General features: G+C 48.4%; 1 protein-coding gene across 1 annotated transcript; it reads left to right on the forward strand.

Moving 5' to 3' along the window:
• The first annotated feature begins 6,826 nt into the window (after positions 1-6,826).
• Positions 6,827-10,444, forward strand: LOC147707111 (uncharacterized). Its single transcript, XM_086925177.1, has 3 exons — positions 6,827-7,837; positions 8,589-9,586; positions 9,659-10,444. Exons 1-3 carry the CDS (start codon positions 7,528-7,530, stop codon positions 10,388-10,390), a joined length of 2,040 nt encoding a protein of 679 aa, XP_086781303.1. The 5' UTR covers positions 6,827-7,527; the 3' UTR covers positions 10,391-10,444.
• Positions 10,445-72,089: the final 61,645 nt, after the last annotated feature.

Below are 72,089 nucleotides of genomic sequence, written 5' to 3' on the forward strand. Positions count from 1 at the left end.
ACATGGACTCACCGATGCAGACTCCCAGGACAGTATGGACGATGAGCTCCAGCCCGGCACATCCGGTGTTCCACACACCCAGAGGTCCCAGGCCCCCATCCTCCCCACCACCACCTCTGCTGCAACGACAACGCAGCAGACCCCTGCTGTCACAGCCTCTGCCTCCACCGCAACCACCACCGCAGCCACTGCCACCAACACCACCACGACCACCAGTACCACCTCCCGCACCCTCCCTGTCCCTAGGGATGACCAGCCCACACAAACAACTGTGGAGGGCAGGGAGCCAGTGCGTGGCGCACCAGTGGCGAGGGAAGAGGTTCGTGGCAGCAGAGCAGGTGGGAGGGCCAGGGCCAACACCAGACCTCACGCGGATTGGACACCATCCCTGGACCACTTCACCAGAGTTGTGGATGCCTATCAAGAGGTCCAGGGACAAAGTGGCCGGTCGGAGGAATTTTTCAGGGAGCTCATCCTGCTGATGAGGTCCATCAATAACCACATGGGACAGATGGTGGACCTCATGGGCCAGCAAGTGGCGTTGCAGAGGGACAGGCCTGTGTCCCAACCATCACCGACATCCCCTCCTGTTGTGCAGCAGGATGCCAGTCCACCATCCTCCCCTGCGCCAACAGAGAGGGGCGAGTCCTCTGACGCCGCTGGCCATTCAGCAGGCCCCCCACCGCCAAAAAGATCTAGGGGGCGTCCAAAGAAGAGCCTGGGAGTCTCTGGAAGCCAAGCACCTGCCACACGCCAGTCACGGAGCCAGCCTTGAAGACAACCCTCTCCCCAACTGCATTGACTCTTTTGGACTATCTTTCCCCACATTGCCTTGGCAATGGCACCTGTCTGTTGGACTGGGTCACCACATTCATGTGGTGTCTACTCTTGCATCTCAGCGACCATGACTGTCAACTCACTGCTCATTCCCCACCTTCCTGTAAATATTCACGCACAATTCACATGTCCACCCCGTAAATAAAATACCTTACAATCCAGATTTTGTGTAGTGAATTCTTTAGTGCATAATTTACAATGATGATTATGTCCATGATATGTAAACATGATGTACAGTATGCAGGGCAGGAACACGCTGGAGAACCTAGGGAGACACAACAGAACTACAGTCACTGGTCTCATCGTGGCAACACACACAGATCACTGATCCACAAATATCCTAATTATCACAGGTACCCTACACAGTGTCTATCTGAAATGCTGTAATGCCGTCCATAATACATCTCCGGACGTAACGTCCATTCCAACAATCCCATACATAGGTGACAGAACATGTGGCTATTGGGAACATCTGCGCATAACCATTCATAAGATAAGCTAAGACACTAGACTATGTAGACGTTGTAACTCGTCACACACCTTCAAGTGAAGTAGCGTTGGATTAGCTGCTGCCGTTGGTCAACTCCTTCCTCCTCTCCACTCTCCTCATCACTGGATTCAGGTCCCTGAGCAGGTTGTGGCCTTGGTTCCTCACCGTCATCCAGGAGCAGGGGGACCCCCTTGTGGATGGCCAGGTTGTGTAGCATACAGCATGCCACAACGATCTTGCACACCTTCCCAGGCGAGTATGCAAGTGCGCCTCCAGTCCTGTCAAGGCACCGGAACCTTGCCTTCAGCAGCCCAAAAGTACGTTCAATTACCCGTCGTGTCCTGCCATGGGCCTCATTGTAGCGGATCTCTGCAGGTGTCTGGGGATTACGGAGTGGGCTCAACAGCCATGGCCTACTGGGATAAGCCGAGTCCCCTGTGGAAAGAAAATACACATTGCAATGTTGTACGGCCACAGTAAAGGCAGTGACACACAGCACGCGATAGCAGTTGTGTAACTCACCCACAATCCAGGCACGTTCGGGATGCAGATTCTCCATCATCCGTGGCACCATGCTGTTCCTCATGATGAAAGAGTCATGTGCCGAACCGGGATACTTAGCACACACATGTGAAATTGTCATGTCTGCAAGGCACACCACCTGCACATTCATGGAGTGGTAGTGTTTCCGGTTTCGAAAAATGTGCTCCGTCGCCTGCGGTGCCACCAGAGCCACATGGGTGCAATCTATCGCACCGACTACATGTGGGATGTGCCCAAGTGGATAGAAGTCCCCCTTAACGGCAGCCAATTCACGTCCCCGGGGGAAATGGATGTAGCGATTCCGATAGATCATCATGGCCTCGAGTACATCCCTCAGCACCATGCTGAACATGGGCTGCGACATTCCCCCAGCGTTAGCCACGGTCTCCTGGAAGGAACCAGTCGCAAAGAAGTGTAGTGCTGCCATTACCTTGTGGGCGGGTGTGAATGCCGTAGGATAGTGACGGCGAGGCTGCAGGTGGGGCTCCAATAGATCACACAAGATCTTCAATGTCGGTCTGTCCAACCGGAATTTCCTGATGATTGCCTCATTCTCCATGTCCTCAAGCACAATCACCTGACGTAGGAGATCTGGCCTCCTCCTAGTTTAGGATTAAAAACAATAGGTCAATGACAAGCATCATGAGATGGCCATAGCACAAAACATCATTGATGTAATGGGTAAAAAACAATGGCCAGAAAGCTGCATGGCACATCTGGTTACATGGCTGCCCAATAGCTACACACAGAGGGCAGGCCTCTCCAGTGACAATACCCAAGTGACAATAATGTGGATACAATGATTAAACGAGTGACATGCGCAGACATGGAGCTACAAGAGCCACAAATCTAATGTGACTTAACATGTCTGTCATACCCATCTGCCGTACCTGCCAGACCTCAATGCATCATGTACATTGTGGAAGCATTCATCAACACAATGATCACAATAGCAGGGACACTTCTGGTTGTGTGCATGATCAGTTCTGAATGCACAAGTAGGGTGACCAACTGGCATTGGTCCAAATTCAGGACGGTGAGTGTAAAAATTCAGGACAAAGGGTCAAAATTCAGGACACAAATTCAGGATAGGAGGTCAAAATTCAGGACTAAACTTCAGGACAATAGGTACGTTTTACAGACACATCAGAGGTCGCGCAATAGTATATAAGTAAGCCCAGCCATTTCCAAACATATTCAACCATTTGCAAACCTACCCATCATGTATCCTTCCATCTATCATTTCACTCATCCATCCCCTCATCCATCCTTTCACTCATCCTCCATTATCCATCCATCCACCCTTTCACCCTATCCATCTGTACACTTATCCATCCACTCTTCATCCCATCCATCCATTCACTCACCTATTCAGCCATTTACCCTTTCACCAATCCAGCCATCCTTTCACTTACTAATCCTTCCACCCATCCACTCTTTTAGTCATCCATCCATCCTCCCTTTCTCTCTCCATCGACCCTTTCACTTAGCCTTCCTTCCATCCATCCATCCAACTACCCATCCATCCATCCATCTACTCATCCACTCATGAATCCATCCATTGCCCCTATCACTCATCCATCTATCATTTCACTCCTTCACACATCTATTCATCCTTTTGTCCATCTACCCTCCCTTTCACTCACTCATCCATCCTTACACCCACCCTTTCACTCATATGTCCATTCATTCACCCTTGCACTTATCAATACATCAATACATCCATCATTTCACTCATCCACCTACCCCCCTTCATCCACCCACCCACTCATCCATCCATCCTTTCACCCACCCACTCATCATCCATCCATTCTCTCATCATCCATCCATCCACCCTTCCCCTCATCATCCATCCGTTCACCCACCCCCTCATCATCCATCCATCCATCCTTCCCCTCATCATCCATCCTTTCCCGTCATCCATCCATCCTTCCCCTCATCCATCCTTCCTTTCATCCATCCTTCCTTTCATCCATCCTTCCCCTCACCCATCCATCCATCCCATCCATTTATCCTGCCCCTCATCCATCCTTCCCCTCCATCCATCATCCTTCCCCTCATCCATCTTTCCCCTCATCAATCATCCAGCTACCCTTCCACCCATACATCCAGCTATTTACATTTTCTCTCCATCCTTCCCCTCACTCATCAATCCATCTATCCTCTCTCATTATCCATTTAGTCAATCTTTCATTCATCCATTCACCCTTTCACTAATTCATCCAGCCATTCACACATCCCTTCACTTACTTACTCGCCCACCTTTCCATATTAATTTTGTGCTGAGCCCTTTTGAGAAGAGGCCCATCAAGAACTTCACCCTCGCTGCAGGGGCCGTTCCAGGACTGGTACAGAAGCCACCCAGGGCAGAGACAGGATCCACCACAGGGGGGGACAAGAGCCATCACAGGAGGGGGTGGACTGGAGCCACAACATGGGGGACAGGAGCAGGAGTCATCACAGGAGAGGGAACGTGATCCACCAGGGTGGGCACAGGGGTGGCCATGCAGTATTCTAGTATCATCTTGGGCTTCTCGCCCCCTCCTGCACAAGCTCCAAAATGCCATCCCCCACTGTGATATACAGTACTTACAGGAGATACTCTAAGAGAACTGATTGTCCTCCATACTTTGTTAATCAGTGTGGGTGCGATTGTGCCATTTCTTTATTGTATTACGTTATGCATGTTTGAAGAACCGAGGTTTGCTTACAAATTAGTGACAGTAAGTAAGCTCGGTGAAGAGAAGCAGGTGCTGCCTCGGTGTAATCAGGGGTGTAATCTGGCCGAGTCTCGGATGTTTGGGGCCCTGGGTAGAAATGGAATGTGCGAGCCCCCCTCTAAATAGCAGATACAAGACGCATTCAGGGCTGTTTGCATGTGAATGGATGCCCCCTGCTCCTGAACCTGCGCCCCTCCCTCTGTCACCTTCAAGCACCTCTTAACAGCTCATCAAGGGCTGGAGGTGTGAGGGTTGCCATCCCGCTGTGCCTCTACAGTGCTGCTGGGGGTCTGAGCTTTCATGCAGCATCGGAGTCAAGAAGGGAGGTGGGGGAAAGCTGTGCCCGGTTAAAATTACGGACAAATGGCGTCCGTTAAAGAATCCTTCACGGACAACGGACAGACAGCCAAAATTACGGACTGTCCGTGAAATTTACGGACGGTTGGTCACCCTATGCACAAGTCAGGTACGATACAATGCAGTGCCACCAGCCTGGTCAAGGTCTGCACTGACCAACAACACATTAAACCTCACTACATCTATGTAGAGCACCTGACGTCTGTCAATTATCAGCACCCATCAAAAGCCTTACTAAAATGGCACAAACACATGCTAAAGTGGCTCAGACTGAACGTGCGTCCTCCTGTGGATGCAATGGCTCTGTGGCATCGTGTGTACAATGATGTGCCCTACACCATGTAGCTGCATGGCACTTATACATTGTCCATGATTGACATACACAGCAATGTGTACGAAAATGCCAGAACCTAGCGCCAGTCCCTGGCGGTGTGACCCCAGCACCACCATCTACCCAGCCAAGGTAGCCATTGGCACATGGACTGGTGTCCATGCCGCTGGCTAGGCTCCGCCGCATCAGTCGCGGTACCTACCGCCGGTCCCCGGCGGAGCGTCACCGCCATGGTGCATTGCATACAGCCAATGGCATGGGCGTTCAATGTGGCATGATGCAGATTTGAATAATGCGGAAGCGGCGCGCCGCCGCCGCGGAACGCCGCCGCCGCGGAGCCGGTCATTGGATGCTTTTGAATGATGCACCATCGCGGTAGCGCACCCCGGACACCCGCGGTGCGTCACCGCCATGGTGCATTGCATACAGCCAATGGCATGGGTGTTCAATGTGGCATGATGCAGATTTGAATAATGCGGAAGCGGCGCGCCGCCGCCGCGGAGCCGGTCATTGGATGCTTTTGAATGATGCACCATCACGGTAGCGCACCCCGGACACCCGCGGTGCGTCACCGCCATGGTGCATTGCATACAGCCAATGGCATGGGTGTTCAATGTGGCATGATGCAGATTTGAATAATGCGGAAGCGGCGCGCCGCCGCCGCGGAGCCGGTCATTGGATGCTTTTGAATGATGCACCATCGCGGTAGCGCACCCCGGACACCCGCGGTGCGTCACCGCCATGGTGCATTGCATACAGCCAATGGCATGGGTGTTCAATGTGGCATGATGCAGATTTGAATAATGCGGAAGCGGCGCGCCGCCGCCGCGGAGCCGGTCATTGGATGCTTTTGAATGATGCACCATCGCGGTAGCGCACCCCGGACACCCGCGGTGCGTCACCGCCATGGTGCATTGCATACAGCCAATGGCATGGGTGTTCAATGTGGCATGATGCACATTTGAATAATGCGGAAGCGGCGCGCCGCCGCCGCGGAGCCGGTCATTGGATGCTTATGAATAAGGCTGACCCAGACAACCAATTGTAGCACCTTATCAGCTTCCTAACGACCCCATGGGCCTACAAATCTGTGGGAGTGAGCCACACATTCCCACTGCTCACAGAGCCTGCTGCCTGAGACCCTCTCCTGCTGCTGCCTGGGACCCTCTCCTGCTGCTGCCTGGGACCCTCTCCTGCTGCTGCCTGGGACCCTCTCCTGCTGCTGCCTGGGACCCTCTCCTGCTGCTGCCTGGGACCCTCTCCTGCTGCTGCCTGGGACCCTCTCCTGCTGCTGCCTGGGACCCTCTCCTGCTGCTGCCTGGGACCCTCTCCTACTGCTGCCTGGGACCCTCTCCTGCTGCTGCCTGGGACCCTCTCCTGCTGCTGCCTGGGACCCTCTCCTGCTGCTGCCTGGGACCCTCTCCTGCTGCTCACAGAGCCTGCTGCCTGGGACACCTCACAACTCACTTCCGCCACAGGTCTGCCATATCCACAGGGATGTCAAGAACAGATAAGATCCGTGCCAGTCCATTCACGAGTGAGGAGCTGGATGTCCTTGTGAACGAGGTGCTGGCACAGTACCCACGGCTGTTTGGTGGCCCCAATGTCGTGGTAAGTCACCATGTAGGGAGCTGTAGGGCAGGGTGGTGTCAGACGTGTATTCATGATGCAGCTGTATGTTATTTTGGATGTGTGGTGCTGACAAACACTGACAGACAAGATGTTTGCAGGTGGTGGGAGTGTGTGTTTTGCATTATGACTCTGTCCTAGGCCAATACTTGTATGTGTGAGTGGGATGTGCTACTTTTTGGGGCAGACATGACCAACGGTTGTTTGCCTTGTAGCTGGTTGGACAGTGTCCGCTTGTGATGTAATTTCAGGGTGCCCCTGTAGTCATAGTCAGTGTGCCCCACAGAGTAGGTTCAGTGGCTGCCCTTCCAAAGTTTGTCCATCAGCCAACTTACATGCTACAGTTGCTGCACACTGATTAGTGGATATGCCACATCAATGCCCTGTACAATTTATGATTTACACAGTGCTGTCGATGCATTTGTGTTGAATCATCATTCTTCAGTGTGATAATCATGGAGACTACGAAGCTCAATGTGTGCATGCATTCACTAATGTTTATGCCATGCAGAGTGGCCTTGTGAGGGTACCCCCAGTTCTGGAGGGAGGGGGGTCACTGTGCGTCCTGATTCAGTGTCTGGCTGCTGTACTGATAGATGCTGACATATGACAATGTGTAAATGTTCATTAGTCCTTCTTTACTCTCATACCTGCAGCTCAAAGTACACCAACGTAAGGCTGTCTGGAGGGCCATAGCAGCAAAGGTGCGAGCCCTGGGGGTATCAAACAGACGACACACACACTGTCACAAGAGGTGGGACGACATCAGCCGGCTGGCTAAGCAAGTGGCAGAGATGAAGTTGGGGATGGTACCACGCACAGGGCGTGTGGCACGCCGCACCATGACTCCGCTGATGGCACGCATACTGGCAGTGACCTATCCAGACCTGGATGCACGTCTGAAGGGGCTTCAGCAGCAAGACAGCGATGGTGAGTATCTGGGGAGGGAGAGTTTGTCTGGGAGTGGATGCATGTGTAGAGTGCCTGTGTCTGCGGTGACACATGTGATGTGCGTGTGCTGCCATGCTGTGATATGTGATGTGAGTGGCAACTGTGATGTGTGTCTGTATGAGGCATTGGCCCACCATGGCCTTACTCTGCAGCTCCTGGCTGCAGTTTTCAGTCCTTGACATATATTTTGTTGTCCACATGGTCACTCTTCTTTGTGATGGTGGGTGTAGTCCCTATTATGCTGTACAGCTGTGTCCACTTAATGAGTGTTACACCATGTCAGTGTACTTTGCATGCACCTGCATGGTAGTGGCCCACACATCTGACAACAATGTGAACCCACATTGGCACATGGTGATTGTAATGGCCTATTTGACAATGTGGCATGTGTAGACAAAACAGGTGTGTGTATTCCCCTCTGGATCCCTTTAGGCTCTGGAAGTGGTGATGTTAGTTGTGGCTACATCATGTCCGTGGGGCAGGTCCATGTGGGCTAGGGGAACACCATCCATGGGCAGGGTGTAGTGCTGTGTGTCATCGACATTGGTCCACTCCTGCCTGTTTGTCCGCATGACAGGCTCAGTTGTGGTGTAACTGGTGTGTAGCAGCACAATGATTTGAGGGTGTGGTGGTTACCATGTAGCTCTAGGCCTCTCATGTGCTGCATTGCTCTGATATCGTGTGACCAGACTATGACACTTATACAACCATGTTTCTGTCACTAATGCAGATTCGGAAGACACCACGGCGGAACATGATCCTGAAAGTGGTGGGGAGACCAGCACGACAGCGGCAGCAGAGCAGGGTGAGACGGAGCAAAGTGACACTGACCACACCAGCGCTACTGAGGGTGACAGGAGTATGCATGAGGAATCTGTGGCTGAGACACAGAGTACCACTTCATCTGATGGCAGGGGGGATGAGTCCCTGTTAGCAGCCACAGGGGATGGGGACTCTGCTGCTGCATCTGACTATCAACGGCCACTGCCCACCCTCCCATCCACTTCCTCTGGGGCTGGCCGTATCCGTGTCACTAAGAGGGGACGTGTGACATTCACACATGGCACCGCAGCACCTGCACCTGTCCCCCCTGCTGCCCTCAGTGCAGAGTGCGTAGAGCTCCTGCGGCAACTTTGCGTGGGCCAGACCGCCCTGCTGAATGCCTTCAGTGCCCACGATTACAAAATAGGGCAGGTTCTGGCATTCATGGAGGGCATACACTCTGACGTGGGTGGCCTACATCGTACACTCCTGTCATTGTCAGGTACAGTGACGTCAGCCCTCCAACATGCCCCCTTTGCAGCTCAGGTGCCTGTGACGTCCACCCAGTCAGTGGCCACATCAGATGACAGTGAGCACTTGGGACATACATCAAGTAAACGTTACAACACTAGGAGCACAGCTCAGACCCAAAGCAAACAATCCCGTCCACAGACTCCATCCCCAAAGAAGGGCAGGGACCCCCCAATATGCACAGACCAGGTGGAGTCACAGAAGAGCAAGGCCAGAACAACATTGTGTCAGACATCAGGCTCACATGCTGCTGAGCCATCACCAGATATTGACTCTGCTATGCCCACAGAGGATGTGTGGGATGTCATGACTACACCTGGGGTGAACACAGGGACACACCCACCTACCACATCAACCCCAGAACAAAGTACATCGAGGCAGGTGGAGGGAAGCCCTGTTGTGACCAGCCCAGTCATTGTGGCAAAGAAGGGCAGTGTAGTGGCCATCCCTGGCAAGAAGGGACAGGAGGGCATTGTAGTGGCCATCCCTGGCAAGAAGGGACAGGAGGGCAGTGTAGTGGCCATCCCTGGCAAGAAGGGACAGGAGGGCATTGTAGTGGCCATCCCTGGCAAGAAGGGACAGGAGGGCAGTGTAGTGGCCATCCCTGGCAAGAAGGGACAGGAGGGCAGTGTAGTGGCCATCCCTGGCAAGAAGGGACAGGAGGGCATTGTAGTGGCCATCCCTGGCAAGAAGGGACAGGAGGGCAGTGTAGTGGCCATCCCTGGCAAGAAGGGACAGGAGGGCAGTGTAGTGGCCATCCCTGGCAAGAAGGGACAGGAGGGAAGTGTAGTGGCCATCCCTGGGGTAAGTGGGAAGGTGGTCACTGTGGGGGGTACACCTTCCAGAGAGGCTAAAGTGGTCCGGAGGCGTAGCCAGCACAAGCGTACTGCAGGATCAAGCACTTCTCCAGAGGGAGTGGCAGTGTCTGCCCCTGAAGTGGAACAGTTGGGGGGTGTGCAGGTGGTGTCAACGCCACTTCCCATCAACCCCATGACAGGGAAGCAAATTCATATTCCAAAGAAGTGGAAGGGCACCCCTCCAACCTCTCCCACCCACACTGTGTCAAGGGCGTGCATGACTCCACCTCCACGTGCCACGGTGCCACCTGGTCCGCACAGCCCTCCACCTTGCAGGCCCTCTGTTATAGCCACACCACATGTCCCTCTGTCACACCAGTCAAGTCGACCTGCAGTCCCTGACACACAGCCAGGTTCCACTCCACATGACAGCCAGGAGTGAGTTGTCAACACCCTCAGACGCCTGTGCCACACATAGGTGTGCTACAGTACACCATTGTTAGCGATGTGGGTGTGTTCCTGGGCCTGTTGCTCTGATGTGCTCTCCCCTGCCAAGGACACTGGGCCTGTTGCTCTGATGTGCTCTCCCCTGCCAAGGACTCTGGGCCTGTTGCTCTGATGTGCTCTCCCCTGCCAAGGACTCTGGGCCTGTTGCTCTGATGTGCTCTCCCCTGCCAAGGACTCTGGGCCTGTTGCTCTGATGTGCTGTACCCTGCCAAGGACTCTGGGCCTGTTGCTCTGATGTGCTGTACCCTGCCCTGCCAAGGACACTGGGCCTGTTGCTCTGATGTGCTGTACCCTGCCCTGCCAAGGACACTGGGCCTGTTGCTCTGATGTGCTCTCCCCTGCCAAGGACTCTGGGCCTGTTGCTCTGATGTGCTGTACCCTGCCCTGCCAAGGACTTTGCACTTCCCGATTGTGATTCACCAGTGCATAGTCTATGGCATTTGCACATGATTTTGAGAGTTGCTGTTGTCTACTTATGTTGTGTAGCTACATCTGTGCAATATGTGAATAAATACAGTACATTATGGTGTGTTTTCTCTGTCTCCTTACTGATTAAAGTCATTTTCTTGTTTGACTGAGTTCCATGGTCTATTTTGTACATCACCATTGCAAGGTTGTATGTGGCCATATGATTTTTAGACAGGGGGACAGGTTCTTCAGTCCATTGTGGCCCTGCTGATGTTGTACTCTGTGATGGTTATTTGGCAGGCCATGCAGTTTTCGTGTGGGTGAATTGCTATTGCTGCATACACTGTTCACAGGTCACCTTGGGGGACACTGGCAGCACAGGGTGTGCAGCTGTGCTGTGGTGTAGTAGATGTTTATGATGTGATGAGGTGTGTGTTTCCCATTCTGTGTGCCCTGGCGTGTATGTGTATGGTCGTCTTGTGTTGGCCCTTGGTCCTGGTGGCATGGCTTACATGGCATGTGTGTGGCAGAGGTGTGCAGTGTGAAGGGTGTTAGTTTGTAGTGTATGTATGTGTGCCCCTGTATGGTGTGAGACACACATGTGTCAGGCAGGAGTTGTATGCCTGTTGTATGTTTTGTCTTGCCCTGTGTGGATGTTTGTATTCAATTGTGTGGGCTGTGGGGAGTGCACTGGTGTTGTGTGTCCGTTGTCAGGCAATCCTGCTGTGCCTTTGTCCCTGGTTGTGTGTCGCAGTGTGTGTGTATTGTGCTTGTTATTACAGTGCTTGTTGATGTGCAAGGGGGTGCACGGGATTGGCACCTGGCCTGTGACTACTTCGGGTGGTGTGCAGTGTTGGTCGGGGTGGTGTGTCGCTGTGATGTTTGGAATGTGTCCATGCCTTGCTGTTGCCCTGCCTTCTGCATTGTGCGCATGTGTTGACCGCGGCGGTGACGTGTCCGTGACCGTGACGTTGCTGCAGGTTGGCCGACGTTGTGTGTTCCGGATGCCGTGGGGTGCCTTGTTCTGAGGTGGGTGATGTGTGGGTGCCCATGTGGATGTGTTGTGCCCCCCAGCAGGATGCCAGTGTTGTGCTTGGGACCTGTGTCGGCATGTGTGTTGTGTGGTGTATATGTGTAGTCACGTACCTGCGGCGGCGTCCGCGGCGGCCCATCTGGCGATAGTGTTGCAGCAGGTACATGACCGGATGCATGTGGAGGGCTGGGTCCATGGGGTTCATGTCGGATCTCGGCGTGCGTGCTCCGCTGTAGACTTTCCGCCTGCTAGAGCTGTGCGGTGTCTCCGGTGCGGTGCGTCAGCTTGTTTGGCCCATCCTAATATGTCGAGCGGGGCGGACGTCATCGACCGCGGCGGAGGGTCTCGATTGGCTGCAGCCGCCGCGGTGGCGGGCGCACCTTGATGGCGGAGCGAGGCGCTCCGCGGCGGACGGGAAATGACCTGTGTTTACATATCCTAATGTGGCGGACGTGATTTCCACTGCTAGCGGGCGGAAAAAGCTGTTTTTCCGCCCCGCCATCGTTTCGGTAGTGCCACCGCCCGCTATCCTAATGGACCCCATAATGTTTTGTATTATGTTTAATAATGTTTTAAATTGTATTTTGGGGTGCATTGTGTGCGGGTGGGTATGTTTTTTTTCTATTTTACAGGTACTTCATGTGGATGTCGTTTTTGGGAGAAGATTGCGTTTTTTTTCGTAAGAAGGGTCTCTATTATTTTTCAATATATTAGAGACACACTTTCTAACATTTTCAGTTTTTCCAGGAGTGTTTTTTATCTTTTACACTATTTTCGGGTTTTTAATGGGTTATTGTTGGATCTATTATGGAGAAGAATCGTTATGGATGTGTTTTTTTTTTATTTATATTACATTTCCATGGAGCGTTTTTTCTGTTTTTGTGAACTATTTTCGGGTTTTTAAGGGTTTTTGAGTGGATTGTGTTGGAAAAGAACTTTTTTGGAGTTCGTGTTATTTTTGGATGATCTCGTTTGGATTGTTGGGTGGATTACTCTATGGAATGATTTATTTTGTTACGAAGGTTTCTCTTCAGCAACAAAGTGAGCAAGTATTTTTCATTTATTTTGGGGTGGGATTGTCATGTTCTTTTTTATGTAATTTTATGGTATATGTTAGAATTTGTAAGGAAATGATTTAGATATATTTAAATAAATATATTAAATATATTTGAATAATTTTGTTACAGTTTCTAACATGTGTTTAATATGTATATTTTATGTTTACTATTTGAATAGTGTAGTTATGTGAGTTATGTTTAAAGAATTGATTTAGCTATGGTGGATAGGTATGGTAGGTCTCTGGTAGTTGGGTATAGGGTTACTTGGCTTTGTAAGGTGTTGTACATTTTTTTCATTTCTTTAGTTAGTTTAGGGCCTATTTGTGTTATAGATTGCTCCATTCGGAGTTCTTGGTAGCTTTGCTCCTTTTGTAATGCTTGAAGGAGTTTATGTAGGGTTAGGGAACCTCTGCCTGTACCATTGTGCCATCCTTCGACAGCGTTGTTGCTTTTAGCTTGTTTATTTAGTGTACTTAGGTAGACGTTCCACCAGGGGATTTGGAATTTTGGTTGCCTTCTGTGTCCAGATCTGTGTAGTCTCCCTACCCATGTATCTTCGAAATAATCTAAGAGAGGGTTTCGTTTTGTTTCATTTTTTTATAATAGGGGCTGTCTATTTATAGGTTGTAATGTTCCGCTACGTCTGTAACTGGAACGTAGGCCAGTGCAATTAATTTATTTACCTGGTAGGCAAAAGTACTGTCAGTGCAGTATTGGGTGCTTAGGGCAGATTTTTGTATATGTTTCCATATGCATTTGTTAAAGTGGTAGTAGCAACCTTGGATTGCTGTGTGAGGATAGGTCTTTAGAATTGTATTTATCATTGCTTTCTCAAAGTCAATGATAATTTTCTGGGGGAAGTAATTATTTATTAGGTCTTTTATTTTATTTAGTACTTCAGTATAGGTTGTTTGCTGTTTGTTGGGTAGTAGGGCATATATGAAGGGGATATTGCAGTTTTGATAGTGTCCATGGCTGGTGTATAATTGGGAGAATGGTTTTGGGCATACTGAGAATGTGCCGTCCATCATTCATGTTTCGCATTGGTGTAATTTCACCATATTGTCTGCTGTAGCAAACATTATAATTCTTTTATCTTTAGATGCATTGTCATATAAGATGAAAGGTTCGTTATTATGGGTTATTGTTAGTTCAGGGGGGATTTGGATTTCCTCAAATGTTTTTGGGGCAGGTGGTGTAGCTGTAGTTGTTCTTTTTTGCCTAGCTATTGTCCTTTTTATAGAATCTTTAGAAGGGAGTTGGCTTGCTGCATGTTGGGGAGAGTTCTTAGATGGTCTTCAAGAATAGTTGTAGATGGGCGGTCTGTGGTAGTGCTTGCTTCTTTTAGTGAGTCAAGCATTTGTCTAATTTCTATTTCTGTCACGTTGGGAGGGTGGTTATGTCCTGTTGTGTTAGTTACAGTTGTTTCCTGAGTTATAGCACGACCATAACATGTATTACTGTAATATTTGCTGCATTTCCCAAACACTTTCAATTGATGTTGTTTTTCTTGGGTATATGTATAGCCCATATAACAAAGAAGCATTTTGACTTTCTGTGCAGTTACAAATTTAGCTTCTTCTGTCATTTTTTCTGGTTTCTTTCTACAGTAAATAAATGTTACATAGAGAAATTTAGATTTGTTTTACATTTATCATTACATTAATCACATTTTCACAGTATATTTACCAGTTTTTCAGTTGTTTGGAGGGCTGTGCTCTGTTTTTTTATGCTTTTCTTCTCTGTTTCTTTTGTTGATGGCTCTGTTGGTAAAAGTAAAATCATTTATTGTATATGTTTTGTTTACAATTATTGGATTGCTTTTTATTTGGACGTTTTCTTTCTAAGTTTCGTTTTATGAGTTGTCTCTGTTATTTCAGTTTGTATACTTACTTTGTTTTTAGAGTTCATAGGTTTGTAAATGTTGACCTTTTTTTCTTTAATTGTGGTATATCTGAAATAAATGGTAAAAATGAAAGAAAATGATTAGTTTATTGTTTAATTTATTATTTGTAGCTTGTAGTGCTAAGCCTAGTAGTTAATGTCAGGTACTTACTTTTGTTTTCTTTATCCTTTGTTTGATGGTAGCAGCTTTCTGTTCTGGTGAAAATTTGGCAGAGTTTCCCCTTCTTCACGTTTTGTAGCATCAAGTGGTATCTAATTGTGTGTTTTTTTTCTTTATATAGTGTTTCAATTATGTGTTGGTTGATTTGATTGGTCTATTTAATTGTTTGGTGTTTTTTATTGGTTGTTTGAGATATTTTGAATTTTTTTGTCGCGATATTTTTGAGTCAATATATGTGTAGTTTTATGTTTAAGTATTTGGAGTCGCTATTTTTGTATTCGATATAATTACGTCGATAATTTTTGTACTCGATATTCGGTCCGTCGATATTGTTTTAGTGATCCCACCCAGAGGCACCTTTGAAATTCCTGCCGGACATGGCTCGGGCCAAGAATGGGCTCGTCTGCGGCCGTTATCGGCCATTTGAGGTTTGGCTGGGCCACCCCTCTTTTATCTGGTATCGGAGGTACAAGAGGTCAGCATCTGGTCTGGTAGGGTGAGTGTGTTGCACTTTATTTTGATTTGAATTATTCTCTGGAACCTTGTGCTCCTTGTACAATAGCGTGATTCTGTCCAGATTCTGTCCTTTCAGTGAACTATGGGAAAATGAAAGAGTGCTCTGGAGGCCGATGGCTTGCAACTAGGAGGCACATTTACAAGCCCCTATTGCAACCGCAACGCCACTCTCAGTGACGTTTTGATGCTATAAGGGCTTCACCTTATTTATGAGGCAGCGTTAAGCCACTTGTGGCTTAAAGCTGTCTTGTAAATAAAGCACCCTTTCAAGCTGTTCTTAGCCTGAAAGGGGAGGGCAATGGATGTTGCTGTGGGCGTACCACTGCAACACCCATTGATTTTGATGCTGCCCCCTATTTACAAGGGTGGCGTAAATAGGAGGCAGTGTCAAAATTAAGACCAGGGAAAACCTGGTCTTGAACAAACAAAACGAGGAGAAATGCTTTATTTCTCCTCGTTTTTGCTGTTTCCATTTGTGCTGCATTTTGTAGCACACTTAGAAACAGCAAATTGCCATTGATTGTTTATGTGCAGGAAGGTGTCCCTTACAGCACATAAAGAATCAAAAAAATAGAAATGAGGGCGTGGCGAGCAGCCGACCAAGATGGCCGCAGCCTGACAGAGCTCCGAGGCTAGAGACTTCTCCCCCAGTAATCCGGTGCATTTATCCGCAGTAATATTATGCCCAGAGCCTGCGCATCGATAGAGGAACGAAAGCAGTGCACACACATCTAATGCATGGTGAAACCAAGGGACCCTGGGCGGCGCTGTTGCGGCTAAGACATTGTGGCCTACCCGACTCTCGGAAACCGGGGACTAAATTTTGGCGTTTCCCCTGGGCATCTGCGGAGAGGCGGCCGGAGGTAGCGATATTCACCGGCGGGGCAAAGGCGGAAGACGGAGGCGCCTACACCGGTACTAAGACCCGGCATTTGTGAGGTAATTCGGCAGCAGGAGGGAGCGCTGCAGGGACAGAGATATAGCCGGCCTGGTGCATGGGAGTGGCGCGCCTGACTGCATGAGCGGCACCACGGGTGCCCCGCGGAGCGGTGTGAGAGCCCAACCACGGCAAACTCAGGCGGCATAGCAAGATAGGGCCCGCCGATATTGGAACCATGTGGAGATGCATGTAGTGCTGAAGCGGTACGTTCCACACGCCGACTCTGCTTCTCCCTCCCTCCTCATCCCCCCCTTGGCCTGCGGGCCGCATTTGCAGTAACGCAGACTTGGGCAGAAGATGTAGCAGGCGGGGGGCAACAGCGACATGATTACACCGGACTGCAGAGTAAGTGACCGGTTGATTAATAGCGCCATTTGGGTAGAGCCTGCCACACGCCAGTGGAGAAACGGAATGACTTAAGTGGGAGACCCGCTGATTGCTGCCTGAGTACGAAGACGCACAAAAGGGGCTGGGAAGGGCTGTGTTTTCTGCCCCCCCTCTAAAACACAAGGGTGACAGCTACAAATGGGGTCAAAAACCTGCCGGTGCAACCTAAGAGCAACAACCATACTACGCTACAGATATTAGCGCTGGCTCCCTCCAGATCATTAGGCTCGTCTCAGCGCCCCGGGCTCATTGCTCAGGAGTTGCGGAACTAAGGGAAGGCAGTCTGCCTCAGTCAGGCAGGAGATATATTGGGGAAGTAAAAGAAAGGAGGAAGCGACGCACTACTGCATATCCAACGGCAGTGCAAGAGAGGTGCGCTGGAAAGCAGTGCTGCGCTGTCCTGCGTTGAAGCTCTCCCGTGAGCGGCGGACTGATGACCCACGAAATGTCCAGTACCTCTCCCCCCTGCGTTTGGTGAGACGAGCCAGGCAAACACATCATGAGTGGTAAAGGGACGCATGCGGCCCAGCAGGGCAAGCTAGATAAATATGCGTAGACCACAGACTTCCCTCCATTGCCGGAACGCAAGGAACAGGCGACTGGATCCAAGGAAGATGCAAGCAATCCGAAAGTAACACTGGAAGACATTATGACTGCTCTTCATAATGTACAGACAACGGTGGGTTCCATATCAACCGATGTTACATTCCTCAGAGCGGATTTCCAAAAAATTTTGGCCAGAGTGACGGAGGTGGAACATGAGACAGCTACCTTCTCCACAGACACCGCCAGCCTGAATAAAAAGGTGTTGCAGCTAGAGGCCTGAAAACAAGCGTATATTGGAGAAACTGGACGAGCAGGAAGGGCGCTCATGGCGGAACGATGTTCGCATCACGGGAATCCCGGAGTCGGAAGGTAGTCCCACCATGGACCTCTACATAGAAGAACTCATAAAAACACGCCTGCAGCCGAAGGGACTTTCCACCTTCTTTTCAGTGGAACGGGGGCATAGGAGGTAAACCAAGACCTGGGGCCCCGCCACGTCCGGTGTTGGCCCCTATCTTCAATTTTAGGGATAGGGATGCCATCTTGCAGACGCCCAGAGTAGCGCCGCCTCTCCACAGTTTCCTTCTTCCTGGATTACACGGCAGCGGTCTCAGCGAGACGCAGAACCTTCCTGGCGGTCAAAAAGACGTTAAGAGCACGAGAAGTTTCATACTCCATGTTTTTCCTGGCGCGGCTCCGGGTCGTCGCAGAAGGTAAAACCTGTTTTTTTACATGCCTGAGGAGGCTACGGACTGGCTGGAAGGATGGCGAACAGCCAGGAAACCTGGAAGGGCGCCTAGGGGCAGGAGACGTTAGGTGCATAATGAAGAGCCGGAGAGTGAATTGCAGGAGGGGGCAGGAGAAGAACGTCACCAGGGAGAAGATGGGGAGTGAGAGCCAAGGCAGTGCTTGAGGAGCGTCCTCTGTTGAACTGGAGTATGGCCGCCATCGAAACGCCTAGCACTGCAATCACCTTGGCTTTCTGGTGGGCGGAGACTCGCCATATATTCAAGACTCTGGGAATGGGGGATTGAGATGTCTTCCTCGGACTTCGCACCCTGGTGCCTGCAAGTACTGTTATTTTTTGGGGGGGGTTATAAGCACTCTGCTCAGTTGGGGAGGCAGGCAGTTTGGGGTCCGTGAAGCAGGGTAGCAGGGAGGGGGGATAGGAGGGGGGATTTGCTGCATGTTTTTTCTATTTACTACATCTTGGGGCTCAGACTGAGGCACATTATGTATCACTCGTCAGCTCATGGACATATTTAGATGGCATCTCATTACACGCCATATGTACCCCTAACTTACTAGATTGTGACAATGGAGGACCAAGGAAGGGCTAACGCTATAGGAGACACCAACACCACGACATCCCCCTTCTCTATCCTTACCTGGAATGTGCGGGGACTGGGGGATAAAATTAAGCGGGGCTTAGTTTTGCAGAGTATTAGGAGGGAAAACCCAGCAGTGGTGCTCCTGCAGGAAACGCACCTCAAAGGCACATCCACCAAAGCGCTAGACAGAGGGGACTATAAGATGATAGTACACTCCGAATTCACGTCCAACTCCAGGGGAGTAGGTATATTGATAAATAAACAATTCCCCCTGATCATTAAGGAAGTTCGGTCGGACGGGTCAGGGCGCTTTGCTGCCATACACGCACAATGGGAGGGCAGACCCCTCAATATAGTCTTTGTTTATGTTCTGCCAGCACTGCATACAGTGACCTTCCCGGAACTCAGCGCGTTTTTGCTGAAACTCCCGGAGGGGAAAATGCTCATATGTGGGGACTTCAACGCAATCCTCCAAGATTCAATAGATAGATTTCCTAATCAGACGAACGCTGTTGGCCCATCCCGACTAGCCAGCTTTCTGGAGGCCATAGGAATGGTTGATATATGGAGAAGACACCACCCTGTAGAACGACAATACACGTATTATTCTAATGTGCATAACACTCTTTCACGGATAGATTATTTTATAGGCTCACTGGATAGCCTACATCAGGTTGACACAATGGAAATTAGACCGAGAGGTATCTCAGACCACTCCCCTATTTTGCTCAGATACTCTTGCCACCAACATACACGGTGTCAGATCTATCCGATATGTCCTGGTTATCTTCACATCAGAAAAATAGGACGAGAGCTCCACAAGACCACAAAACAATACTTCCAGGATAATTTGGGCTCGGTTGAATCACCAGTCACTCTCTGGGAAGCATTTAAGACGGTCCTCAGGGGACAAGCTATAGCTACTATCACCGCTCATAAACGTGCAGGGCAGCTGGAATTACAGACACTGGAGAAGGCGCTAGCAATCGCCGATTCGAGACACACTGCAGACCCAACCCCGGACAATACGCGACAATTGCATGAGGCACAACAGCAGCACAAAACGCACTTGACGGAACTTACTAGACAGCAGTTGCTACACACACGACACAAAATATACGATATCGGTGACAAGGCAGGGAAATTGTTGGCGTGGCTAGACAAAAAGGAAAAACAAGATAGATGGATACCAAATATTATAACTAGGGAGGGACAATCTGTGACTGACCCCAACGATATAGTGCAGGATCTGGCACGCCACTTCCATACCGTATATTCGTCGAACTCGGAAATGGATGTCGACGAAGCCTTATCATACATCCAAGACCTGGATATGCCCTCATTGACACCGGAAGAAGCGAAGGGACTAGAAGCAGATCTCACTGGGGAGGAAGAGAGGGCAGCCATCGGGCGCTTCAGTCAGGAAAAGCAATGGGGCCCAATGGTATCCCCATAGAACCGTACAAAAAAATGGCTGACATTGTGACGCCACATCTCTTACAGCTGTACACTGAAAGTCTGCAGAAGGGTGAACTTCCACTGGACCAACAAACTGCCACCATAGTGGCGATCAGAAAGCCGGGAAAGGCTGCGGACAACTGCACCTCGTATAGGCCTATTTCCCTCCTAAACGTGGAGGCTAAGATTCTCACGAAGGTGATAGCGCTCAGACTTACACCACATCTTACAAAGCTAATACACCCGGACCAGTCAGGCTTTATGCCTGGCAGTAGCACAGCGCTCAACCTACGAAGGTTACACGGGGTACTTGTACGTTCTGTATATATACAGGAGCCGGCAGTGGTCCTATCCTTGGATGCACACATGGCATTCGATATGATACATTGGCCGTTCCTTTTTGCGGTACTCCGTCGCCTGGGTTTTGGGCAAAAGTTCTGTTCCTGAGTTCAATTGCTCTATACCAAACCGATGGTGCATGTTACGGCGAATGGGCACATCTCTGAAGACTTCCCCCTGGCAAGAGGTACGTATCAAGGCTGCCCTCTGTCGCCATTGTTATTTGCACTGGTACTCGAACCCCTAGCAGTATGGATATGGTGGGATCCGGTGATAAAAGGTCTTAGTTGGATGGATACTTGGGAAGACCGTATCTCCCTTTATGCAGACGATATTTTGTTATATCTGACCCAACCCAGATGTTCCATAATTAGCCTGTTGGACATATGTACAGCATATGGTCGGGCATCAGGATACACCTTCAACTGGTCCAAGTTTCTTTTATATACATTGCATGGCCCGGCACCGTGGCTACCCGAAAATTGAGTCAGTGACACGTTTAAGTATCTAGGAGTCTACATTACGAGAGGCCCACCAGACTTTTACACTAGGAATTTACAACCCCCATTAGACCGTCTCAAGAGGGATATTCACCACTGGGAAACATTGCCGCTGACCCTCATAGGGAAAGCAGCCCTTTTCAAAATGATGGCCCTGCCCCGATTCCTTTCCATTTTGGAAAATACCCCATATATGGGGACACCCTCCTATTTCAAAGCCATTGCTGCTCAGGTGTCCAGTCTCTTATGGGGCAATAAGCTGGCACGTATTGCACAAGCCAAACTGGTGGGTAGCTGGTATGACGGTGGGATTGCACTTCCAGATGTCAAACTTTACTACTGAGCCGCCCAATTAAAAGTGGTGAATCAATGGATGCACCTCCCATAGACAGACCCGGCATTACAGGCAGACAGGGCACAATTGGGAGTGCAGGGCATGCTGGCTCCCCTCTACGACAAAACATTAATGCGGACAAAGTTTGGCCCGCTACGACACACTCTAGAGTTGTGGCATGCAGCACAGGCAAAATTAGGCTGGCAGGGAGTGATAACCCAGCTTGCTCCACTGTGGGACCAGAAAAAGTTGGGGAGCCTCAGACACAGTAAATGATTTGACCGTTGGGATGACATTGGAATCTCCACGGTCGGGGATATGTGGCAAAAGGGGGAGGTGATTTCCTTTGACAGTTTACAACGACAATATGAACTAGCCTCGACCGAATAGTTTAGATACACGCAAATACGACACGCCCTGATGCAGGCCTTATCGGCCGATGCCGAGGTCCCGGAGACTTCCCCAATGGAGGATAGGCTGTTGACAGACTACATGCAGAAGAGGGCCACCTCGTACACTTATCGGAAACTTGTAAATAACCTCCCTGATCTAACGGGAACGCTGCGGGAGAAATGGGTGGGTGACCTGGCAGACATAGATGACTCAGATTGGCAGGAGGCACTGGCATCTCCACGGGAGGTGGGCATCCCCTCATGACTCCGATTTGTACAACTACATATTTTACACCGCTCCTACTACACCAGACGCACCCTACATACGATAGGTAAAATTGCACACCCCTATTGCCTGAGAGGCTGTGGAGAGGAAGGGACCTTTTTTCACACAGTGTGGGACTGTCCTGTGCTCATGGTCTACTGGACGCAGGTCATGAGAACAATTTCCCAGGTAGAGGGGGTGTCACTGGTACCTGAGTCCAGACGATGCCTTTTGAACATGTGGGGGCCTAACGACCTTACACGTATGCGACAATGTTGGGCTACCCTGGGCATAATGGTGGCAGAAAGAAATATAGCGCAGAAATGGGGGGCCGCTGAGGTACCGACCCTATCACAGTGGAGTAAGGATATGGATACAGCCATGGTGACCGAGAGGGCAGTGTACCGTACTAGAAGGTGCCCCAAAAAATGGAAAACAGTATGGGGTGCATGGAACGCATACAGGGGTGACATTTGTGATCCTCTCTCGGATTCTGAAGATAGCGAAACTGACTCAGAGGGGGATTGACAATCCAGGAAATGCCTCACAGGGGGAACTTTCAGGCGTTCTACCAAGAGATGCCGGAATGTGTGATGTGGGACTGCGAGGCCTGCGGTTGATTTCAAAATTGAAATATTGTAATATGTGCACTGTATCTACCAAGATATTTTCTTTTGTTTTTGTTTTTTTCAGCAAAATCAATAAAAATTGTTTAAAAAAAAATAGAAATTACATTTTGCAACGTCTATGTGTACTGCATTAAGCAGCACACATAAAAGTTACAAAAGAGATTTAAAGACCTTCCTGCACATAAACAATCTCCCCCGCAATGCACACACCCGTGCACTATGGTGCAAGGGTTTCTGCGTTGGCATTGTCGCTTGGCTGCTTCGTTTTGCGCCAGTAGTGGGGGAAATGCAAGGCTGCACCATATTGCTGTAAATATGGTGCAGCCTTGAATTTCTGAAGTGACGGAGGGTGGCGCTAAGCCAGGAAGGTAACACTGCATTCCGTCACTTCATTGTAAATATGCCTCTAAAATTATTGGCACAGCCACCATCGATTGATCGAATGCTTCACAGAGCAATTGGAGAAGTTGAGATGCAGCTCACAGAGAGGAGATTACCCTTGGACATACGATCCTCTGAAGACTCCGATGTTTTACTCAGCCATTCATCCTTGGACCCTGAAGTTTTTCCAGGACAAATGTCATCTACTCAAAATGAAGAACAGTAGTACAAGACCTAAAGTAGCTGATAGAGTAAAAAAGCCTGAAGGGGCCACCCAAAAAAAACCTCAACAAGCTACCAATAAGTGTTAATAGTGCAGCCAAAAATGCCTCGGATACTCTGTTAGTGTGCTCTCTTGAGTCTGTAGAGTGTTTTAACCAGCTGGAGGGTATTCAGATGGAAGTGTGAAACCTGCCAAATCAAGTTGGGTGTATGATCTTGTGGGTGATTTGTTAGAGGAAATTGAAATAATGATAGAGGAGGAATTATCTCCAATACTGGTTAGATTATTTGAGGTTGAGTTATTATTTAAATCCCATACCAAGCCGCTCCTGACAGTAGAGCGGCCTTGAAGAATAGGTGTTGGTACAGTGCCCTCACTAGATCAAAGTCTAATACTAGAGCAGCAACATGATGGATTGGAAAATGGCCATTTGGCTAAACCAGTGGACGGGAACATTCCAGCTAATTCTATGTCGATCTTCCCCAACCACGCTCAGGAGCATAGTACAAGTGTGGTGAAATAAATCCAGAAACCTACTAGTAATCGCCTGCCTCCTGAAGCAACTCACATGGTCGTGATGGTCGGAGTCCCCAAGTCTCTGAACAGACCAGATGGAAAACGTTCCTGAGCTTAAGCATGTATATAAACTACATAAGAACTTTCCAATGTCACTGGTTGATAATATCCTTTTTACCCCAAGAATGAAATGGATAGGGAAGGGGATAAAAGATAAAGAAGGGGACTGAATGATTGTGAATTTCAGAGACCCGGGGGTGGTTAGGAACCTGTTACAAAACAGATACAGCAGAAGATTAGGTGGTAAGGGGGGAAGGAAGTGACCCACTTTAGGGCAACCCAGGTCACCAAAGACCACCTCTCAGCCTTCCATACCAAATGAAAAGTCAGGGAAACATTGGAGAATATACACCAATAATCATTTATGTGTGTACGCTCAGAGTGTGGCACCGTCTTCACAATCTCGTAAGAGTACTACAGAGGGAACTGAGGAACAGTAGGCATAAAGATAAATTATGTACACTGCATGGTTAGTTAAAACACGCCGACAGAGGAATGATGTAGCTGGACAGAGAAAAAAACAAAAAAAGGTTTCTGCTCTTGTATCTTGTACAACCCAGGACATTTCAAGGCTGTTTATTTATTTATTTATTTTATTTATGGGTTTTTATAGCGCTTGAATCGACTTCAACTGGAGTATCTCTGCGCTTTTGGGCCAGTTAGCATAAACAGAAGATGCGGTATTGGCTGGGACTAGATCTCATTTTTGAACAGAAGAGTTTTGAGTTGTTTCCTGAATTTCAGATGTTCAGAACACAATCTGAGAGTCAGAGGTAGTTTATTCCATAATGTGGGTCCCACCACTGAGAGTGCCTTGCCTCCGTGTCTAGCCTTCTTGACACGAGGCACTACCAGTAGATGACTGTTGCTGAATCTGAGAGATCTGGGAGGAATATATGGAATGAATTTCTTTTCCAGGTATGTGGGGCCTTGTCCATTTAAACTCCTATGTATCAGACAGCATATTTTGAATATAGTCCTCTGTCGAATTGAGAGCCAGTGCAGTTTTTCAAGGAGGGGCTTAGATGCAGTTCTTGGGGGGGCATTGAGGACTAGGCGGGCCGCAGTGTTTTGATTACCTGGAGTCTGGCCAGCACTCCCTCATTTACGGAGAGAAGCAGGCCATTGCAGAAGTCGATTCAACTTAAGACAATGGCTTGGACTAAGGTTTTCCTGAAGGAATCTGGCAGCAGGGGAAAGACTTTGCGTAGCAGGCTGATGGTGTGGAAACATAAACCTGTAACGTAGTCACTGTGTTGTTTCAGCAATAGTTCCTGGTCAAGTCGGATCCCCAGATTTTTGACGACCTGTTTAGGTTGTTGGACAGTTCCAAGGTCATGAGGCCACCAGTCTGGGGTCCATAGTATTTTTGCCTCCCTTCACCCTGTGATGTGACCAAACTGCCAGACAGGTGGAGAGGGCCTTCATCCAGTGGAAACGCTATGCACTGCACCAAACGTGCTTTGTTGCAGAAATGAAACTTAGCCAAGGCAATTTCTTGGAACTAGAAAGATTAGTTTCGAACATCACACAAAATGGAGTCAAAAAAGAAAATGGTGCTGCAAATGCTAACTCATACATGGCATTACGTGAGCATTAATGAGCCGAATCGAACACACCCTCCTTTTAGCATGAGCTAAAGACAGTTTCTGGTATGCAAAAAAATGCGACAAACAGGTACATAGACAGGGCTACTGTCACATCCTCAGAAGCTGACAGAGCATCAGGATCAAAACTGCAATTGAGGTGTTGCTATGGGCACGATTTACAATCAACATTAGAAATTGGGACATTAAGGAGGGATGAGTCCTCAAATATACCCTCATCTATATTCATAAGATCATCGATATCATCTTGGAGCATCATAGCAGCGTTGGTAACATGGACTGATATTTTCTTATTGGGCGTGAAAACACAATAGGAACAACAGAGGGAAAGGCATTGAACGAGGATGCAATAGAGCAATAACACTAGCATAAGATAAATCATATCCTTGAGGATCCAACCCCAATTACCCAAAAAACCAATTCCAATTCTCTGTTTCCATCCCCTTGGCGTTATTAACTCCTTAACCGCTGGCGTTATTCCCATCCTGTGCGGGGGGAGGGGAGCCGCGCGCGGCGCTGCGGTGCTTATGACGAGCCCAGCTTGTCATGAGGCACAATGCAGCTGTGCTCATGCCGAGCTGGGCTTGTCATGACTCTGCCCACTCCCATAGAACATCCACACAGGTGTGGAATTCACCTCGCAGGGGAGTGGCGCAGCCATTATGACGAGTCCTGCTCGTCATGAGCACAGCTCCATTGTGCCTCATGACGAGCTGGGCTCGTCATCTGCAGGCAAGGGGTTAATGATGTCCATAATGTGCTGCGCTATATTCTTTTCCAATTTCTATACCAACAACGCACTAGTCGCCGACTACTGCGCATATTCCACCACTCTTTGCCAAGATAAAATCCACAATGCATATCTAGTCTGTTCCAAATACACCCACATGCCTTCTACCTGAGTAGTAATGTCTATCAAGGCAGCCACCATAGTATTGGATAGAATTTGCAATTTACATCCTAAATATTCTCTAACTTTCTCACCCCAGGCCATGGCAGTACCACCCAGTGTAAATATGGAGGAGAGGATGTATCCAAATGTGAAACCATTACTATAGCTATTTACTTCCAAGTCTGTTACCCCTTCACAAAATTATTTTGTTAATGTCCTTTTCACCCATCTTGTTTTGGGTTGAGCATATTTACATGGAACACCCAAAGGCAGTACCATTCCAACAGCCACATCATCGGGACCACTATTGACATTGGAATAAGTCCCATTGGACAGAAAGAAAAACCCTGGATGTGCATATATCAGCCCATGATAGTTCACTGCAGCGTATCTGGAAGTCCTCAAATCATTTTTATTCACTAGGGAAACTGTATGTTTATACAATTATATTCCTGAACAATTGATGCAAGGAAGTATCTGTACTGTTCTCTATGGGGCAACAAGCAGGATAATAACCAGCCTCTGGAGGTACCGTCAACTCCTTGTAATGCCAACCCACTAGTGTTATATTCTGATCTTCCATATAAAAATTATCACAGTATGTATTGTTATCACACACCGGATAACCCGTACTGTGTGGTTTTTGATGATACAGACATGGTCCAGGATAACTAAATCCAAACATTCCCTTTACCTCCACAAAGTAAGGTGGTAGATTGTATTTGTAATTAACAAGTGACACTGGGTATGCATTCCAAAGGCAAGTGACTGATCGAGTGGGGTAACAGGCAGTTCCTTTTCCCAAAAATCACCTACGCATCTCTACAAAGACATCAGTTGGTGCCCTTGAGCTCCGGTGGTGGAGCTTCGTCTGTACTGAGCTCTTTACTAATGGATCCCATGCTGATAAAGGTGGTATACTCTCAAGATACACTTTCCTGTCTAATGTTCAAACAACAAGAGCAAAGCAGATACAGGATTTTCGTTTTTTCCACTCCCTCATTGGTACTGCAACTCTTCGCTTTCCTACCTTGTGTAGTCCATTCCTAATCTTTTTTCTCCTTGGTGGTCCTCATCCAAGGATGTAAATGGTACCTGGCAGCTCCAGGCACTGTGTGATCACTGACAGAGTCTCCTGAATAGCTTGTATTTTTGGTGGGACAGCCTCGTTCAGAATATCATCGTTCTCCTGGTCTGTTTGCATCCAGACCACCTTTGCATCACTAAAAGGCACGAATCTGGGCACTTGCTTACATTCAACATCTCCTATTCCCTCCTTGACCCACTGGCTGTAAGGCAATGGCAAAAGAATTCTTTTGCAATGTGTCGCGTGGACCCAATTCTTTCAACCAGCAACCTTTACAGCCGTCTGTGTAGCCAGAAGGACTTGCTCAGGACCTTTCCATCTTGGCTCCAAATTTCTCAATCTCTGAAAATTTTGAATTAATACAAAGGGCCCCATTACGATATCTGGCGGATTTCCTCCGCCAGGGTGGCGGTGGCCACCGCCACCCAGGCGGAGGAAATCCGCCCGACAACCACTCTTGTGTTCCCCTCCGCCTGATTAGGATGGCGGAGGGGACAGCGGCGGACGGAAAGACCGTCCGCCACGTTACCGCCGCGGTCGGCTTGCGACCACGGCGTTAATAGATTAATATAGTGCCGGTGTCCAATGGACACCGCCAGCCATATTACAATGGCAAAAAGCAGAGGCCTTTCCGCGGCGGCAATGCCGCGACGGAAAGGCATGCTGTGATTGCTGCGGGGGCCCCCTGCAAGGCCCCCAGGTTGGCGCCACAGTCTGGGGGGCACATAGAGGGTACCTATGGTACCCCCCACATTTGCATATGCAAATGGAAAACAGCATTTTTTACATTGTGGCGGGTGGTGCAGAGTGCACCGCCTGCCACAATGCAAAAACTACAAGATGTGCCCGCCACTTTGGCGGGCACATCCTAATTCCCCCCACGGGACCCCCGCCCTTATGGCGGGCGGTCCCGTTCTACGATAGGGTGGCGAGCGGACAATGTCCGCCCGTCATCCTAATGGGGCCCAAAAACTCCAGGCTGGATGCTGTGGCCAGGGCCTTCTGGTTTAGGAGGTAAAGAATCTTGCACCTGTTGGTGAATAGAATGAAAACTTTACATTATCTGCTCATGGTAATCAAGCAGTAAAGGATATTCAATATCAGAGTATTTCTTAGGCCTAGGGACCCCCCAGATATTTGCTGGGCAGCCAAAAACTACTTCGTAGGGTGATAAGCCAGTTTAGAATGTGCTGTAGTTGACAAAAGAGCCAACGGAAGAGCATCTGGCCATCTCAACCCTGTTGTCTCTTGAATTTTTGCAATTTCAGTTTTAATGTTCCATTGTACTGTTCAACAAAGCCAGCTGACTGCATGTGATTGGGGGAATAGAATTTCCGCTTAATATGCAAGCCTTCACATATTAGCCTAATTACTTTCCAATTGAAATGAGACCCGTTGTCACTCCAGATAATTTGGGCATTCCAAATCTTTGGAAGTACTCTTTAAGGAGTACCTTCGCAGTTGTGGTGGCCGTATTGTCTTTAGTGGGGTAAGCCTCAACTCATTTACTGAACATGCATATAACCACTATTACATACTTGAGATTGTTACAACATTCTAGCTCAATGAAGTCCATTTGAAGGACTTCAAAGGGCAATGTAGATGGTGCAAAGTTACTGGATGGTGTGGGGTACCTTTTACTGGATTGTGCCTCATACAAATCATACAACTTTTCACTAGATGCGCAGCAGCCTTAGAAATGTTATTGTTACACCAAACCGGGGCCAATAGCTTACAAATACCTTTTACACTGATATGAGCTGGACCATGAGCCATTGAAACAACAGGGAGTACATATGCATCGGGTAACATCCATTTCTGTTCTTCGGACAAATCAATCCAACACCCTTCTTCATCTAATCATGCTGTACTCTCTTGACAAACTGCTAATTCCTTCATCGTCGCCTCACTTTGTATCTCTTTCACACTCTCAACTGTGTTTTAAAACATAGCATTCTCAGGAATCCATCTAGCTGGCCTGCAACAAACATTCTCTTTATCTTACTTCGAGCTGTTTCTTTGGCTGTCTGATCTGCAAACGCATTCTCTCTGCCTACGTCATCTGTCACTTTCTTGTGGGCCCTGCACTTCACAATTGCCATTTTCTTAGGGATTGTAAATGCAGATAACAATTGTGTTCTCAGATGTCCATGTTGTAACGTAGCACCATGGGAGGTAAGGAACCCCCACTCTGTCCCCTATCGGCCAAAGTTATATGCAACCCCAAATGCATACTGTCAATCTGTGTAAATATTGACAACCAATCCTTCACTCAGCTCACAAGCTCATATAAGGGCAACAAGTTCTGCTGGGTTGGCAGATTGATAGGGGACTCACAATGTCTCTACCACTGTGTGTTATGTAGTGATAGCATAAGAAAAAATGGTGGTGCCATCTGGTAATTTAAAACAAGAGCCATCAACATATAGTTCTCACTGGGGATCAGATACGGGAACATCTGTCAAGTCTACCCGTCCTTTCATCTCTTCCTCTGTTTGGAAAATACAGTAATGTTTGTGGACTGCATCATTCTTGGAACGGATGGGTAGTAACGTTGCTGGGTTCAGAGTGGCACATCTTTTGAGTGTGAAATGCTTAGCAAACAATGTCAATTCATAGCCGGTAAGACGTGCACTGGTGAGGTGCTGCATCCTTGTTTTATTCAAAAGTGTATCCACAGCATGGGGTACCATAACTGTGAGGTCAGTATCAAGTACAAGACCAGCCGATTGTATAACTGAAGTGGCCACAGCCGCGACCACTCGAAGACAACTCAGGAGGGCCCTTGAAACAGGATCAAGCATGTCAGAGAAATAAGAGCATAGTCTCTATCTTAAGACAGAAAGAGCAAAACGAACCATCTCGTGGACCTACAGCACAAATGGTTTCCTATAATCAGGTGTGCCTAGCACTGGAACAGAGGAAAGAGCAGCTTTTAATTGTACAAAAGATTGCTGACAATCTGGCGTCCAAGGCAAAGGTTCATGCACTGCTTTTGTTGTTAATGCAATGCAAGCAGAGGCTTGATTAGTAAAGAATAATTAGGGATCTACTAGCGACAGTAGGAAGTGATGCCTATAAAAGAACGTACATCTTTTTGAGTTTGTGGACAGGGCATTCTATTGATGGAACTGATGCGTTCTGGCATTAACCTTCTACCCTCCTTTGACAGTAGGTGACCTAAATAGGTGACTTCCTGTAGGCAGTACTGAAGCTTCAAAAGGGAAACCTTATGACAATGGAGTGCCAAGTGTAACAATAATTTCACCGTACAATCCTTGCAACCTTGTTCTGTATTAGAAGCAATCAACAATTCATCAACATACTGCACCAATACATTACCTGGAGAAAGTGAGAGTGAATCCAACTGACCTTTCAATGCTTGACTATAAATGCTAGGCCTTTCAGTATAGCCTTGAGGAGCGCAACAGAATCAGAATCTTTTGCCAGCCAGTGTAAATCCGAACAAATACCTGCTATCTGGGATGATAGTAATGCTAAAGAATGCAATTTTTAAATCAATAGCGGACAAAAACTTAGCGGTAGATGGAATCATTGTCAAAAGTGTACTGATATCAGGAACCACTGGAAATTGCAGAACCACTATTTTATTGACCTCTCGCAAATCAATCACAAAATGATATACATCATCAACACTATTGGAGGAATCTGAAGGCACCTATTTAGGACTGAAAAAATAGGACTATTGAATATGTTACCTGTAGTCTCTTCGATAACTCTCTTGCATATTAGAATTTCAACAATTTGAAGAAGAGCTTGTTCTCCTGCCTGTGATATTTTATAATGAGGAATGCCGGACAACATGGCATTGTCCTAAACCTATATAGAAACTGGGGGTATATGCAATAGACCTTTAGCGGTGTCACCCGTAGCCCATGACGTGGGGGGTACTTAATCAAATTCAGGTGGAAGGGAAGCATCTGTAGATAGACACTGTCTGGTACCTACGCCCGGGCCCATGTTAATATCAACACCATCTGGCGGACAATATATAGTAGTGTGCAACTTTTTTAGTACTTCCAGGCCCATCAAACCTTCACCACATTAGATGTCAAAAGAAATGGGGAATCCACAGTAAAAGGCCAACAGGAAGGGCAAGGGGGCGTGATATAGGGCTACAACCAATACTCCTGAAAAACACACTGAAACATTATTATGGCCAGACTGGGCTGCCACAGGGACCATGTGCCGGGAAACAGAGCTCTTTGTACCTCCTGTGTCAACCAAAAATTCCTTGGTCGATCCTTTCAGATCCGCTTTGACATAAGGGCTATGCTGATTTACAGGTGTGTGAACTGGTCCTTTACCCTGTCCCTGGCTGTCCTAGCTGTAAGACATGCCTGTCACATAATCAATATTTACAACAAGGGGTGGTGAGGGACAGAGTCTCTGAATTAAGCAGAAAGCTCTCACCCAGTCAAGAGATCAGGGCTAGATCCAACACCGTTTTTTAGCTCACTGCACCATCCCAGTTTCAGAACCTGGCTGTATGCAAATTAGTCTGTTCCTGTCCCAGTGCATGATGGGAACAGGGCAAACCAAACTACAGAAGCCAATTCTTACACTGGGAAGGAAACAAGCTCCCGGGGACCGGTTTCTGGCATTACAGCTGTCTTCGGCCGGTTTGCTTGAATCCTGATGGTGCAATGAGCAAGGGTCTCACATCTGAGAATACCCTTCCATGCTTAGGGTGGACAAAAATATTTACAACAAGGGGTGGTGAGGGACAGAGTCTCTGAATTAAGCAGAAAGCTCTCACCCAGTCAAGAGATCAGGGCTAGATCCAACACCGTTTTTTAGCTCACTGCACCATCCCAGTTTCAGAACCTGGCTGTATGCAAATTAGTCTGTTCCTGTCCCAGTGCATGATGGGAACAGGGCAAACCAAACTACAGAAGCCAATTCTTACACTGGGAAGGAAACAAGCTCCCGGGGACCGGTTTCTGGCATTACAGCCGTCTTCGGCCCGGTTTGCTTGAATCCTGATGGTGCAATGAGCAAGGGTCTCACATCTGAGAATACCCTTCCACGCTTAGGGTGGACAAAAATATTTACAACAAGGGGTGGTGAGGGACAGAGTCTCTGAATTAAGCAGAAAGCTCTCACCCAGTCAAGAGATCAGGGCTAGATCCAACACCGTTTTTTAGCTCACTGCACCATCCCAGTTTCAGAACCTGGCTGTATGCAAATTAGTCTGTTCCTGTCCCAGTGCATGATGGGAACAGGGCAAACCAAACTACAGAAGCCAATTCTTACACTGGGAAGGAAACAAGCTCCCGGGGACCGGTTTCTGGCATTACAGCCGTCTTCGGCCGGGTTTGCTTGAATCCTGATGGTGCAATGAGCAAGGGTCTCACATCTGCACTGGGCCAGGGACAGACTGATTTGCATATAGCCAGGTTCTGAGCTGGGATGGGGCAGTGAGATAAATAACGGTGATGGATCAAGCCCTGATCTTTGAACTGGGTAAGAGTGGTCTGTTTAACTCAGACACTCTGTTCATCACCACCCCCTTTTCTAAATCGTTTTTGGCCACTATAGGTGTGGCAGGGTATACTCAGACTTGAGTCCCTTTCTCACTGCTCCATCAGGATTCAAGCAAGCCGGGCCGAAGAAGGCTGAAATGCCAGAAACCGGTCCCCGGTAGCTTGTCTCCTTTCTGGTGAAGAATTGGCTTGGTAGTTTAGTCTGCCCTGTTCCCATGATGCACTGGGCCAGGGACAGACTGATTTGCATATAGCCAGGTTCTGAGCTGGGATGGGGCAGTGAGATAAATAACAGTGATGGATCAAGCCCTGATCTTTGGACTGGGTAAGAGTGGTCTGTTTAACTCAGACACTCTGTTCATCACCACCCCCTTTTCTAAATCGTTTTTGGCCACTATAGGTGTGGCAGGGTATACTCAGACATGAGTCCCTTTCTCACTGCTCCATCAGGATTCAAGCAAGCCGGGCCGAAGAAGGCTGAAATGCCAGAAACCGGTCCCCGGTAGCTTGTCTCCTTTCTGGTGAAGAATTGGCTTGGTAGTTTAGTCTGCCCTGTTCCCATGATGCACTGGGCCAGGGACAGACTGATTTGCATATAGCCAGGTTCTGAGCTGGGATGGGGCAGTGAGATAAATAACGGTGATGGATCAAGCCCTGATCTTTGGACTGGGTAAGAGTGGTCTGTTTAACTCAGACACTCTGTTCATCACCACCCCCTTTTCAAAATCGTTTTTGGCCACTATAGGTGTGGCAGGGTATACTCAGACATGAGTCCCTTTCTCACTGCTCCATCAGGATTCAAGCAAGCCGGGCCGAAGAAGGCTGAAATGCCAGAAACCGGTCCCCGGTAGCTTGTCTCCTTTCTGGTGAAGAATTGGCTTGGTAGTTTAGTCTGCCCTGTTCCCATGATGCACTGGGCCAGGGACAGACTGATTTGCATATAGCCAGGTTCTGAGCTGGGATGGGGCAGTGAGATAAATAACGGTGATGGATTAAGCCCTGATCTTTGGACTGGGTAAGAGTGGTCTGTTTAACTCAGACACTCTGTTCATCACCACCCCCTTTTCTAAATCGTTTTTGGCCACTATAGGTGTGGCAGGGTATACTCAGACATGAGTCCCTTTCTCACTGCTCCATCAGGATTCAAGCAAGCCGGGCCGAAGAAGGCTGAAATGCCAGAAACCGGTCCCCGGTAGCTTGTCTCCTTTCTGGTGAAGAATTGGCTTGGTAGTTTAGTCTGCCCTGTTCCCATGATGCACTGGGCCAGGGACAGACTGATTTGCATATAGCCAGGTTCTGAGCTGGGATGGGGCAGTGAGATAAATAACGGTGATGGATCAAGCCCTGATCTTTGGACTGGGTAAGAGTAGTCTGTTTAACTCAGACACTCTGTTCATCACCACCCCCTTTTCTAAATTGTTTTTGGCCACTATAGGTGTGGCAGGGTATACTCAGACATGAGTCCCTTTTTCACTGCTCCATCAGGATTCAAGCAAGCCGGGTCGAAGAAGGCTGAAATGCCAGAAACCGGTCCCCGGTAGCTTGTCTCCTTTCTGGTGAAGAATTGGCTTGGTAGTTTAGTCTGCCCTGTTCCCATGATGCAATGGGCCAGGGACAGACTGATTTGCATATAGCCAGGTTCTGAGCTGGGATGGGGCAGTGAGATAAATAACGGTGATGGATCAAGCCCTGATCTTTGGACTGGGTAAGAGTGGTCTGTTTAACTCAGACACTCTGTTCATCACCACCCCCTTTTCTAAATCGTTTTTGGCCACTATAGGTGTGGCAGGGTATACTCAGACATGAGTCCCTTTCTCACTGCTCCATCAGGATTCAAGCAAGCCGGGCCGAAGAAGGCTGAAATGCCAGAAACCGGTCCCCGGTAGCTTGTCTCCTTTCTGGTGAAGAATTGGCTTGGTAGTTTAGTCTGCCCTGTTCCCATGATGCACTGGGCCAGGGACAGACTGATTTGCATATAGCCAGGTTCTGAGCTGGGATGGGGCAGTGAGATAAATAACGGTGATAGATCAAGCCCTGATCTTTGGACTAGGTAAGAGTGGTCTGTTTAACTCAGACACTCTGTTCATCACCACCCCCTTTTCTAAATCGTTTTTGGCCACTATAGGTGTGGCAGGGTATACTCAGACATGAGTCCCTTTCTCACTGCTCCATCAGGATTCAAGCAAGCCGGGCCGAAGAAGGCTGAAATGCCAGAAACCGGTCCCCGGTAGCTTGTCTCCTTTCTGGTGAAGAATTGGCTTGGTAGTTTAGTCTGCCCTGTTCCCATGATGCACTGGGCCAGGGACAGACTGATTTGCATATAGCCAGGTTCTGAGCTGGGATGGGGCAGTGAGATAAATAACGGTGATGGATCAAGCCCTGATCTTCGGACTGGGTAAGAGTGGTCTGTTTAACTCGGACACTCTGTTCATCACCACCCCCTTTTCTAAATCGTTTTTGGCCACTATAGGTGTGGCAGGGTATACTCAGACATGAGTCCCTTTCTCACTGCTCCATCAGGATTCAAGCAAGCCGGGCCGAAGAAGGCTGAAATGCCAGAAACCGGTCCCCGGTAGCTTGTCTCCTTTCTGGTGAAGAATTGGCTTGGTAGTTTAGTCTGCCCTGTTCCCATGATGCACTGGGCCAGGGACAGACTGATTTGCATATAGCCAGGTTCTGAGCTGGGATTGGGCAGTGAGATAAATAACGGTGATGGATCAAGCCCTGATCTTTGGACTGGGTAAGAGTGGTCTGTTTAACTCAGACACTCTGTTCATCACCACCCCCTTTTCTAAATCGTTTTTGGCCACTATAGGTGTGGCAGGGTATACTCAGACATGAGTCCCTTTTTCACTGCTCCATCAGGATTCAAGCAAGCCGGGTCGAAGAAGGCTGAAATGCCAGAAACCGGTCCCCGGTAGCTTGTCTCCTTTCTGGTGAAGAATTGGCTTGGTAGTTTAGTCTGCCCTGTTCCCATGATGCAATGGGCCAGGGACAGACTGATTTGCATATAGCCAGGTTCTGAGCTGGGATGGGGCAGTGAGATAAATAACGGTGATGGATCAAGCCCTGATCTTTGGACTGGGTAAGAGTGGTCTGTTTAACTCAGACACTCTGTTCATCACCACCCCCTTTTCTAAATCGTTTTTGGCCACTATAGGTGTGGCAGGGTATACTCAGACATGAGTCCCTTTCTCACTGCTCCATCAGGATTCAAGCAAGCTGGGCCGAAGAAGGCTGAAATGCCAGAAACCGGTCCCCGGTAGCTTGTCTCCTTTCTGGTGAAGAATTGGCTTGGTAGTTTAGTCTGCCCTGTTCCCATGATGCACTGGGCCAGGGACAGACTGATTTGCATATAGCCAGGTTCTGAGCTGGGATGGGGCAGTGAGATAAATAACGGTGATGGATCAAGCCCTGATCTTTGGACTGGGTAAGAGTGGTCTGTTTAACTCAGACACTCTGTTCATCACCACCCCCTTTTCTAAATCGTTTTTGGCCACTATAGGTGTGGCAGGGTATACTCAGACATGAGTCCCTTTCTCACTGCTCCATCAGGATTCAAGCAAGCTGGGCCGAAGAAGGCTGAAATGCCAGAAACCGGTCCCCGGTAGCTTGTCTCCTTTCTGGTGAAGAATTGGCTTGGTAGTTTAGTCTGCCCTGTTCCCATGATGCACTGGGCCAGGGACAGACTGATTTGCATATAGCCAGGTTCTGAGCTGGGATGGGGCAGTGAGATAAATAACGGTGATGGATCAAGCCCTGATCTTTGGACTGGGTAAGAGTGGTCTGTTTAACTCAGACACTCTGTTCATCACCACCCCCTTTTCTAAATCGTTTTTGGCCACTATAGGTGTGGCAGGGTATACTCAGACATGAGTCCCTTTCTCACTGCTCCATCAGGATTCAAGCAAGCCGGGCCGAAGAAGGCTGAAATGCCAGAAACCGGTCCCCGGTAGCTTGTCTCCTTTCTGGTGAAGAATTGGCTTGGTAGTTTAGTCTGCCCTGTTCCCATGATGCACTGGGCCAGGGACAGACTGATTTGCATATAGCCAGGTTCTGAGCTGGGATGGGGCAGTGAGATAAATACCGGTGATGGATCAAGCCCTGATCTTTGGACTGGGTAAGAGTGGTCTGTTTAACTCAGACACTCTGTTCATCACCACCCCCTTTTCTAAATCGTTTTTGGCCACTATAGGTGTGGCAGGGTATACTCAGACATGAGTCCCTTTCTCACTGCTCCATCAGGATTCAAGCAAGCCGGGTCGAAGAAGGCTGAAATGCCAGAAACCGGTCCCCGGTAGCTTGTCTCCTTTCTGGTGAAGAATTGGCTTGGTAGTTTAGTCTGCCCTGTTCCCATGATGCACTGGGCCAGGGACAGACTGATTTGCATATAACCAGGTTCTGAGCTGGGATGGGGCAGTGAGATAAATAACGGTGATGGATCAAGCCCTGATCTTTGGACTGGGTAAGAGTGGTCTGTTTAACTCAGACACTCTGTTCATCACCACCCCCTTTTCTAAATCGTTTTTGGCCACTATAGGTGTGGCAGGGTATACTCAGACATGAGTCCCTTTCTCACTGCTCCATCAGGATTCAAGCAAGCCGGGCCGAAGAAGGCTGAAATGCCAGAAACCGGTCCCCGGTAGCTTGTCTCCTTTCTGGTGAAGAATTGGCTTGGTAGTTTAGTCTGCCCTGTTCCCATGATGCACTGGGCCAGGGACAGACTGATTTGCATATAGCCAGGTTCTGAGCTGGGATGGGGCAGTGAGATAAATAACGGTGATGGATCAAGCCCTGATCTTTGGACTGGGTAAGAGTGGTCTGTTTAACTCGGACACTCTGTTCATCACCACCCCCTTTTCTAAATCGTTTTTGGCCACTATAGGTGTGGCAGGGTATACTCAGACATGAGTCCCTTTCTCACTGCTCCATCAGGATTCAAGCAAGCCGGGCCGAAGAAGGCTGAAATGCCAGAAACCGGTCCCCGGTAGCTTGTCTCCTTTCTGGTGAAGAATTGGCTTGGTAGTTTAGTCTGCCCTGTTCCCATGATGCACTGGGCCAGGGACAGACTGATTTGCATATAGCCAGGTTCTGAGCTGGGATGGGGCAGTGAGATAAATAACGGTGATGGATCAAGCCCTGATCTTCGGACTGGGTAAGAGTGGTCTGTTTAACTCGGACACTCTGTTCATCACCACCCCCTTTTCTAAATCGTTTTTGGCCACTATAGGTGTGGCAGGGTATACTCAGACATGAGTCCCTTTCTCACTGCTCCATCAGGATTCAAGCAAGCCGGACCGAAGAAGGCTGAAATGCCAGAAACCGGTCCCCGGTAGCTTGTCTCCTTTCTGGTGAAGAATTGGCTTGGTAGTTTAGTCTGCCCTGTTCCCATGATGCACTGGGCCAGGGACAGACTGATTTGCATATAACCAGGTTCTGAGCTGGGATGGGGCAGTGAGATAAATACCGGTGATGGATCAAACCCTGATCTTTGGACTGGGTAAGAGTGGTCTGTTTAACTCAGACACTCTGTTCATCACCACCCCCTTTTCTAAATCGTTTTTGGCCACTATAGGTGTGGCAGGGTATACTCAGACATGAGTCCCTTTCTCACTGCTCCATCAGGATTCAAGCAAGCCGGGCCGAAGAAGGCTGAAATGCCAGAAACCGGTCCCCGGTAGCTTGTCTCCTTTCTGGTGAAGAATTGGCTTGGTAGTTTAGTCTGCCCTGTTCCCATGATGCACTGGGCCAGGGACAGACTGATTTGCATATAGCCAGGTTCTGAGCTGGGATGGGGCAGTGAGATAAATAACGGTGATGGATCAAGCCCTGATCTTCGGACTGGGTAAGAGTGGTCTGTTTAACTCGGACACTCTGTTCATCACCACCCCCTTTTCTAAATCGTTTTTGGCCACTATAGGTGTGGCAGGGTATACTCAGACATGAGTCCCTTTCTCACTGCTCCATCAGGATTCAAGCAAGCCGGGCCGAAGAAGGCTGAAATGCCAGAAACCGGTCCCCGGTAGCTTGTCTCCTTTCTGGTGAAGAATTGGCTTGGTAGTTTAGTCTGCCCTGTTCCCATGATGCACTGGGCCAGGGACAGACTGATTTGCATATAGCCAGGTTCTGAGCTGGGATTGGGCAGTGAGATAAATAACGGTGATGGATCAAGCCCTGATCTTTGGACTGGGTAAGAGTGGTCTGTTTAACTCAGACACTCTGTTCATCACCACCCCCTTTTCTAAATCGTTTTTGGCCACTATAGGTGTGGCAGGGTATACTCAGACATGAGTCCCTTTCTCACTGCTCCATCAGGATTCAAGCAAGCCGGGCCGAAGAAGGCTGAAATGCCAGAAACCGGTCCCCGGTAGCTTGTCTCCTTTCTGCTGAAGAATTGGCTTGGTAGTTTAGTCTGCCCTGTTCCCATGATGCACTGGGCCAGGGACAGACTGATTTGCATATAGCCAGGTTCTGAGCTGGGATGGGACAGTGAGATAAATAACGGTGATGGATCAAGCCCTGATCTTTGGACTGGGTAAGAGTGGTCTGTTTAACTCAGACACTCTGTTCATCACCACCCCCTTTTCTAAATCGTTTTTGGCCACTATAGGTGTGGCAGGGTATACTCAGACATGAGTCCCTTTCTCACTGCTCCATCAGGATTCAAGCAAGCCGGGCCGAAGAAGGCTGAAATGCCAGAAACCGGTCCCCAGTAGCTTGTCTCCTTTCTGGTAAAGAATTGGCTTGGTAGTTTAGTCTGCCCTGTTCCCATGATGCACTGGGCCAGGGACAGACTGATTTGCATATAGCCAGGTTCTGAGCTGGGATGGGGCAGTGAGATAAATAACGGTGATGGATCAAGCCCTGATCTTTGGACTGGGTAAGAGTGGTCTGTTTTACTCAGACACTCTGTTCATCACCACCCCCTTTTCTAAATCGTTTTTGGCCACTATAGGTGTGGCAGGGTATACTCAGACATGAGTCCCTTTCTCACTGCTCCATCAGGATTCAAGCAAGCCGGGCCGAAGAAGGCTGAAATGCCAGAAACCGGTCCCCGGTAGCTTGTCTCCTTTCTGGTGAAGAATTGGCTTGGTAGTTTAGTCTGCCCTGTTCCCATGATGCACTGGGCCAGGGACAGACTGATTTGCATATAGCCAGGTTCTGAGCTGGGATGGGGCAGTGAGATAAATAACGGTGATGGATCAAGCCCTGATCTTCGGACTGGGTAAGAGACGTCTGTTTAACTCGGACACTCTGTTCATCACCACCCCCTTTTCTAAATCGTTTTTGGCCACTATAGGTGTGGCAGGGTATACTCAGACATGAGTCCCTTTCTCACTGCTCCATCAGGATTCAAGCAAGCCGGACCGAAGAAGGCTGAAATGCCAGAAACCGGTCCCCGGTAGCTTGTCTCCTTTCTGGTGAAGAATTGGCTTGGTAGTTTAGTCTGCCCTGTTCCCATGATGCACTGGGCCAGGGACAGACTGATTTGCATATAACCAGGTTCTGAGCTGGGATGGGGCAGTGAGATAAATACCGGTGATGGATCAAACCCTGATCTTTGGACTGGGTAAGAGTGGTCTGTTTAACTCAGACACTCTGTTCATCACCACCCCCTTTTCTAAATCGTTTTTGGCCACTATAGGTGTGGCAGGGTATACTCAGACATGAGTCCCTTTCTCACTGCTCCATCAGGATTCAAGCAAGCCGGGCCGAAGAAGGCTGAAATGCCAGAAACCGGTCCCCGGTAGCTTGTCTCCTTTCTGGTGAAGAATTGGCTTGATAGTTTAGTCTGCCCTGTTCCCATGATACACTGGGCCAGGGACAGACTGATTTGCATATAGCCAGGTTCTGAGCTGGGATGGGGCAGTGAGATAAATAACGGTGATGGATCAAGCCCTGATCTTTGGACTGGGTAAGAGTGGTCTGTTTAACTCAGACACTCTGTTCATCACCACCCCCTTTTCTAAATCGTTTTTGGCCACTATAGGTGTGGCAGGGTATACTCAGACATGAGTCCCTTTCTCACTGCTCCATCAGGATTCAAGCAAGCCGGGCCGAAGAAGGCTGAAATGCCAGAAACCGGTCCCCGGTAGCTTGTCTCCTTTCTGGTGAAGAATTGGCTTGGTAGTTTAGTCTGCCCTGTTCCCATGATGCACTGGGCCAGGGACAGACTGATTTGCATATAGCCAGGTTCTGAGCTGGGATGGGGCAGTGAGATAAATAACGGTGATGGATCAAGCCCTGATCTTCGGACTGGGTAAGAGTGGTCTGTTTAACTCGGACACTCTGTTCATCACCACCCCCTTTTCTAAATCGTTTTTGGCCACTATAGGTGTGGCAGGGTATACTCAGACATGAGTCCCTTTCTCACTGCTCCATCAGGATTCAAGCAAGCCGGGCCGAAGAAGGCTGAAATGCCAGAAACCGGTCCCCGGTAGCTTGTCTCCTTTCTGGTGAAGAATTGGCTTGGTAGTTTAGTCTGCCCTGTTCCCATGATGCACTGGGCCAGGGACAGACTGATTTGCATATAGCCAGGTTCTGAGCTGGGATTGGGCAGTGAGATAAATAACGGTGATGGATCAAGCCCTGATCTTTGGACTGGGTAAGAGTGGTCTGTTTAACTCAGACACTCTGTTCATCACCACCCCCTTTTCTAAATCGTTTTTGGCCACTATAGGTGTGGCAGGGTATACTCAGACATGAGTCCCTTTCTCACTGCTCCATCAGGATTCAAGCAAGCCGGGCCGAAGAAGGCTGAAATGCCAGAAACCGGTCCCCGGTAGCTTGTCTCCTTTCTGCTGAAGAATTGGCTTGGTAGTTTAGTCTGCCCTGTTCCCATGATGCACTGGGCCAGGGACAGACTGATTTGCATATAGCCAGGTTCTGAGCTGGGATGGGACAGTGAGATAAATAACGGTGATGGATCAAGCCCTGATCTTTGGACTGGGTAAGAGTGGTCTGTTTAACTCAGACACTCTGTTCATCACCACCCCCTTTTCTAAATCGTTTTTGGCCACTATAGGTGTGGCAGGGTATACTCAGACATGAGTCCCTTTCTCACTGCTCCATCAGGATTCAAGCAAGCCGGGCCGAAGAAGGCTGAAATGCCAGAAACCGGTCCCCAGTAGCTTGTCTCCTTTCTGGTAAAGAATTGGCTTGGTAGTTTAGTCTGCCCTGTTCCCATGATGCACTGGGCCAGGGACAGACTGATTTGCATATAGCCAGGTTCTGAGCTGGGATGGGGCAGTGAGATAAATAACGGTGATGGATCAAGCCCTGATCTTTGGACTGGGTAAGAGTGGTCTGTTTTACTCAGACACTCTGTTCATCACCACCCCCTTTTCTAAATCGTTTTTGGCCACTATAGGTGTGGCAGGGTATACTCAGACATGAGTCCCTTTCTCACTGCTCCATCAGGATTCAAGCAAGCCGGGCCGAAGAAGGCTGAAATGCCAGAAACCGGTCCCCAGTAGCTTGTCTCCTTTCTGGTAAAGAATTGGCTTGGTAGTTTAATCTGCCCTGTTCCCATGATGCACTGGGCCAGGGACAGACTGATTTGCATATAGCCAGGTTCTGAGCTGGGATGGGGCAGTGAGATAAATAACGGTGATGGATCAAGCCCTGATCTTTGGACTGGGTAAGAGTGGTCTGTTTAACTCAGACACTCTGTTCATCACCACCCCCTTTTCTAAATCGTTTTTGGCCACTATAGGTGTGGCAGGGTATACTCAGACATGAGTCCCTTTCTCACTGCTCCATCAGGATTCAAGCAAGCCGGGCCGAAGAAGGCTGAAATGCCAGAAGCCGGTCCCCGGTAGCTTGTCTCCTTTCTGGTGAAGAATTGGCTTGGTAGTTTAGTCTGCCCTGTTCCCATGATGCACTGGGCCAGGGACAGACTGATTTGCATATAGCCAGGTTCTGAGCTGGGATGGGGCAGTGAGATAAATAACGGTGATGGATCAAGCCCTGATCTTTGGACTGTGTAAGAGTGGTCTGTTTAACTCAGACACTCTGTTCATCACCACCCCCTTTTCTAAATCGTTTTTGGCCACTATAGGTGTAGCAGGGTATACTCAGACATGAGTCCCTTTCTCACTGCTCCATCAGGATTCAAGCAAGCCGGGCCGAAGAAGGCTGAAATGCCAGAAACCGGTCCCCGGTAGCTTGTCTCCTTTCTGGTGAAGAATTGGCTTGGTAGTTTAGTCTGCCCTGTTCCCATGATGCACTGGGCCAGGGACAGACTGATTTGCATATAGCCAGGTTCTGAGCTGGGATGGGGCAGTGAGATAAATAACGGTGATGGATCAAGCCCTGATCTTTGGACTGGGTAAGAGTGGTCTGTTTAACTCAGACACTCTGTTCATCACCACCCCCTTTTCTAAATCGTTTTTGGCCACTATAGGTGTGGCAGGGTATACTCAGACATGAGTCCCTTTCTCACTGCTCCATCAGGATTCAAGCAAGCCGGGCCGAAGAAGGCTGAAATGCCAGAAACCGGTCCCCGGTAGCTTGTCTCCTTTCTGGTGAAGAATTGGCTTGGTAGTTTAGTCTGCCCTGTTCCCATGATGCACTGGGCCAGGGACAGACTGATTTGCATATAGCCAGGTTCTGAGCTGGGATGGGGCAGTGAGATAAATAACGGTGATGGATCAAGCCCTGATCTTTGGACTGGGTAAGAGTGGTCTGTTTAACTCAGACACTCTGTTCATCACCACCCCCTTTTCTAAATCGTTTTTGGCCACTATAGATGTTCGCAGGGTATACTCAGACATGAGTCCCTTTCTCACTGCTCCATCAGGATTCAAGCAAGCCGGACCGAAGAAGGCTGAAATGCCAGAAACCGGTCCCCGGTAGCTTGTCTCCTTTCTGGTGAAGAATTGGCTTGGTAGTTTAGTCTGCCCTGTTCCCATGATGCACTGGGCCAGGGACAGACTGATTTGCATATAACCAGGTTCTGAGCTGGGATGGGGCAGTGAGATAAATAACGGTGATGGATCAAACCCTGATCTTTGGACTGGGTAAGAGTGGTCTGTTTAACTCAGACACTCTGTTCATCACCACCCCCTTTTCTAAATCGTTTTTGGCCACTATAGGTGTGGCAGGGTATACTCAGACATGAGTACCTTTCTCACTGCTCCATCAGGATTCAAGCAAGCCGGGCCGAAGAAGGCTGAAATGCCAGAAACCGGTCCCCGGTAGCTTGTCTCCTTTCTGGTGAAGAATTGGCTTGGTAGTTTAGTCTGCCCTGTTCCCATGATGCACTGGGCCAGGGACAGACTGATTTGCATATAGCCAGGTTCTGAGCTGGGATGGGGCAGTGAGATAAATAACGGTGATGGATCAAGCCCTTATCTTTGGACTGGGTAAGAGTGGTCTGTTTAACTCAGACACTCTGTTCATCACCACCCCCTTTTCTAAATCGTTTTTGGCCACTATAGGTGTGGCAGGGTATACTCAGACATGAGTCCCTTTCTCACTGCTCCATCAGGATTCAAGCAAGCCGGGCCGAAGAAGGCTGAAATGCCAGAAACCGGTCCCCGGTAGCTTGTCTCCTTTCTGGTGAAGAATTGGCTTGGTAGTTTAGTCTGCCCTGTTCCCATGATGCACTGGGCCAGGGACAGACTGATTTGCATATAGCCAGGTTCTGAGCTGGGATGGGGCAGTGAGATAAATAATGGTGATGGATTAAGACCTGATCTTTGGACTGGGTAAGAGTGGTCTGTGTAACTCAGACACTCTGTTCATCACCACCCCCTTTTCTAAATCGTTTTTGGCCACTATAGGTGTGGCAGGGTATACTCAGACATGAGTCCCTTTCTCACTGCTCCATCAGGATTCAAGCAAGCCGGGCCGAAGAAGGCTGAAATGCCAGAAACCGTTCCCCGGTAGCTTGTCTCCTTTCTGGTGAAGAATTGGCTTGGTAGTTTAGTCTGCCCTGTTCCCATGATGCACTGGGCCAGGGACAGACTGATTTGCATATAGCCAGGTTCTGAGCTGGGATGGGGCAGTGAGATAAATAACGGTGATGTATCAAGCCCTGATCTTCGGACTGGGTAAGAGTGGTCTGTTTAACTCAGACACTCTGTTCATCACCACCCCCTTTTCTAAATCGTTTTTGGCCACTATAGGTGTGGCAGGGTATACTCAGACATGAGTCCCTTTCTCACTGCTCCATCAGGATTCAAGCAAGCCGGGCCGAAGAAGGCTGAAATGCCAGAAACCGGTCCCCGGTAGCTTGTCTCCTTTCTGGTGAAGAATTGGCTTGGTAGTTTAGTCTGCCCTGTTCCCATGATGCACTGGGCCAGGGACAGACTGATTTGCATATAGCCAGGTTCTGAGCTGGGATGGGGCAGTGAGATAAATAACGGTGATGGATCAAGCCCTGATCTTTGGACTGGGTAAGAGTGGTCTGTTTAACTCAGACACTCTGTTCATCACCACCCCCTTTTCTAAATCGTTTTTGGCCACTATAGGTGTGGCAGGGTATACTCAGACATGAGTCCCTTTCTCACTACTCCATCAGGATTCAAGCAAGCCGGGCCGAAGAAGGCTGAAATGCCAGAAACCGGTCCCCGGTAGCTTGTCTCCTTTCTGGTGAAGAATTGGCTTGGTAGTTTAGTCTGCCCTGTTCCCATGATGCACTGGACCAGGGACAGACTGATTTGCATATAGCCAGGTTCTGAGCTGGGATGGGGCAGTGAGATAAATAACGGTGATGGATCAAGCCCTGATCTTTGGACTGGGTAAGAGTGGTCTGTTTAACTCAGACACTCTGTTCATCACCACCCCCTTTTCTAAATCATTTTTGGCCACTATAGGTGTGGCAGGGTATACTCAGACATGAGTCCCTTTCTCACTGCTCCATCAGGATTCAAGCAAGCCGGGCCGAAGAAGGCTGAAATGCCAGAAACCGGTCCCCGGTAGCTTGTCTCCTTTCTGGTGAAGAATTGGCTTGGTAGTTTAGTCTGCCCTGTTCCCATGATGCACTGGGCCAGGGACAGACTGATTTGCATATAGCCAGGTTCTGAGCTGGGATGGGGCAGTGAGATAAATAACGGTGATGGATCAAGCCCTGATCTTTGGACTGGGTAAGAGTGGTCTGTTTAACTCAGACACTCTGTTCATCACCACCCCCTTTTCTAAATCATTTTTGGCCACTATAGGTGTGGCAGGGTATACTCAGACATGAGTCCCTTTCTCACTGCTCCATCAGGATTCAAGCAAGCCGGGCCGAAGAAGGCTGAAATGCCAGAAACCGGTCCCCGGTAGCTTGTCTCCTTTCTGGTGAAGAATTGGCTTGGTAGTTTAGTCTGCCCTGTTCCCATGATGCACTGGGCCAGGGACAGACTGATTTGCATATAGCCAGGTTCTGAGCTGGGATGGGGCAGTGAGATAAATAACGGTGATAGATCAAGCCCTGATCTTTGGACTGGGTAAGAGTGGTCTGTTTAACTCAGACACTCTGTTCATCACCACCCCCTTTTCTAAATCGTTTTTGGCCACTATAGGTGTGGCAGGGTATACTCAGACATGAGTCCCTTTCTCACTGCTCCATCAGGATTCAAGCAAGCCGGACCGAAGAAGGCTGAAATGCCAGAAACCGGTCCCCGGTAGCTTGTCTCCTTTCTGGTGAAGAATTGGCTTGGTAGTTTAGTCTGCCCTGTTCCCATGATGCACTGGGCCAGGGACAGACTGATTTGCATATAACCAGGTTCTGAGCTGGGATGGGGCAGTGAGATAAATAACGGTGATGGATCAAACCCTGATCTTTGGACTGGGTAAGAGTGGTCTGTTTAACTCAGACACTCTGTTCATCACCACCCCCTTTTCTAAATCGTTTTTGGCCGCTATAGGTGTGGCAGGGTATACTCAGACATGAGTCCCTTTCTCACTGCTCCATCAGGATTCAAGCAAGCCGGGCCGAAGAAGGCTGAAATGCCAGAAACCGGTCCCCGGTAGCTTGTCTCCTTTCTGGTGAAGAATTGGCTTGGTAGTTTAGTCTGCCCTGTTCCCATGATGCACTGGGCCAGGGACAGACTGATTTGCATATAGCCAGGTTCTGAGCTGGGATGGGGCAGTGAGATAAATAACGGTGATGGATCAAGCCCTGATCTTTGGACTGGGTAAGAGTGGTCTGTTTAACTCAGACACTCTGTTCATCACCACCCCCTTTTCTAAATCGTTTTTGGCCACTATAGGTGTGGCAGGGTATACTCAGACATGAGTCCCTTTCTCACTGCTCCATCAGGATTCAAGCAAGCCGGGCCGAAGAAGGCTGAAATGCCAGAAACCGGTCCCCGGTAGCTTGTCTCCTTTCTGGTGAAGAATTGGCTTGGTAGTTTAGTCTGCCCTGTTCCCATGATGCACTGGGCCAGGGACAGACTGATTTGCATATAGCCAGGTTCTGAGCTGGGATGGGGCAGTGAGATAAATAACGGTGATGGATCAAGCCCTGATCTTTGGACTGGGTAAGAGTGGTCTGTTTAACTCAGACACTCTGTTCATCACCACCCCCTTTTCTAAATCGTTTTTGGCCACTATAGGTATGGCAGGGTATACTCAGACATGAGTCCCTTTCTCACTGCTCCATCAGGATTCAAGCAAGCCGGGCCGAAGAAGGCTGAAATGCCAGAAACCGGTCCCCGGTAGCTTGTCTCCTTTCTGGTGAAGAATTGGCTTGGTAGTTTAGTCTGCCCTGTTCCCATGATGCACTGGGCCAGGGACAGACATATTTGCATATAGCCAGGTTCTGAGCTGGGATGGGGCAGTGAGATAAATAACGGTGATGGATCAAGCCCTGATCTTTGGACTGGGTAAGAGTGGTCTGTTTAACTCAGACACTCTGTTCATCACCACCCCCTTTTCTAAATCGTTTTTGGCCACTATAGGTGTGGCAGGGTATACTCAGACATGAGTCCCTTTCTCACTGCTCCATCAGGATTCAAGCAAGCCAGGCCGAAGAAGGCTGAAATGCCAGAAACCGGTCCCCGGTAGCTTGTCTCCTTTCTGCTGAAGAATTGGCTTGGTAGTTTAGTCTGCCCTGTTCCCATGATGCACTGGGCCAGGGACAGACTGATTTGCATATAGCCAGGTTCTGAGCTGGGATGGGGCAGTGAGATAAATAACGGTGATGGATCAAGCCCTGATCTTTGGACTGGGTAAGAGTGGTCTGTTTAACTCAGACACTCTGTTCATCACCACCCCCTTTTCTAAATCGTTTTTGGCCACTATAGGTGTGGCAGGGTATACTCAGACATGAGTCCCTTTCTCACTGCTCCATCAGGATTCAAGCAAGCCGGGCCGAAGAAGGCTGAAATGCCAGAAACCGGTCCCCAGTAGCTTGTCTCCTTTCTGGTAAAGAATTGGCTTGGCAGTTTAGTCTGCCCTGTTCCCATGATGCACTGGGCCAGGGACAGACTGATTTGCATATAGCCAGGTTCTGAGCTGGGATGGGGCAGTGAGATAAATAACGGTGATGGATCAAGCCCTGATCTTTGGACTGGGTAAGAGTGGTCTGTTTAACTCAGACACTCTGTTCATCACCACCCCCTTTTCTAAATCGTTTTTGGCCACTATAGGTGTGGCAGGGTATACTCAGACATGAGTCCCTTTCTCACTGCTCCATCAGGATTCAAGCAAGCCGGGCCGAAGAAGGCTGAAATGCCAGAAACCGGTCCCCGGTAGCTTGTCTCCTTTCTGGTGAAGAATTGGCTTGGTAGTTTAGTCTGCCCTGTTCCCATGATGCACTGGGCCAGGGACAGACTGATTTGCATATAGCTAGGTTCTGAGCTGGGATGGGGCAGTGAGATAAATAACGGTGATGGATCAAGCCCTGATCTTTGGACTGGGTAAGAGTGGTCTGTTTAACTCAGACACTCTGTTCATCACCACCTCCTTTTCTAAATCGTTTTTGGCCACTATAGGTGTGGCAGGGTATACTCAGACATGAGTCCCTTTCTCACTGCTCCATCAGGATTCAAGCAAGCCGGGCCGAAGAAGGCTGAAATGCCAGAAACCGGTCCCCGGTAGCTTGTCTCCTTTCTGGTGAAGAATTGGCTTGGTAGTTTAGTCTGCCCTGTTCCCATGATGCACTGGGCCAGGGACAGACTGATTTGCATATAGCCAGGTTCTGAGCTGGGATGGGGCAGTGAGATAAATAACGGTGATGGATCAAGCCCTGATCTTTGGACTGTGTAAGAGTGGTCTGTTTAACTCAGACACTCTGTTCATCACCACCCCCTTTTCTAAATCGTTTTTGGCCACTATAGGTGTGGCAGGGTATACTCAGACATGAGTCCCTTTCTCACTGCTCCATCAGGATTCAAGCAAGCCGGGCCGAAGAAGGCTGAAATGCCAGAAACCGGTCCCCGGTAGCTTGTCTCCTTTCTGGTGAAGAATTGGCTTGGTAGTTTAGTCTGCCCTGTTCCCATGATGCACTGGGCCAGGGACAGACTGATTTGCATATAGCCAGGTTCTGAGCTGGGATGGGGCAGTGAGATAAATAACGGTGATGGATCAAGCCCTGATCTTTGGACTGGGTAAGAGTGGCCTGTTTAACTCAGACACTCTGTTCATCACCACCCCCTTTTCTAAATCGTTTTTGGCCACTATAGGTGTGGCAGGGTGTACTCAGACATGAGTCCCTTTCTCACTGCTCCATCAGGATTCAAGCAAGCCGGGCCGAAGAAGGCTGAAATGCCAGAAACCGGTCCCCGGTAGCTTGTCTCCTTTCTGGTGAAGAATTGGCTTGGTAGTTTAGTCTGCCCTGTTCCCATGATGCACTGGGCCAGGGACAGACTGATTTGCATATAGCCAGGTTCTGAGCTGGGATGGGGCAGTGAGATAAATAACGGTGATGGATCAAGCCCTGATCTTTGGACTGGGTAAGAGTGGTCTGTTTAACTCAGACACTCTGTTCATCACCACCCCCTTTTCTAAATCGTTTTTGCCCACTATAGGTGTGGCAGGGTATACTCAGACATTAGTCCCTTTCTCACTGCTCCATCATTATTCAAGCAAGCCGGGCCGAAGAAGGCTGAAATGCCAGAAACCGGTCCCCGGTAGCTTGTCTCCTTTCTGGTGAAGAATTGGCTTGGTAGTTTAGTCTGCCCTGTTCCCATGATGCACTGGGCCAGGGACACACTGATTTGCATATAGCCAGGTTCTGAGCTGGGATGGGGCAGTGAGATAAATAACGGTGATGGATCAAGCCCTGATCTTTGGACTGGGTAAGAGTGGTCTGTTTAACTCAGACACTCTGTTCATCACCACCCCCTTTTCTAAATCGTTTTTGGCCACTATAGGTGTGGCAGGGTATACTCAGACATGAGTCCCTTTCTCACTGCTCCATCAGGATTCAAGCAAGCCGGGCCGAAGAAGGCTGAAATGCCAGAAACCGGTCCCCGGTAGCTTGTCTCCTTTCTGGTGAAGAATTGGCTTGGTAGTTTAGTCTGCCCTGTTCCCATGATGCACTGGGCCAGGGACACACTGATTTGCATATAGCCAGGTTCTGAGCTGGGATGGGGCAGTGAGATAAATAACGGTGATGGATCAAGCCCTGATCTTTGGACTGGGTAAGAGTGGTCTGTTTAACTCAGACACTCTGTTCATCACCACCCCCTTTTCTAAATCGTTTTTGGCCACTATAGGTGTGGCAGGGTATACTCAGACATGAGTCCCTTTCTCACTGCTCCATCAGGATTCAAGCAAGCCGGGCCGAAGAAGGCTGAAATGCCAGAAACCGGTCCCCGGTAGCTTGTCTCCTTTCTGGTGAAGAATTGGCTTGGTAGTTTAGTCTGCCCTGTTCCCATGATGCACTGGGCCAGGGACAGACTGATTTGCATATAGCCAGGTTCTGAGCTGGGATGGGGCAGTGAGATAAATAACGGTGATGGATCAAGCCCTGATCTTTGGACTGGGTAAGAGTGGTCTGTTTAACTCAGACACTCTGTTCATCACCACCCCCTTTTCTAAATCGTTTTTGGCCACTATAGGTGTGGCAGGGTATACTCAGACATGAGTCCCTTTCTCACTGCTCCATCAGGATTCAAGCAAGCCGGGCCGAAGAAGGCTGAAATGCCAGAAACCGGTCCCCGGTAGCTTGTCTCCTTTCTGGTGAAGAATTGGCTTGGTAGTTTAGTCTGCCCTGTTCCCATGATGCACTGGGCCAGGGACAGACTGATTTGCATATAGCCAGGTTCTGAGCTGGGATGGGGCAGTGAGATAAATAACGGTGATGGATCAAGCCCTGATCTTTGGACTGGGTAAGAGTGGTCTGTTTAACTCAGACACTCTGTTCATCACCACCCCCTTTTCTAAATCGTTTTTGGCCACTATAGGTGTGGCAGGGTATACTCAGACATGAGTCCCTTTCTCACTGCTCCATCAGGATTCAAGCAAGCCGGGCCGAAGAAGGCTGAAATGCCAGAAACCGGTCCCCGGTAGCTTGTCTCCTTTCTGGTGAAGAATTGGCTTGGTAGTTTAGTCTGCCCTGTTCCCATGATGCACTGGGCCAGGGACAGACTGATTTGCATATAGCCAGGTTCTGAGCTGGGATGGGGCAGTGAGATAAATAACGGTGATGGATCAAGCCCTGATCTTTGGACTGGGTAAGAGTGGTCTGTTTAACTCAGACACTCTGTTCATCACCACCCCCTTTTCTAAATCGTTTTTGGCCACTATAGGTGTGGCAGGGTATACTCAGACATTAGTCCCTTTCTCACTGCTCCATCAGGATTCAAGCAAGCCGGGCCGAAGAAGGCTGAAATGCCAGAAACCGGTCCCCGGTAGCTTGTCTCCTTTCTGGTGAAGAATTGGCTTGGTAGTTTAGTCTGCCCTGTTCCCATGATGCACTGGGCCAGGGACAGACTGATTTGCATATAGCCAGGTTCTGAGCTGGGATGGGGCAGTGAGATAAATAACGGTGATGGATCAAGCCCTGATCTTTGGACTGGGTAAGATTTGTCTGTTTAACTCAGACACTCTGTTCATCACCACCCCCTTTTCTAAATCGTTTTTGGCCACTATAGGTGTGGCAGGGTATACTCAGACATGAGTCCCTTTCTCACTGCTCCATCAGGATTCAAGCAAGCTGGGCCGAAGAAGGCTGAAATGCCAGAAACCGGTCCCCGGTAGCTTGTCTCCTTTCTGGTGAAGAATTGGCTTGGTAGTTTAGTCTGCCCTGTTCCCATGATGCACTGGGCCAGGGACAGACTGATTTGCATATAGCCAGGTTCTGAGCTGGGATGGGGCAGTAAGATAAATAACGGTGATGGATCAAGCCCTGATCTTTGGACTGGGTAAGAGTGGTCTGTTTAACTCAGACACTCTGTTCATCACCACCCCCTTTTCTAAATCGTTTTTGGCCACTATAGGTGTGGCAGGGTATACTCAGACATGAGTCCCTTTCTCACTGCTCCATCAGGATTCAAGCAAGCCGGGCCGAAGAAGGCTGAAATGCCAGAAACCGGTCCCCGGTAGCTTGTCTCCTTTCTGGTGAAGAATTGGCTTGGTAGTTTAGTCTGCCCTGTTCCCATGATGCACTGGGCCAGGGACAGACTGATTTGCATATAGCCAGGTTCTGAGCTGGGATGGGGCAGTGAGATAAATAACGGTGATGGATCAAGCCCTGATCTTTGGACTGGGTAAGAGTGGTCTGTTTAACTCAGACACTCTGTTCATCACCACCCCCTTTTCTAAATCGTTTTTGGCCACTATAGGTGTGGCAGGGTATACTCAGACATGAGTCCCTTTCTCACTGCTCCATCAGGATTCAAGCAAGCCGGGCCGAAGAAGGCTGAAATGCCAGAAACCGGTCCCCGGTAGCTTGTCTCCTTTCTGGTGAAGAATTGGCTTGGTAGTTTAGTCTGCCCTGTTCCCATGATGCACTGGGCCAGGGACAGACTGATTTGCATATAGCCAGGTTCTGAGCTGGGATGGGGCAGTGAGATAAATAACGGTGATGGATCAAGCCCTGATCTTCGGACTGGGTAAGAGTGGTCTGTTTAACTCAGACACTCTGTTCATCACCACCCCCTTTTCTAAATTGTCACATAATGAAAGCAATAATCGTCATTGTAGTACTGTCCATCTCTGGTGTTGTAAAAATAATGTTTAAATGGCCCATAGAGGCTGTAGTGTTTTGCTGTCTATCGGTCCCACGACCCCCATTCCCAGGCCCTCTTCCTCGAGTGGATCAAACCTTTTGCAAAAGTTCAGGGCACTGGCTTCACCACTGACCTTCTTTCTTGCAGTAAGCACATTGATTCTGTCCCAAATGTATCATGGGTGGCTGCCTAGTGTGTTGAAGTTGATGTTGGGGTCCCCGTCCTCTAGTGTTACCCCGGTATGCATGGTGCAACAATACCTTTCTCTTCAGATCTTTATGTTTCTTGTCATTTTTGTCTTCCTCTTCATTATCCCAATGCTTGTAATATTGGGCCATATTTGAAATCACAGAGAGGGAGGATGTGGACCAGGTGCTTTCATTCTGAATTCTAGACATTATTTCAGGAAGGAGATTAGATGCAAACCTATCAACAAATACATGGACTCCTCCCTCCATAGACATAACCTGCCCACTGTAATCCAGAAACATCTCTTCAAACCTAGCGAAAAAATCAGCCACACTTCCATCTTTCTTCTGCCGACAGGCAGTCAATCTGTCCCAACTAACTTACTTGGGATGGATGAGTGTTTTCATGTATGTTATTATGCCGCCAGGCAAGGCGAGTAAATCAGCACATGGTTTGTCTCCTGGCTTCCTACCTCGGTACCAGCCTTTTCGCGCCCTACGTTCCGCCCAACTCGGCGACATGGTCTTGGGTATACAGTTGTCGCCAAATATCGAACGGCCATAACTTCACTGCTTTTCCATGGAGTATAAACGCATTGTTACTGAAATCAAGCGTCCATATCCAGTCTGGTAACTACTCCAGGTTGATCCGTCACTTCAGGAATTTCCAGTTGGTAAATGGGGTGAACTTCTCACATTGGGAAGTGAGTTATTTGAGTGGGGCTCTTGTCATGTAGTCTGCCTCTATGAGTAATCAAAGTTGAAATGTTCCCAAACACGTGGTCCGGCTCTATGTTAGTTACATAAACGTGGTCTCTTATATCGAATAATATTTGGGAAGCCTCCATTTTAATGTGTGAGTGCCTGAGGTCATTTAGTGCACAGACATATACATAAGGGCATGCTTCTGAAGGAAAGGTTCAAAATCTTGCATTAGATGGTAGATATCCTCAAGACTGTAAATTGGGTTGCGAGTCCACCGTATGGCCTAGTCCTTTATTACTTTCTTCTATTCCTTCCCCACTCCAGATTGCATTAACAGACCTAACTGTTCTCTGAATCCAGTCATATCTTTAGCTTCCAGACCACGCACCAGTGTGCCAGTAATTAGTGACAATGGAGGATGAATGACTGGAACGAGAGTAAAAGGTATTGCTGTAGTCAGAGTTTGTAATGAAAGAGAAGGATTAGGGGTAAATTAACAGGGGCAGTAGGTGTGACAGCTGTAGAGACGGGGGACCTTGTGCAAGTTGTTGTTGTTGATGGGAAACAACAGGGTATATATGAGTTCCCGGGACATATGGTGGTGGGGGTTGGGTGTCTAACAAGGCCTCCATAAAAGTATCACCATCCTCCTGAGCCGTATAGGACCTATCAATTTGCAACCGAAATCCTCTGTCCGCACCTTCTATCCCTTTTTCCTGCTTCTCCTTATCATAAGCCACAGCCTTCTGTGTAAGGGGCTGCATTCCTTGCTTTCTAGCTTTCTTTTCCATCTTTAATCGCCTCTGTTTGGACTCCTTCTGCCAAGTATGAAGGGAGTCAAACATGGATGTCTACTGCACCTTTTAAACAACTGTTCTTGAAAAATCCCACATTTTGTCCATCAAAGGAGCCCATCAAAGGCCACTGTAACTCTGCATTGTCCCTTGAATATTTCTTCCATAATGTACTTAACATAATAGGGCCAAGGCCATGTTTTAGATACATATCAAAATTAGGACTTCCCTCAGGAGATGCAGGCTGGGATTCTACCAACCGTGTATCTGTAGAACAACAACCACAACACAAACTCAGAATCTTACAAAAACCAGGCATTGCAAAGAAAAGGAAAATAAAATCAGTAGTTGTGCTGGCAAAGTATTTGCAAACACTTTTCACCAAAACAGCCCTTAGACTGAAACAAAACCTAATTACAGAGGACCATATCCACAAAGAACTGAAACAGACTCACCTGATATCAGGAATACAGATAGACCAGTTCTCCACTGCCGACTCCTCGGACCAAACAGTCAGATCACAAGTTCCCCGTTCAGGACTTCAGTCGGGATGACCACAAGGTGAGGCACTCTCCGGTAGGACAGAAGCAGCAGCTGCAAGAAACGTATATTTTCATGCAGGTATCCCTGAGCTTTCAGTCCGACTTGATGATGTCCTAGTCCACCCTTCCATCTGTGGAAAATGGATGGGTCATGGCTCAAATGAGTACCTGTTCGGGTGCCAATTGAAGAAAGTGACCCGCTTAGGGCCACGCGGGTCACCACGGACCACCTTTCAGCCTTCCATCCCAAATGAAGAGTCAGAGAAACAGTGAAGAATATACTCAAATAACCATTTATTTGTACATGCTCAGAGCGGGGCTCAGTCTCCCCAATCTCGTAAGAGTACTACAGAGGGAACTGAGGAACAGTAGGGATAAAGATAGATTATGTACACTGCATGTTAGTTAAAAGCACGCCCACAGTGGAATTTTCCAAGCAAATGTAGGTGGACAGTGTTTGCAGCACAGGCTGTTTCACCCTGTGCTGCAATCAAAGTTCAAGATAGGCGGGAGAGAGCCTTTATCTAGTGGAAAAGTTATGCACAGGCACCAACAGTTCTTTGTTTCAGAAACAAAACTTAGCAAAGGGCATTTTTCGGAACTAGAAAGGCTACTTTCAAACACTACACAAAATGGAATCCAATATAGAAAATAGTGCAGTGGATGCTAACTTATACATCGTGGTACGTGAGCATCAACTAGCCTAATCTAACAGGGGCCTTCTGGAATACCTCTTCTCCCTTTGGGATATATCTATAAACCTATGGTTGGAGTCTCCAAGTTTGGCTTACCAAGCAACTCGATGCCAGATTTTGGGCGAGACCAAACCTATGATATAATCAATGTCCCTGTATATAATAGGTTAGGGTGCCTTGATCACGTTGATTGACTGAAGTCGAAGGGACAGACCCAATTTTCACCCTTCCCAACCTGGAAGGACCAACCAAACAGTGAGGGACAAACTGAACCACACGGAATTGTTTGCTGTTCTGTCTTAGCTGGGACTCAATTGTCAGCTAAGCTAGTTAATGATATAGAATTGGGTAATCAGGTTTTTTCTTCTTCCACAACATCACCTGACTCCACTCGTTTTAGACTTAAAATGATCAAACATACCAGGAGGGGAACCTCTCAACCCTGCATACCATTGGAAGCATTAGTAGCTAGTACAGGAGACTTTATAGCTAGACAGCCCCCGACATGAGAACTATAGAAACTAGTATAACCAATGTGAATAGTTCCGATTCTTATACCCAAATCACATGTGAAGAAGTTGAGTGTGCCATTCGGAAGGTGGTTCCCCATAAAACCCCAGGTATTGACAAAATCCAGGTTTATCTTATTTTGTTAGAAATAAAAACATGGTGCCCTTATTTTACTCTGATTTTTAATGCTATAATCAAGGGTCTGCAGCTCCCATGCTCTTGAACCGGAGCATACATTTTTCCAGTGTAAAAAAACGGTTCTTCTTTCAACCCTGCAAATTACAGGCCAATTAGCCTAATAGACACAAGACAGAATGTTTTTGCAGGCTCATTCTCTTCCGTTTCCAGCAATGGTTAGTTGAGCATGAAGTCCTATGCCCTTTTCAGCTGGGTGTTCGCTCCCGTACATCGACCATATATCAAATTTTCAGGGTCCCATTAATATCCTGGGAGACCATCATAATCGGTGAGAGAAGACTCTATGCCGTATTTGTGGACCTTAGAGCGGCCTTCAATCTGGTGCTGAGGGCTTTTCTTTGGAAGGTCCTAGCAGAGTTGGGCATCCCAGTATATTTGTGTAGAATCATAGAGAGACTGCAATGAGTCAAACTTTGCCCATGTTTGGTGTGGCAAATTTGGTGAAGTGACTGAACGTTTCCCAGTAAACAAAAGTGTACATCAGGGTTGCGTGGTTGCCCGACACTCGCAACATTTTTTTATTAATGGTCTGTTTAGCTACCTAAATAAATGCAACAATGGTGACCCAAAACTAGCAAACATGAGGGTTCCTGCCCTCACGCTTGCAAATGACACCCTCCTTTTGGCTAAACTACCAATGAGGATACAGAAATTACTGGACCAGTTTAGTAGATTTTGTTTAGAAATGGGGCTGGAAATAAACGTGTTCAAAACCAAGTACATGATTTTTAAACCATGTTACTCAACTCCACCTAATCCAACGCTCAATGGAGTACCCTTAGAAAAAGTACATCTGTTCGAATATTTGGGTGTCACATTAAATGGAACAGTAGTCTGGGCACCCCACATCTCTAAACAAAGGATTAAATTAGAACTACATGCGCTATTATTGCTGTTTGCCAAACGGCAGATAGCTCTGCATTCGGGGAAAAGGAGGAAGCCCACAACCAAGGACTGGGTGAAAGAGGTCACATATGGACAAACTCAGCTAGCCACATACTGGGAGCTAATGCCACCCACCTCCAGGCCCAGGGAGATATGGGAACCATTTATTGATTGGGTTCGGGCAAGGTCTGATGGTCCTGTTGATGCAGTGGATGATGGGCTAATGCTGGTCCTGTGTGACTCACATATTAATGTGCCTAACTGTGTGCATTACTTTGGAAATGGAGGAGCTATAATTGTGTGCAGTATCAATGAGTATTGTTGGGCTCATTAAATACTACTGTCAGATTGAGTGCCACCAAGTCTGTCTGTTTACTTGACAGCACCTGCTATCTGTGCATAATATGTCGGGAATCGCTGAGTTCACTACACTATTGATTAAGAACATTGTTCTGTCTAATGATTAGATCGTACATGTGGCAATTTATACACCACTGTTTTTGTTTTTGTTGTCTTCTTTGATTTGTATCGTGTCAATCTTGAAAATCAATAAATAACTTTTTTTTTTAAGGATTAAATTAGAAAAACAGATAGGAGGGTTGTTAAATATATATCAGGGGCTTTATGTTAAACCATTCTCCCCAGTTCCACAGCTCTACTCTTGCCAAGCATTGGCAGTGGCCTTATATGGGGATGAGCTTTAAGGACATAAATATCTTAGTGCCCTAGAACTGGTGGAAAATAGGTTTTAACTGCAGGTGTTAAATATGCAGCACCTTTTTTGATTCTCTTAAGACTGGATGCTGGCCTTAGACTGATTCCGGAAAAGGCAGCAGTCAGACCCCTTATATTTGGAGGAGATTATGGGCCACATCAGAACTATATTGGAAAGGCCTTGAGGAAGTGCTTAGATACCCTGCTGCGGTTAACCTCAAGTGGACAAAATACATTAGAGATACATTAATCGAAGTGGGTCTACCCAATCCGTGGGAAGAACCGGGGACCTGTAGCCATACTATCTCAGCCTAGGACTTAAAAAGTTGGTTTAGATCATACAGGATGAATAAGCTTCTAACCTCATCAGCACTGGTTAATCTGATAGGTTCTTTTTTAATGATAAAAGATACCTATAGCACTGAAGCTTATTTAGACAATATTGAGCCGATCCTGGCCAGAAAACTATATGTGCACTCTTGATTTGGCACTCTACCTTTATGCCCTTTCACCTCAAGATGGACAAAGTCTACAGACCTAGCTGCCATGTGATGCCCAATCTGTGGACATGAAACGGAAACTGTAGCCCATATGTTGTTTTTTTGCTCAACGTACAGTAGGCCTAGGGTACAGTGAATAATTCCTGTATGTAGATGTCTAGGGGTTACTAGACATCTGCAGGCGTATCGAATGATACAGACAGATTTAACAGCCCCCATGGTGTTTGCTGTCTTTATGTTTTTTATGAGTATGTGGTATGCTTGAAAGACATTTGAATTAGTTTAATTTATTGCTGGATCTATTAACTTTTGATATGACAGATTTTAAATTTCTTAGTACACCTTATGGTAATTTGAAAAAGAGAGCCGCAGCGGGCCTTAGAATGCCACACCTCAGTCCCAGTTCCATAAGTATATCGAAACAGATGTGCAAACAACCCCTGTGTCAGCTGCTGAGTGATGTCACTGTGCTTCCAGATCACAAATTGTTTTTAGATACTAAATGTACCCCCATCAGTATCAGTTCGTAGAAAAGCTCATCATTTGTGTCAAAAATAGATCAGCCAACGCGTTTCTCTCCCTCACAAGGAGCTTCCTCAGGGCAACGTAAGAGTGCACGGGACTTCCATGCTGGGACGTGTCGCGCTCTTCCACCTAACTGTCCAGAATATGGGACAGGGCGAGTTTACACGCCCAGGTACTTATTGGTTTTCCTCCTACGCAAGCAGGATTATCGCTAAGCGGTGTCAACAATACCCAGCTGTATGGTCTTGATCCAACAACAGAACCACCGTTTGACTCCCTGTGTGCAGTATCCTGAGGCGATTCGACCTTGGGAATCGTGATTATCCACCTGAAGCGGACTACTTATGCGTGCAACTCCGGGACACTAAAGGAGCTGTGCCAAAGGACCAGTGGATAGGACTTGGTCTCTTCTTTCATTGACGCTAATATTCTTCGTCACTTATTCCAATAATCCTCAAACTTCGATTGAACTTTCACTCTTACGTTGCCCTGAGGAAGCTCCCTGTGAGGGAGAGAAACGCGTTGGCTGATTTTTGACACAAATGATGAGCTTTTCTACAAACTTTAAAAAAATAAACTATTTTCATAAATTTTTGCTTGTTCAGGATCTCTCGTTAGGTTCTCGATGCTTGGCTGTGTAGTGCCACAGGTCCTCGCCATAAGCAGTTCTCTGCTCCGCGGTCTGGCATCTCCTGTGCTGACTGCTTTGAGTCACTACCTCTCCTCTTCCTCATCTCCTGAGGCTCAGATTCTGTTCTTGCTTTCCTCAGCCGTCTCTCTTATCTCGCCACCTTCTGTGAATGTCTTTCTTCTGTCTTGGTGTGTTTTGGTGCATCGTCGTGCAAATTAACATTTTCTTTCTGTTGCAGGCATGGCGTTAAGATAGGTCCAGCAGGAGGAGCTTCGCGGGCAACCAAGATGGCCGCGTAAGCTCGGAGCTCCGTGGACCGTCCGACCCGCCTCATCTATCCTGTTTGAAATCCTGATCCACGGTGGTGGTACCTTATTGCTGGTGGTCTGCTGAAGCGGGAGCTGCCTTCCGCCGTCAAATCGGTGGTTCTGGTGCTGAGCTACGTCGAGCTGAACTCCGTGCCGTGACGGCGCCATTGTTCCTCCGGACTTCGCCACTTCGCATGATTGGAATGCGTAGCGGCTGCCTGCCGTCCCCACTGGTGAAGTGACAGTGTCTCCTGCTTGCGCTTTCTACAACCTGGTCTTGCTTATTAGGCCCTACCTCCCCGTCTCGCTGCGGACCAGGGCTCGGGTGGCGCTCTGCCTTTGTTCTCATCGGACCCATCATGGCGGGCAGAGGCGACCCCGACAGGGCATCGAATAAAGGTGGTCGAGGCAAGTCACAAACGCAACTGAACCGCATAGAGCGCTATGTTCAGCCGAAGACACCGCCCGCAACGGGGGCCACGGCTAAGGGCCCTCCATCGACGAGCTCGCCTGATGGGTCGGAGCCTACCCTCAGCGACATCATGGGTGCCATCACGAGCTTCCGGGCCGATATGCAGCAGCAGCATGAAACTTTGACTCATAAGGTTGACTCAATGGCTGTTGATATTACTCTTATAAGGGCCGATTTGGGCAAGACCAATGAGCGTGTGAAGACGCTAGATATTAAAACCTCCAGCCTAACCTCCGACGTCTCGGAGCTACAGACCGAGGTCCGTAACCTGCGGATGACTACGGCCCTATTCTCGAGGAGACTGGAGGACTTTGAGGGGCGAACCAGGTGGCAAAACGTCCGCATAGTCGGTGTACCAGAGGGCTCAGAGGAGGCAGCGACGGACCTATTTGTGGAGGAACTGATCCAAACCCATTTAGCACCCACTGGACTGAGTAACTTTTTCTCGGTGGAGCGGGCCCACCGGGTGCCGGCGGCCCGCCGAAGTCAGGCGTGGCGCCACGACCGATTGTGGCGCGCCTCCTCAACTTCAGGGATCGTGATGCGGTCCTGCAAGCGTCCAGGACACATGGACCACTCCACTACCAGAATGCGGAGGTGCACTTTTATCCTGACTTCACGAGGACAGTGCAGCGTCAACGCCAGAGCTATGCGGGAGTAAAGCGGCGACTCAGGGAAATGGGCTATAAGTACTCCATGATGTTCCCTGCCAAACTCCGTGTTGAACATAAAGGACGGGCCCTGTTCTTTGACTTCCCTGACAACGTGAGTGAGTGGTTGGACACTGTATCTCCTCGGCGGAACGAGCAAGAGGACCAAGATGGTGGTGCTTATGGTGGTCCGGATCAGTGAGACTGCAAGGTTGGCTTACGGCACCCCCGCTTCAAGTGACTGCCGGTGCTGGTATTCGTGATCTAATATGACTCTCCTGGTGCTTACATGGTGGGTGGCGGGACGTGTTCATGGAGATTCCTTACTCCTCTGGGGACTTTTTGTAGACTAGTTAATGGGGCGACAGGCACACTGCTGGTTGGGGGGGCTTTTTAGTCTGATGCAGGGGTGCAGGGTGGGGGGTATGTTCGAGCGAGTTTTCTTGTTTGCTGGTTTTTTCCTTCTTCTTTCTATTTGGCAATGGGTCATGTATGCTGTTGAACTTTTCTTGATGTCGGTGTCTGCTGGGACTGGGTGGGGCGGGCTGCGGGGTGATGGGGGTAAGAAACTAAGAGTTCTCAGTTGGAACGTTAATGGGTTGGGAGACCGGGTTAAAAGAGGGGTGGTAATTCAATTGATTAAACGACACATGCCTGATATTGTCCTCCTTCAAGAGACACATTTGGTGGGTAACTCGTGTAAAGCTCTTAATCGCAAAGGCTACAAGATGGTGGCCCACTCCGGGTTCTCTTCCGGATCTCGGGGGGCGGGTATCCTGGTGCGTGCTTCCCTTCCCCTAGAGATAGACGTCACTGTGATTGATGATAGGGGGCGCTACGCAGCTGTGGCGGGGAGATGGGAAGGGCGTTCCCTTTCGTTACTCTCGGTGTACGTCCCCCCGGGATTGCAGTCCAGTACCCTTCAGGACCTTGGTGGTGCCATTTTGTCTATGCCGGTTGGTCTGTTGATAGTGGGAGGTGACTTTAACTCAGTCTGCTCTGGTTCCCTTGACCGTCAGCCGCCCCGAGACCTCCGTAGCTCCCAACAGTGGCTGCCTTCCTTTCTCGAGTCAATGGGCCTGGTGGATAGCTGGCGTCTTCTCCATCCGACGCTCCGCCACTTTTCCTTCCTCTCGGGTGCACACGGTAGTCTCTCCCGCATCGATTATGTCCTCACACTGGCGGCGCACGCGCCGGCCGTGTCTGAGGCCCGATTTCTGGCACGGGGCATCTCTGATCATTCCCCCTTGTGGGTCTCCTTCGATTTTGACGTGGTCCTGTCGGGACGACCAGCGGCGATTAACCCGTGGTACTTCTGCAACTTTAAGACTCGCTCCCTCCTAGCCAAAGCCATAGACCTCTATTTTGCGGAGAACGTGGGATCGGTTGGCTCGGCCGTCACCCTATGGGAGGCCTTTAAAACTGTGCTTAGAGGTGAGGCTCTTGCGCTCATCGCAGAGGCCCGGAGGACTAGGGATGCCGATCTGCTGCGCATCGAGGAAGAGGTCTTGTGTCTTGAGTCCCAACTGGGACCCGAGCCTGACCCTTCGGTTTTGCATGCCCTTTCACTGAAGCAGGCGGAATATCATGACCTAGCGACAAATGCCGCACTGATTCTGGCTAAGGAACAGCAAGGCCGTATCTACGACGTAGGCGATAAAGCCGGGAAGCTGCTGGCCTGGTTAGATAGGAAGGAGATGGCCAGCCGTGTGGTGCCTGAAATTCTGGGTGATGACGGTGTTGTCCTCACGGACCCGAGTGCCATTGTCGAATCCTTTGCTGGGTACTTCCGGGGGGTCTATGCGTCTAACTCGGACCTCTCCGAGGCTGATTCAACGGCTTTCCTTTCGGCAATTGATCTTCCCTGTCTTTCTGAGGAGGACTGTGCCGACTTGGATAGGAAGATGACTGCTGATGAGATCGCCCTGGCGATCCGCTCACTACGTACCGGTAAGGCCTCTGGTCCTAATGGCATCCCGGTCGAGTTATATAAAATTCGGCCGGATGCGGTATCCCCGCACCTGCGAACAATGTTCTTAGAATCATTTGAGGCGGGCCGTCTTCCCTTGGATCAAAGACTGGCCACTATTGTGGTCATCCATAAGGAGGGTAAACCGCGGGACGTTTGCCGGTCGTATCGTCCTATTTCTCTCCTTAATGTGGAGCCCAAGATTCTTGCCAAACTGCTCGCCAATCGCCTGATTGGAGTCATTGGCGACTTGGTGCATCCCGACCAGTCGGGCTTCATCCCCCACCGCAATACTGCCCTGAACCTGCGCCGACTTCACGGCGTTATGGCTAGAGCTCACACTCTCGCAGAGCCGGCGGTACTTGCGTCCCTCGATGCCACAATGGCCTTTGACTCCCTCGAGTGGACCTATCTCTGGGCAGTGCTGTCGAAACTCGGCTTTGGGCCGGTTTTTGTGAACTGGGTGAAGCTACTATATGCCGAGCCGTTGGCCAATGTCACGGTCAATGGCCGCTTATCGGCATCGTTTCCCCTTCATCGGGGTACCAGACAGGGTTGTCCCCTGTCGCCTCTCCTGTTCGCCTTGGCCCTTGAGCCGCTCGCGGCCATACTGCGCACGCACCCCGATTTACGTGGTATCACCTGGGCCCCTGGCTTTGAAGACAGGATCTCCCTGTATGCGGATGATATCCTGCTTTATTTGACCTCCCCTTGTAGGTCCCTCATTGTGGCCTGCGACGTGCTCAAACTTTTTGGACGTTACTCCGGCCTGATTATAAACTGGGCCAAGTCTTCTCTGTACGTTCTCAAGGGGGATACTCCGCGCCTCCCCGGAGGCTGTAATATTCAGATTGCCAGCCATGGTTTCAGGTACCTGGGCATTTACATCTCCGGGAACTCAAGGATGCGGTACGACCACAATTTACTCCCTCCTCTCCAGCGTCTACGGCGTGACGTGGATAGCTGGCGTAAACTCCCGCTTTCCCTCCTCGGCCGAGCGGCATTGTTTAAGATGATGTCCCTGCCCAGGTTCTTATACGCCTTGCAAAACGCCCAGGACCCGGTTCCGGCCCGCTACTTCCGGGAACTTGAGAGTCTCCAGCGGACCCTTCTTTGGGACGGTCGACCTCGCGTCGCTATCCATAAGCTCACGCTTCCATGGTACGACGGCGGCATCGCTCTTCCGGATGTACGTCGGTACTATTGGTCCTCCCAGCTTGCGGCCCTCAATCATGGGTTCTACGGTCCTGGGGATAGTCCCGGATACGCTATGGATAGTTGGCTCCTGGGTGGCGGCAACTACTATCGGGCCCTATACTCGAGATCCTTAGATCGGCGGATGTCGGGTCCGACGAGGACGGCGGTCCATATCTGGCGGGCGATTACCAAGGCACAGGGTTGGCAGGGTAGACTGACCAGATTCACCCCTCTATTTGATTCAGACATTCTGGGTAAGCTGTGGCACACCAAGGGCTTTGATAAATGGGACCTTATTGGCATAACCAGGGTGGAGGACATGCTTTCAAAGTGTATTGTTAAAACCTTCCCTCAGCTGCGAACCGAATACCAGTTGGGTGATACGGAGTTTTTCCGCTACGCCCAGCTGAAACATGCACTGCTCTCGGCCATGCCACCGGACGGTGATATCCCAGAGAGCTCCCCATTGGAGGACAGAATAGCGCAATCTCCCTTTCTTACAAGAAACTAATTAATGTCCGTACAGACCTTCTCCTCGGCTTACGTGACCAGTGGGTGGCGGATGGTCTGGAAATTGACGACGAGGACTGGCAGAGTGCGGTTTCCTCCCCTAAGGAGGTTGCAATCTCCTCTCGCCTCCGTCTGGTGCAGTTCAAGATCTTGCACCGGGTGTATGTTACAGGTCCCCGTTTGGTGCGCATGGGATATTCGCCAGACGGTCTCTGCCGCTGGGGTTGTGGTGCTCTCGCCACCTTCCTCCACATCCTGTGGGAATGCCCCGTAATAGCCTCTTACTGGAGGAGGGTGCACCGGATCATGGGTGAAGTTACCGGAGTGGTCGTTCACGCAGAGGCTCGGCGGTGTCTCCTCAATGTGTGGGAACCGTCTGACCACAACACAGCGCAGACTAGGTGGGTGACCCTGGGAAACATGGTGGCCAAGCGGGATATTGCTCAGAAGTGGGGAGTGGCCACGGCCCCCCTGGTGGTGCAATGGAAAGCCAATATGGATTGGTGTATGTTCCGGGAAAAGACGGTGTATGTGGCGAGGGGGAGGCCCCAGACATGGAACAAAGTATGGGGGGCCTGGAATGCATATAGGGGGGACGTTTGTCTACCACCGGAACCTGTTTCTTTAGATGAACATGTGTCACCCTGACCTGTGACGCCAACTGTGATGTGATGTACTGCCTTCTCCTGATTTCTTCTCCCCCCCCTCTTATCCTGTATGCTTCTCCTTTTTGTTGCTTTCCTGCTCATCCTCCCCATCTGTCCCTGACACCCTGACTACCACTGGACTTCATTGCCATCATTTCGCGCCCTAGGGCGTTCTTTTTGGTTTAGTTCTTCATATAAACATAAAATTAACCTTCAACGATTATGTGTTGATACTTTTGCACTACTGCACTCCTGTATTTCATGCTGCCTTGCCTCCGGGATGTCAGGCTGAATAGCTGTGTGCTCTGTTCTAATAAAGGTTTTCAAAAATTTAAAAAAAAAAAAAAGATAGGTCCAGCAGCTGATGTCAAGTAAGTCGTCCTCGGCGTTATGCTCAACCCCATCAGTATGAAAACTTCCTATTAGCACTGCTAAAGGTAAATGTGCTACTAGAATGACTCTTTTCTTTAGTGCTTTCCTCTCTGTTTCCATATCAACAAACGCTGGCCCTTACATGCTCCTCTGCAGAGGTAAGGTACACAGTCTCAGGGTTTGGACATTCTCCAGGCACACAAGTTTTCGCTGCCAGCCAGTTTGTTTTATTGCCGTATATCCTTTGATGAGCTGCTCTAAGCAGGTTTGCCTGGTTTCCCATAAGGTTTCTAAATTTAATGTGCCTTTTGGTCACCTCTGATCAATTTCAATTCAATTTTAATTTCAAAATACTTTATTTGCTATATATATATACTAGCAGCCCGTCCCGGCGTTGCCCGGGTATGAATTGCTGCTGGCCAGTAGTATATTGTTTTGTAGGATTTCGTTTTGAAAGCATTTCTTATCTGTGACAGGCCTGTTAAACGCTCCGATTCACAGTGCATTTCTGATGTACTTAAGAGTGCGCGTTCAGTAGTGTGTGAACTCGAGTTTCCCTACTTTATTTTTCCTTGCAATATTATATAGCGCAAACTGGACAACATGGCATGAGCACAATTTAAATTACAGAAGAACACATTCATTTGTGGTAGGTAAGGGGAGACAAAGCGATTTGCCTGGAATCACAGGATGTTGAGCTGATGCAAAGATTCGAACGTAGGTCCCCAGCTCTAAAGTTCGAAATTCTAGAACTTGTGGCGGGAGGTGTGTCTAAAAGTGTATGTCGGTGCTGGCCATCAATGAGAGAGACCTGTGCATTTTTCAAATGGGTGGTGAAAAAATATGAGTATGATGCTGGAGATGTGGGCCGCCGTGCCACCAATGTACTTACCGGGGAGGGTAAACACCCATTATTCCACAACTTTCTTTCCGCATACCTTCACTCCGTATACTTTCATTACGAAAGTACCCTGAATCCACAATGCCATTATAACGCATGGCATTACATTTTATATGCTTTTACCATGCATACATTTACAACGAAATTCGTTGTAAATGCATGAATGGTAAAAGCATGGTGTTTTTTTAATGTTTGGATAAGGTAAGTATGGGTATAGGGGTATATGTTTTGGGGTACTGAGATATATGTTTTGGTGTGTTTGGGTATTTTAAGGGTTCAGGTATAGTTTTGGGTTATGGGGTACAGGGGTGGTTTTAATGTTTAGGAATAGGTATGGGTTTTGGGTTACAGGGGTATTTTTAGGGTTCAGGGATAGGTTTGGGTTTTGGGGTACAGGGGTATCTTAAGGGTTCAGGGCTAGGTTTGGGTTTTGGTGTACAGAGGTATTTTTAGGGTTCAGGGCTAGGTTTGGGTTTTGGGGTACAGGGTTATTTTTAGGGTTCAGGGCTAGGTTTGGGTTTTGGGGTACAGGGGTATTTTTAGGGTTCAGGGGTAGGTTTGGGTTTTGGGGTACAGGGGTATTTTAAGGGTTCAGGGCTAGGTTTGCATTTTGGGGTGCAGGGGTATTTTAGGGTTCAGGGGTAGGTTTGGGTTTTGGGGTACAGTGGTATTTTTAGGGTTCAGGGCTAGGTTTGGGTTTTGGGTTACAGGGGTATTTTTAGGGTTCAGGGGTAGGTTTGGGTTTTGGGGTACAGGGGTATTTTAAGGGTTCAGGGCTAGGTTTGGATTTTGGGGTGCAGGGGTATTTTAGGGTTATGGGGTAGGTTTGGGGTACACTGGTATTTATAGGGTTCAGAGCTAGGTTTGGGTTTTGGGGTACAGGGGTATTTCTAGGGTTCAGGTAGGTTTGGGTTTTGAGGTACAGGGGTATTTTAAGGGTTCAGGGCTAGGTTTGGATTTTGGGGTACAGGGGTATTTTAGTGTTATGGGGTAGGTTTGGGTTTTGGGGTACAGTGGTATTTTTAGGGTTCAGGGCTAGGTTTGGTTTTTGGGGTACAGGGGTATTTTAAGGGTTCAGGGCTAGGTTTAGATTTTGGGGTACAGGGGTATTTTAGGGTTATGGGGTAGGTTTGGGTTTTGGGGTACAGTGGTATTTTTAGGGTTCAGGGCTAAGTTTGGGTTTTGGGGTATAGGGGTATTTTTAGGGTTCAGGGATAGGTTTGGGGTTTGAGGTACAGGGGTATTTATATGGTTCAGGGCTAGGTTTGGGTTTTGAGGTACAGGGGTATTTTTAGGGTTTAGGGATAGGTTTGGGTTTTGGGGTACATGGTATATTTATAGGGTTAAGATGGGTTAGTGTTTAAGGGAGTTGGGATATTTTAAGGACTAAGGGTGGGTTATGATTATGGGGTGCAGGGGTATTTAAAGGGAGCAGGGTGGTATTAGCACACAATATGAGACATGGCATGAAGGGCGGAACGTACCACACGCCCCCAGCATTTGTCACGCCCCCAGCACATGCCCACAGCACACTGCAAACACGCCCACAAGGGACTACTTTGCTGGCACGGTTCTTTTACCTTTTAAATGTATATGGTGGGCGTCTGCATAGCCTATGTCCTTCTGCTGCAACTGCCCTTTCCAACGCTGTATTGGGTGTTGTGATTGATTCTGTGGTTCCTGAGATTACCCGCCTCAAAGGTTTGGGCTCTCTCTTTATTATATTAGTACTAGCAGCCCGCCCCAGCGTTGCTTGGGGGCAATGAGGCTTCAGGGCCAACCGCCCGCCCAGGCCCCCGCCCTCCCCGACATTGTCCATGCATGCCCATGCATGGACACGGACCAGGCCCCCCTCCCGCCCGACTCCCTCCCGCCCGACTCCCTCCGCGCCCGACCCACTCCTGCCGCGACTCACTCCCACCCCTCTCCCACCCGACTCACTCCCGCCCCCGCCCTCCCCGACTCACTCGCGCTCCGACATTTTCCTTTATTGCTGCCTCTTCCAGCTGATAGCACTGCGAAGGTCCTTCTTGCCTCCCCCTGCATCACACAGTCTCGCATTGAACTTTCCCTTTCCTTACCTGTGCCGCCGCTCCTCACTGCACCGCCACTCATCCTTCGTCGTCATCACGTACGTCGCGTTGTGGTCATCACGCACGTCACGTTGTGGCCAGCGCTAGGTCCCGGCCGGCGCTACTTTCAGGGGACTACTTTGTTTTCAAACTTAATTTTTTTAATTTACTTTTTAATTTTTATTTATATAGCCTATGTCCATCTACACACCCTGACATTTTCATAGATGTATCGGGTGTGTAGATTGGCGCTGTGGTTCCCGAGTTTACCTGGCCAAAAGGTGCAAGTTCTCTCTTTATAATAGTAGTATAGATAACCATATAGCAGCAAAAATAACTACACATAAAACATAATATTACATATACAATAATATTTAGCCCAACAGTGTCAAAATCAGATCCCAAATCATCAGGTACCAAGTACAAACGAATAGTACTCACTCTTGAGCAAAAATTACACATAGTAGAATACGGATTACCTTTCTAATACATGTGCAAAGCTCGCAATAAAGTGACATATGCTAACATTCAGTGAAGAAAGTACATGATTGGTCGGTAAAAAAAAACCACATACTGTACAATTTCAAAAAACGTATGTGCAAAATTCGCAATAATAAAGTGCAATTTTCATCTTTCGATACATGTGCAAACCTTGTGCCAATAAAGTGCTTGTAGATTTAGGACGAAGATTTAAAATTCACAGTGTCGCTAGTATTCCATCATTAATGACCTAAAAACACGTAGTAGGGCCAAAAAAATAGATGCCATCTTTCCCATTTACAGTAGCATAAGAGCTATTTGTACTGCATATTCATACAATAATCGATTTCCGTGCAGATATGCATTTTAAAATATATGTGGCTACATAAAAACATACATCTGGACTTTCTAGGTTAAACATTATCCGCATAGCTGTCTTAGTGCGTCGTAACTCATATTTTAAAAAGATGGGTTTTAGATAAAATTTCCTAAAAGAAATATAAAATTTACAAAACAACATAAAATGACAACTACTCTGCTTAGAAGTACCATCACAAGGGCATAGGGAGGCACTGTGCTGCTTAATCAAAGGGAATGCCACTAAGTGATGCACAATGCCCAAGCGTAAGCGAGTTAATACAAAACGATGGGAGCTTCTTGTGACTACTGTCACCTCTGATCAAAAATAGAGACATACAGTTTTGTTTACCCTGCAGAAACCAAGACAGTTGGCCACCCTATAATCAGAGTATCCGCAAAAAATAATGTACACATCCCTAGTGAACAACTTTTCAGCAAGATTTGCGACAATAGCAGTAGAGAAGCATGCCTAACACTTTCACTTGTTGAAATACCGTAATGAGTAAAAAGCACACTACAGCTAATTTCAATAAAAGTGAAAAAACAAATATTTTCGCAAATAAACAATCAATTATTTTAATTTTTAGTCTTGCCATACCTATTCCTCAATTCAGCACAGCTTCCATGATTTCTGTGACAACATTTTTTCCAGAATAACGTGACAGTTTTATGCTGGCTCGGTCTGTGCTTTGACTCTTAGAGCTAACCTGTTCACCTGGCTCTGACCTGACACTTTTCTTCACATGATTTCTTTGGCTATTCCAAATTTACCTGCAGCCAATCCCACTGCGCACAGCTGCAGGCCATTCATAGTTTGAGAAGGAAGCCTCTGCAGATTCAAGCTTAGTGGAACTAAGGCATTCCCATGCAACTACCCATGGTTTTTGATGAAAAGGCCTGTCTGCTAACATTTGCACGAATAGATTTGCACCAAAAAAATTACACCACCTAGAGGCAGGTGCAAAGTTGGCGAAAAAGTTCCTTATCTTCAAACTTTTCTATATATTTAGCTCAGGTAAATATAAATGCGGAATTTCTATGGTTTTCTGTGAGTGAAATCTGAGCCTAGCTGTAACAATATTGAAATCTTTGTATTTTTTAGGGATTTTCTAAGTTAAAAAAAATCTATTTCCTAACTATACGGTCCCTGTAACCTTTGTTTGTTTCAGTGAATTTCTATAGTTATATAAATTCTATTTCCTAACTATAACATCCCTGTAACCTTTATTTTTTTCAGGGAATTTCAACTTCAAAAGAAATTGTATTTCCTAACCGCAACCTGTAAACTTCGAGAGTGGGTGTGTGAGTGGCTGTATAGGTCAGTGAGTTGGTATATGAGTGGCTGTATGAGTCCGTGAGTGGGTCTGTGAGTAGCTGTATGGGTCTGTGAGTGGATGTGTGAGTGCCTTTGTGGGTCTGTGACTGTGTCTGTGAGTGGTAATATGTATTTGTAAGTGGGTGTGTGACTGGTGGGATGGATCTGTGAGTCAGTGTGTGAATACCAGTGTGGGTCTGTGAGTGGGTGTAAAAGTGCCTGTGTGGGTCTATGAACAGGTTTGAGTGCCTGTGTGGATCTGTGAGTGGTGCTATCGGTCTGAGAGTGGGTGTGTGAGTTCCTGTGTGTGTCTGTGAGTAGGTGTGTGAGTGGCTGTATGGGTCTGTGAGTGGTTGTGTGAGTGGTGCTATGGGTCTTTTAGTACATCTGTAAGTGCCTGTCTTGGTCTGTGACTGGGTTTTTGAGTGGCGCTATGGGAATGTGAGGGTGTGGAGTGGCTGTGTAGGTCTGAAACTGGGTGTGAGAGTGCCTGTGTGTGCCTGTGAGTGGGTGTGAGGGGTACTACGGATTTTGGGCATTTGCATACTTAAGATATTTAAAAGTGAGAACCATGGACTCCGCGCTCACCAGGAGTCAACAAGAAAGAAACCCCATGTCACAGTCACTATCGATTAGATTGCACTCCACTAGATAACCAATGAATTCATGTCTGTTAAGCATTTCAGATTGTTTTCCAACATGGAGAACAAGTGGAAACACATTTGATTTGCCTTCCTGAAGCCCAGGAATTCATGAACATTTGTGCTTTACTGAAGTGGAGCTTCAACTGGGGTACCTGCTATGTTTATATTTGCAGTTGCTTCCCATTAATTTCTGTGAAATGTGCACCTGGGCCAGACTTGAACCTAATTTTGTTCGCAGAAGAGTTCACATTTTTGCCAAAAACATCTA

The sequence above is a fragment of the Lissotriton vulgaris genome, chromosome 6 (genome assembly GCF_964263255.1).
Source record: "Lissotriton vulgaris chromosome 6, aLisVul1.2, whole genome shotgun sequence".
NCBI lineage: Eukaryota > Metazoa > Chordata > Amphibia > Caudata > Salamandridae > Lissotriton > Lissotriton vulgaris.

Coding starts and splice junctions, on each gene's coding strand:
- LOC147707111 (XM_086925177.1), top strand. CDS start 7,528: ATGTTCATTAGTCCTTCTTTACTCTCATACCTGCAGCTCAAAGTACAC. Junction 7,838..8,588: donor TCAGCAGCAAGACAGCGATG/GTGAGTATCTGG, acceptor TCACTAATGCAG/ATTCGGAAGACACCACGGCG. Junction 9,587..9,658: donor TTGTGGCAAAGAAGGGCAGT/GTAGTGGCCATC, acceptor AAGGGACAGGAG/GGCAGTGTAGTGGCCATCCC.